Source organism: Trichosurus vulpecula, chromosome 5 (genome assembly GCF_011100635.1).
Source record: "Trichosurus vulpecula isolate mTriVul1 chromosome 5, mTriVul1.pri, whole genome shotgun sequence".
NCBI lineage: Eukaryota > Metazoa > Chordata > Mammalia > Diprotodontia > Phalangeridae > Trichosurus > Trichosurus vulpecula.
This window is the reverse complement of record NC_050577.1, coordinates 285,095,992-285,156,939: the sequence shown is the minus strand read 5'-3', so window position 1 is coordinate 285,156,939 and position 60,948 is coordinate 285,095,992. Positions and strand designations below refer to the sequence as shown.

General features: G+C 39.3%; 1 protein-coding gene across 1 annotated transcript; it reads left to right on the top strand.

Moving 5' to 3' along the window:
• Window positions 1–252: 252 nt before the first annotated feature.
• Window positions 253–42,252, top strand: LOC118851354 (sodium-coupled monocarboxylate transporter 1-like). Its single transcript, XM_036760799.1, is given in 16 exon segments — window positions 253–603; window positions 11,928–11,993; window positions 13,808–13,855; window positions 13,857–13,883; window positions 14,693–14,847; window positions 15,867–16,007; window positions 18,763–18,892; window positions 19,658–19,746; window positions 21,508–21,638; window positions 26,510–26,577; window positions 30,992–31,078; window positions 35,416–35,568; window positions 35,570–35,628; window positions 36,060–36,163; window positions 40,407–40,486; window positions 42,139–42,252. Coding segments are annotated over 16 exon segments (1,803 nt in total).
• Window positions 42,253–60,948: the final 18,696 nt, after the last annotated feature.

The following is a 60,948-nucleotide window of genomic DNA, read 5'->3' as shown; positions in this document are numbered from 1 at the left end:
AGAAGGAACTTAAGCAGAACTTATCGCGCCCCCACCCCACCCGCTCCACCCTCCCACCCTCTCCGCACTGCACTCCAGCGGCCTGGGCCACTCGATGACACTTGAAGTAGCTGAACTAACAGAGGCAGACAGACTGGTGCGCAGGACTCCAGCCCTGCCTGGCACAGACAGCCGCAATCCCCGGAGCAAAGCTACCACCGCGACGTGCGGCTCTCACCTGTTTGCGGAAAAGAAAGTTTGCTCAGCGAGGCCATGAGCACCCATCAGGAAACTGGGACCTTCGGGGTGTGGGACTATTTGGTGTTTGCTGGGATCCTGCTCATCTCCGCAGCCATAGGTGTTTACTATGCCTTCTCCAGAGGCGGCCAGCAAACCCCGAAGGATTTCATGATGGGAGGTCGGAAGATGACGGCAACGCCAGTGGCGCTGTCCCTCACCGCCAGCTTCGTTTCATCCATCGCAGTCCTGGGGACGCTCGCTGAGGTCTATCGCTTCGGGGCCATAATCAGCACGTGGGCCATCACCCAAGTCTTAGTGGTCCTCATCACTGCCGAGGTTTTCCTCCCGGTCTTTTACAGGTTGGAAATTACCAGCACCTACGAGGTAAGGCGACAACATTGCCCTTCCTTTTTGGACTTAATGAAAGTGTAGAAGAAAGCTCATCACACTGAGTTTTTAGATTTAGAGCTGGTGGGGTACTAGAGGTCATCTAGTTAAACCCTTCTCAATGCACCCAATGAGAAAGCTCTAGCCTAAAAGAATGACCTGCCCGACCTCACACAAGTAGCAAGTACCATCGGTCTTACTCCAAATCTAGAGCTGCTTCCTCATGTATCTAAAGCCATCTCCTTTGCTTCTCAACCATTTCTCTAGTAGGGAGGCACTAAAGAGACAGAGGGACCTTGGTCAATTAATTGTCCTCAGTCTTGTTAAACCCCCTACCCCAAGAAATGTGAACCTTTGCTCCAGAGACATCATACTCCAAATCAGAGTTAGAGTGGACTGTGCAGATAAAATACTATCCCAATTTAGTGAGAAGAAACAGAGGGAGCTGGGCTGGGAGTGAAGGGAGGTGGGCTTTGACCCACATTTCCTCATTTTAGCTTCCACAAGACAAGTGCCTATCACAGCGGTCACAATCTGTGCCCTCCCTGTGAAGCTGTCCCTACATAAAACACCTTCCTGGCTTCTCATTTCCCCGTCTGTGAAAAGAAGAGTAAGAGAAATCACCTTCCCTTCCCTTATAGCTACATAAAGGTGGTATGCCTCACTGGATAGCCACAGAGTCAAGAAGATGGGGGTTCAAGTCTTGTCTCTGACTGTGAGCTCTTCCATTAGACTGTGAATTACTTGAGAGCGGAGGCTGTTTTTTGCCTTTCTTTGTATCAGCAGAACTCAGCACAGAGCCTGGCCTATTGTAGGCCTTAAAAAATGCTTAGTGACTGATTAAAATATTAGCTGTGTGACCCTGAGCAAGTCACCTAATATCTCAATGCTCCCAAGCAGCTAAGACATTAAGTTACCGAGTTTTGGGCTTCATCGGTGAAAAGAATTTTCACCTCTAGTTGGAATGCACACATATATGCCCCCAATCTAGAAATTTCTTTAGAAAAAGATACCAAGTTTTTGTGAATTTCCTATTACCATAATTTTTGTCAGTGCTATATTCTTTGGCTGCAAGGTCCGTGACTGTGTTTTCTCTATTTTTCTTTTAATCTTCCCCGTGCCTAGTGCAGTGCTCTGCATACAGCATCACAGAATTTTTGAGCAGCAGCTTAAGAATTAAGCACTTAAGAGTTTACTGGCTTCCATCACACAAATGATGCTTAATTACTTGTTTGTGAAGTTGAGATAAAACACAGGAATTAGGGAGATAAAAAGGAAAGGGCATATGAAAGTGATTTCAGGCAAGCTCATACTTTCTTAATTATGGGGATAAAACATACTTCGATGCTTTAGGGAGCACCACTTATCAATTAATCAAGTATTATTAAGGGTTTCCTTTGGGCTAGGTGTATGCACTAAGGATATACAGAAAAAAAATGAAAACAGTTCCTCTAAGGTCTTCCCTAGACCTTTCGCATCTCTTTAAAAACATTTTTTTAAAAATCTCTGATGTGATGATAACATTACCCTCTATGTCTAAATCATGCACCCATTTGGAGCTTGTTTTGGTATACAGTATGAGATGTTGCTGTTTACTTAGTTTCTGCCAGATTGTTTTCCAGTTTTTCCAACAGTTTTTGTTAAGTAATGAGCTCTTGCCCCAGTGTCTGGGATATTTGGTTATAAAACACTAGACTATTGTGCCCATTTGTACCTTCCTTGTCTCTTAATAAATACATTGATACTCAACAGAGTGTGTTCTGTTTCATACCATATTGCAGTACAGTGGTCGTCAACTATGATTTACTCTAAATGTTTGCTTTAGATGAGATAACTGATGGGCAATATAATACTGAGGCTGGTTCAGGTGCCTCAGGAGGCAGTGTGGTTCACTGGTAAGATTCCTGGATTTGAAGCCAGTGGAACTGGGTTCAAGTTTTGGCTCTGCCATTTAGTACCTATGTGACCTTGGGCAAGTTACCTAACTCTACCGACTTCAAACCCTACAGACTTCTCCCCTTAAGGTGAAAGAGTTGGACTAGATCACCTTTATGGGTCCTCCTACCTCCAAACCTATGTTCCCTTAATCCCAGCTGGTGCCTAGGGGTAGGGCACAAAGAGCTAAGACAGTCAAGGCATAAAACTCCCTCTACTATTCCTATCAGACAGGGCATGGCAAGAAAGCATCACGGTGTCATGAAAAATGCATTGGATTTAAGGTCAGAAAACTTGAGTTCAAACTAAACCCCTCAGCAGCTTAGTTATTATGTGATCATGGCTAAGCCACTTCCTTTCTTTAGGCTTTAGTATTCTTATCTATAAAATGGAATGGCTGAAGCAATGTAATAGATATATGTGGAATCAAGCTGGAAAGGATCTCAGAAGCCATCCCTTGCATCCTAAGTCCTGTTAGCCTAAGACGCACATATAAGGCAATGTATTTCCAGTTACCATGTCAGAATGGCCAGAACTACACTTAGGAACTGCATGTTTCTTCACACAGATAGAAGGTAGGCTGGAATTTCTCTGAAATTAGTTCTTCCTTTGGAATGTTTACCCCTTCCAAGTGAGAAAACTTTTGTGAGCAAGTGGGAGGATATGTAGTGCAACAGTTGGCACTAGAGAGAGGGTGTGACCCACAAAGTTGAGTAGCTGCCCACAGCAGTTATCTCAAACCTTTTCATCCCTCTTCAAACCTCGAATGGCTCCTCCTCCTTCCACTCTCTCATCTGAGAACTTGCCTCACATTTTACTGAAAAAATTGAGGTCATTTGCCAAAACTCTCTTCTCCCTCCCTCCTCATCTCACATCACCTAGATATCTTCTGCCACCATCTCCTCCCCTTCACATGAAGAGGTGACCCTTCTCCTTACCAAGGTAAATCCCTCTACATGAACAAGTGACCCCATTCCATCCCATCTTCTCCAGAAGATTGTGCCCTCTGTTGTCTCTACTTTCTCACTTATCTTTGGTCTCTTGCTATCTATTGGCTGATTCTCCACTACCTATAAACATGCTCATATCTCCTCCATCCTCAAAAAATCTTCAATTGATCCATTCTTGCCTGCTAACTATCATCCTATATATCTCCTGTCTTTCATAGCCAGCTTTCTTGAGAAGGCCATCTACTATAGATGCTTCCACTTCCTTTCATTGTCTTATCTATAATCTAGCTTTCAATCTCATTATTCAACCAAAACTTCTTTCTCCAAAGTTACTAAGTCTCATAGTTGCCAAGTCCAGTGTTATTTTCTCAATACTCATCCTTTTTGACCTCTCTACAGACTTTGACATTGTCAATCACTCTCTCCTCCTTTTCATGACACTATTCTTTCTTGGTTCTCCTCTTATTTATCTGACCACTCCTCACTCTCCTTCCCTGGATCTTTCTCCTCTCCTCTCCCTCTCCACTATTTCACCTGGTGATCTTATCAACTCTCAGGAATTCAATTATCATCTCTATGTTGAAGATTCTCAAATGTACTTATCTAGCCCTAACCTCTGTGCTGATTTCACATCTTCAACTACCTATTGGACATTTGAGACCATTTAAGCCATGGGGGTGTTTGTGGGGAGGGGTGGAAACAGCATTTGCAAATGCAGAGGCATGAGAGGACAAGAGATCAGGAAATGGAGAATAACCCAGGGAGTAGTGGGAAATAATTCTGGAAAGATAGCTTGGAGCCACATGGTAGAAATCCCCAAATGTTCAAACATTCAGTCTGTCTTTTATTTTGGCTGGCAATAAGAACTGGAGTTTGTAGAGTAGGGGAGTGGTATTATTCGACCTGCACTTTGGGAAGATTGTGAAAGATTAACTGGAAAGAGGTGCGAAAGGGGATTCAAGAAAGGAAGACAAGTTAGAAAACCACTACAGGTTAGGGTAATAAAGGTAGTGGTGGTAGGAGGGGGGCTAGAAATGGGGTATGGACATTTGAGGTAGTGTGGAAATAGAAATGAAAGGATTGGATTGGGATTGTGGTGAGAAAAGGGAGGTGGAAATTGGAGAAGGTTTTGAGCATAGGTAATTGAACTCACCAGAAATCGGGAAGTAAGGAGAATATTTTAGTTTTGCTTATTGCTTCTAATTCTATTGGCCTGTGGGTCTGAGTTAACACCAGCCTATTATGCAAACCTTGCCTTTGTATGGAGCAGGCGTTCATAATTTGGGGTCTATGAACTTGTATTTTTTAAAAAGACATTTGGATACCTGTATTTCAATATAATTAGTTTTCTTTTTAAGCTTATGTATTTTATTTTCTGCATATAAGAATATTATTCTGAGAAAGGGGTCCATGGACTTCACCAGACTGCCACAGAGGTAGCCATGGCACAAACAAAAGTTAAGTGAGACACACCACAGAGTATAAGTTTTAAATGGAGAATTTATTAGCCGGCGACCATTCGGGGTCTTTTACCCAAATCAAATGTCCCCTAGTTGGGGTGGAGGAGTAGCTTAAATAGAAAATACAGGGTACAGTGGTGAATCATCTCTTGGAATTTTTGCAGACCATGTCACAAGGTGGTCCGGGGCACAGGGACAGATCAAGGATTTTGACAGGTTATCGTTCAGTGGGATGATGGAGTCACGGGGCCCCAGGGACATTTGCTAAATGCTGAAAAGATCTGAGTCCATTCTTTCTGGGGGTGTTGTCAGAGGCTAGGAGTTTTCTCAAGGGTCTCCTTAGTAGTAACTGATTTTCCAGTACCACATTCCCCACCTCTCTTTATGGAGCTGTTCAAATCTTTGAAAGAAGAATGACTTGATGGGGGGTAGCAATAAAATGAGGGGGCCAACCAAAACTCTAAGCAGGGGTGAGCCTGGGGAAGGCATGCATTTTGATAGTAACAATAAAAGGCAAGGCTCAGGCAGGGATCCTGGCCCAATGATAATGCAAGGCCCACGGCACCAGGGTAAGGCCAGATTTAGTTGGAAGACTCAAGGAGAGCCCAAGGAGCCTCCTGGGGACTGCACCCCAGATTCAAGGGGGTTCCCAGAGACTATGCCCTCATCATATTCCCTCAAACAAATAGGACCCAAATTCTTTTGGGGTCAGGGACGAAGGTCTCAGCTTCTGAAACTGCTTCCTGCTGGCAAGGGGGTAGAGCTGTCCCTGCCTTGATGGGTTCAGTTCAGGGTCTACACAGTCTGAGCAAAGAAGCCCAGGTCCTGGATCTTCTTCCAGTTACTCATTAATTCAGGCTCTGGGTCTGGTTGAAATTAAAAATGATACAAAATCGTATAAAATGTTCCACATTTCCACCTTTTGGTCAAAGGCAAACTGAAGGTTTCACCTGAAGACCAATTAAGGTATGGAAAAACCTCTATCTTCCTCAGGGGTGAAGTTCTAAAATCCTTATCTAGGTGGAGTCAGGTTTTTCCCTTTTCTGCTTTTGGACATGCCCAGGGATGGGCAGAAATTGTAAACTAATTGTAAGCAAGCAGAGGGAGCATAATTGCTAAAAATACTAAAAATTCAGGAAAACAGTCTTGGGAACACAAGGACTCAGAAAGGGAAAAAGCGGGTTCTTGCTCAGGTTCTGGTTCTGGATCCTGTGAGAAAGCCGTCTGCATCTGATGCTGTCCCTCTCAGGCTCTTTGGAATCACAGGGCAAGGTCTCCTACAGGCTCAGATGTCCACCCGGGAGCAGGGGCAGTCCTCAAATGTGATACACACATGATTTGATGATTGAGAGAAAAAAAGTGCAACATAGGTCCCAGCCACACAGGGCTGAGTTCAAACAATTACAATAAAGTTTTTCCCATAATTCACAAAACTACACAATTACATTGAGTCATGTATAGACCATATAGATGGTTCACAATAGAGGGGGAAATTTGCATGTCTCATGTTTTACATTTACACATTAGATAACCAAGGAAATTTAAACATGAACCATACAAAGTAATGCAATCATTATTAACAATGTTAACTAGCATTAAATTCCTCATACGCCAGTAGCACAGTACATATAACATCATATATAACATCATAAACTTTTAGCCATGCCATGTCTCTTTGATGGAATTTACAAAATAATCCACAAACCATTCTTAACAAAACTAAAAATGTTTCTGATTTAATGCCAGGACTTAATTGCACATTTTGTATACAGAGTAACTTTAAATTAGAGTTACATATTCACAATGTCCATTCAAAGCAGCACTTTTAAATCCCAGATGCCTGATTGTAGTTATCTGGTCCCTTGATAGTAAAATAGAGTTCTGCTTCTCTGGTTCAGATCTAGAAATTCTCAGGCAATTCTAACTTAATACAACTTGCAGATACTTTACAAAGGAGATATATTTTGACTTGTACCACTATCTTATACAATTTTCTTGTGCTAGAATCCAAATTTAAGATCTTATTACCAAAACACACTTATCAGCCCGAATTTCCAGAATTGATAAATTTTGGAGCCAATCATACACGCCTGTATAATTCTTAGGGGAATCAATCTGATCCTGTTGCCTTTTTTCAAAATTCGCTGTTTCCTTTCCTTTTATTAGGCATTTATCACATTACATCTTTGCCTTATTGCTTTGTCTAATCATTTCCCCCTTTTGGTGGATGTTATCTCTATATTATTTCAATGTTTTATTTGGCCATGAATATAGGTTAAAATTGTAAGCTATTCATACCTGTATCCTATTATAATAACTCAGAGATATTTCAATATTCATCTATTACCTAACAGATTTAGCATAGTGCTTACAAAACTTCTTGATAATATAAATTTGCTGTGAAAGAAAAGAGGGACAATGTCATATATCTTAACAGAAGGAAAGAACTTCCTTAGCTCTGTCACAGCCAATCATATAGTCACCAGGTGCTGAAAGCAGGGCTTAGGAGTAACCAGGTGGCGACTTTCCTTTTCAGAAAGGAAATAGCAGAATTGGGAAATAGAGTTGGGAAGATCCTACCTAGGCCATGCCCAAGGTCATCTTCAAAACTGTTTCCCAGGCACAGACATCCACCTTTAAAGTTCTTAGCTTGTAATGCCTGCCATACTACTACTGGCTTCATGTGACCTATTCCTGTAATCAGAGCTTAAAACAATATTAAATTGTAGTCCCATAAAATCTTAAATAGCAAATAAATATCCTTCAGATAAAACTGTCCAAATTTCATTGAGCTAATAATTATTAAATCAAGCTACATAACTTTTCCATCTTCTAAATACTTCCTCACACTCATTCCCAACTTACTTAAACCTTCTGAAACTATCATTCTCGGGACAGGAGAGGCTTAGCTAACTCCCATTTGTCCCCAAACTTTCTTATCTGCCTTTCCTATTTTCCCTCAAACCTTAATTTACCTTTCCAAATCTTTCAAAACCCATTACTCAGTCTTCCTTTACATTGCAACCATAAGACAAAAGAACTCATACATTAGTACTTTTTACTGTCATAACTGTGTATACTGGAATCCCATTCCAGCTTCTTAAACAAACAAAAGTGGTTAATGACTGACCTCAACAGGTTGATGGATTTGTGTTCTGTGTTAACTCATTCTGGAGGAAAGGGACACTTATTAAAGAGATCTGCCATCTCATCTCCCCCTGAGGGTGGGTTCTTCTCCATAAGATGGCAGACTTCACTAATAAAACTACCAAACCAAACCCATCTCAAGTCTTAGTCTAATCTTATCAGTTCTGTTGACTTTAAGAAGCCAGGTTTGGAGGCTTCTGACCCCTACTGTTTCTTTATTTTTAGTAAAACTCAAATCCAGTAATTGCTGCTCCTCCCCCTTCCTTCCCTTCTGACAGGCAGGCTAGGGTAAAATTCTTTCTTCTTATCTAAACTAAGGGCAGGGAGAAGTAAGGAATGCAGGGTGCTGTTTCGAACCTCCTTACAAGATTTTACAGAACATTTTTTCAAATGTATTTTCCCTTCTTTAAAACAGTTTAAAGTTTTATCCTGATGTTAAAAGGAATACTCACTAAACTTTTCTGATGAGAATTATTTAGAAGGTTTTAGAATGATAGACATAGAATGATAGACATCTCCTTCTCCTTCTTTAAAGCAAATTAACTCTTAAAAAGTGGAATTCATTAACTAAGTTGGTGGAAAATGTCCCCATTCTCAAATGTTGCACAAAATTCCTAGATATCACAAAGTTCCCTAGTCAAAAGGTGTTGTAATGTAGGGAACACTTAATTTCTATAATTACATACCCAATTAAATTTACCTTATCACAATAACAAGGTTTATGAGGACTTTAAAAACTTTTCATAGGAATTAATATATTTCTTTTTTTAAATTTTTTTTGAATTAATATATTTCTAAACCAAATATGACAGTTTAAAATTACCAAATTTTCATCGCATCCTTTAAAAGCACCCAATTCACATATATCAAACTCAGATTAAAATCACATAATGGTCTTCTCAAATCACACAATCTAAGAGAATTTTAGAAATACAATACAGAAACATCAATTGCATTTCCAGATTATCACATATAGGAATTGTTGATCCTATTACTTCTGGTATTTCTATATTAATACATTAATGCATAAATACATGCGTAACACATATCAATACATTAATATCTTTAATACACTTTATTTATTTAGCTGTATATTCCTTCAACACCCACTACCTCTGGCCCAAGTATTAGGAATATTTGCCTGGCCCTGAATGAACTTATAAAAGAAAGAGAAACTTTATTTGCAACTCCCCTACTCATTCTTTCTACTAACCTAAAATATTTCTCAGTCAATGTGGAGGGTGGGGGAAGGGTGTGGCCAGGAGCACATGGCAGCTAAGAGCAGCACATGGACTCCTGGCTAACCAGGTGGTCTCAAGCTGCTATTCTACAACCCTCCTAAATTCCTTTATACAAGTTTCTATCTTTCTCTTTCCCAAATTTTACTTTTTTTTTTTAAGCTTTGCCAAAAGGACGGGCTACAAAGGTACCCAGGGGCACAGGACTGACTGTCAGTCTGTGAATTTCTGTCCTTCTCCTTCTTTTGCCTGGTGGGGAGGGTGATTTAAGTTTTCCCTACAGTTCTCCTGCATTGTCTTCTAATTTGATCTGGGAGGAGAGGAGTTTGTTTTAACTGCTTTAACTTTTACTGCAGCCCTGGCTCTGTCAGAGACAGGACAACAATCGTGAAAAAATCTCAATAATTGTAATTCAAGCAAACTTCACCTTTTGCTCACTCCTTAAAAAACCTTTTTACACTTAAATCTAAGGGATAAGATTCCCTCCTAACTTTGGGGACAAAGACAAACGCGAGAGTCTGACCAAAAACCTTTTACCAGACTCCATATTTACGGATAAATAGAGGTTTTTAGCCAGAAGGCATTCATTGGGAGGAGGTGTTTCAGCAAGAGTGAGCTCCTGGAATGACTTTACAATTTCAATTCTTTCTCCCAAAATCCAACTAACCAATTTCCAAACTTTTTAACAATTAAAACCCAGAATTTGCCAAAATTTTAACCCTATTTCCGTTCTAATTCCAAGTTTGGCCAGACAAGGAATCACAAGGAAAAGAGTCTTTGTTTCTCTAGTTGCAAGCTGAAATCTCTGGCTGCCTGCATTTCAGATTTTTTTTTTAAACAAAACATAGACATTTCACAATTTTGACATAGACACACGAACAGAGACAAACTCAAAAATGTAACAAAACCACAGTGTGGATCAAATTGAAAGCTAAACCAATTCCCCTCAGAGGAAAGAAAAATAAACCAGATTTCCTCCTTAGGGATAACAACCTCCAATCTTCCTTCACACCCCAAACACAAAACAGAAAACCAACAGCACATGTTAATTGAAGGCTAAACAAATTCCCCTCAGAGGAAAGAAAAAATAAACCAGATTTCCTCCTTAGTGATAACGACCTCCAATCTTCCCGCACCCCAACAGGGAGAAGATCGCATGAGGTACTTTCCCCCCACTCTGCACACATCCCGCGTCCAGGTTATCGTGTTAACAGAGACCAGATGGCTAGCCCAGAACAGAAACCTTACCTCTAGAGGTCTGAAAACCAGAATTCTCCATAGGCCAAAAAGGGACAAGTCAGCAAAAAGCCCATTCTCCGAGACCATCACCCCACATCAGAGTCCTAGGAAAAGAAATCCCTAGGAGCCAGGCCTCTGAAGTGAGAGAAGGTGGATCGGGGGCAGAGACTCTCTGCTGAGGTCCGAAATCCTGTGTGTGTCTCTGGGGTGGTAACATGAAATACCGCCTTATCTCGCTGGGGCCTCCAAAATGTTATACCAAAAGCTAGTGAGACGTACCACAGAGTATAAGTTTTAAATGGAGAATTTATTAGCCGGCGACCATTTGGGGTCTTTTACCCAAATCAAAATGGCCCCGAGTTGGGGTGGAGGAGTAGCTTAAATAGAAAATACAGGGTACAGTGGTGAATCATCTCGTGGAATTTTTACAGACCAGGTCACAAGGTGGTCCGGGGGCACAGGGACAGATCAAGGATTTTGACAGGTTATCATTCAGTGGGATGTGGGATGATCTTATCTATTGACATTCCTTGGAGGAGTCACGGGGCCCCAGGGACATTTGCTAAATGCTGAAGAGGTCTGAGTCCATTCTTTCTGGGGGTGTTGTCAGAGGCTAGGGGTTTTCTCAGGGGTCTCCTTAGCAGTAACTGATTTTCCAGTACCACATAAGAACCCCTGGTCTAGAGTTCTACGGCTTTCAAAACTCTTTCCTATAAAGAATCTCATTTGATCCTCACAGAAAATGTATAAGGGAGGTAAGGCTGATACTGTTCCTGGAAGCTTGACTAGGGTTCCACAGCTGGTTAAAAATGACAGAGCCAGATTTTGAACCCAGATCCTCTCATCCCAAATCCACTGTCTCATACCATTAATTGTCCATTCACTTTTTCTCTCTTGACTCAAATCACACATGCAATGTGAGGGCATTTAGAGTTAGGGTTAAGAGCTGATTTGAGTTGCAAACCCAGGTCCCCAATTCCAAATCCCGTACTTTTTTCTATAGATATATTCTGATAGAGAACTTTGCTATGGCGGGGGGGGGGGGGAAGAGAGAAAGAGAGAGAGACGGACAAAGAGAGACAGAGAGAGAGAGAAAGAGAGAGAGAGATTAGTTATGACTGATCAGCTAGGGAGGCAGCTGTGCCAATGGAAAGGACAGTGGACTTGGCATCTGGGGACCTGAGTTCATATTCTTCCTTTGCCACTTACTATCAGTATAGCTTTGAGTTCAGACATGATCGTTGAGGTCCTTTCTAACTTGAAATCCGGGATACTATGATAGTGTGGGACACTGCTATGGGAAACTGTTGATCATGCATATTAACCACTTTATCTTTTAAATTATTTTGAAGTATTTAGAGCTTTGTTTCAATAAACACATTCACCTCTGTGGAACAATACTCTTCATCTTTCAAATGGTTAGTAATTCTCCAGCATTCCTTTTATTTTTTAAAAAATAATATAATGTGCTTTGGGAAACAAAGCACTTTGGGATTTTTTGTTTGTTTGTTTAGTGTTCTGTTTATGTCATCTGGGCATCTGTTTGAAGGAGCTGCTAAGTGGATTTGTGGAATATTAGGAGAAGCAGAACTGGAAACAGAAGCCTCTTATTGCAGAGCAATGACCATGGAGATCCTTAAACAATCTTCAGAAAATATTCTTGTTTTCTGAACTAAGAGAATAATTGGAACCAAGAGGTTTATCAAAGGATGAAAGTATTTTCATTGAAAAGTCTCTGGAGTTACTAGTAACTCCCAGATCAATGGGGACTTGGAGTTTTCAAGCCCTTTCCTTACAATGACTTCCAAGTCTACAGGGGTAGCTGGACCTGCATACCATTTGGGAGTGGGCATGGAGAGGCAGGACTCCATGCTGTGGGAACCATCACCATCACATATCCAGTTTCAAAATTTTCCACAAGGAACAATCCAGAACCACAGAAACATGTGCAAGGGAAGTTGACTCAGAAGTGTGGAGAGGTAGGTCTCTGTGAAGCCAAGGATGCTAATTTTTACCTGAAGTGCTTGGGGTTACTGCTGTGGCCAAGTGCTATCCCAAAGTGCCTCCCCTGACTCATCTGGTTCAGCATTTCCTCCATTGCGCATGAGGGTTTTGGTGAGGTGTGCTAGAGTCTCTGAGATCTGATACAATGGAGAATGGCGGAGAGCTTTTCTTCTTTAAACAGTTACCTCTTCCCTTTTGCAATCAAAAGCCATGTAGAGCTTTGCTATTTTTACTCAAATGATGCCTGGCCCAAATTTGTATCCCAGTTCTCCAGGAGAACAAGAACACAGAAGAAGAGGTGGAAAAGAAGTGGTTTTGGCAGTAAATATAATATGCTGCCATAAAGACAAAAATGAAGAATGTTTAAAAATATAAAGTCCTGCTAAATGAAAAAAGTAGAGATAGGAGACCAGGAGCCCAGAATGCCAAAGTTGAAAGGGACCTGTTGAGTCTATCCCTTAACTGAGTAGATCTCCCCTCTGCAACATTCCTTAATAAAAGGTCATCCAGCTTCTCCATAGAGACCTCCAGCAACAGGGATCTCACTATGCTTTTATGTGGTCTATTCCACTGCTGGCGCAGCTAGGTGGTGCACTGGATAGAGTTCCAGTCCTGGAATCAGGAAAACTCATCTTCTTGGGTTCAAATCCAGCCTCAGACACTTACTAGCTATGCACCCCTGTGTGAGTCACTTAATGCTATTTGCCTCAATTTCCTCATCTGGAAAATGAGCAGGAGAAGGAAATGGCAAACCACTTCAGTATCTCTGCCAAGAAAACTCCAAATGGGGTCACAATAGTTGAACAACAAGATTCCTCTGCTGGGCAGCTCCAACTATGGAAGTTTCTCCTTTGGTAAAGTCTGCTTCTCTGCAGTTTCCACAAGTTTCTTGGACTCTGCCTTCTGGAATGAAACAAAACAAATCAAATTCTGATTCCATATCACAGTCCTTCAGATAGGTGAATTCAGCTCTCAGGCCCCTCCATTGCCTCTCCTGGTGCCACACAAGTCTTTTCTTCTTCTAGTTCTTTTGATCCCTGAATGGCATGAACTGTGGTGCCCTGAACTTTGATTAAACAAGTTGCAATACTCCAGGTATAGCTCTTGAAGAAATAATATGCATTATAAAAATGTGTATTCACTACTTACAGTGTGTAAGGCACTATAGTAAATACAAAGAATGAGACACAGAGACACATTTCATGAGGATTAATTTTTCCCTCTTTTTTCTTCAGTCACAGGGTTCAACCTATGGGGTGCTATCATTGTCACAGGAAGTGGTCTGCACTTTCTACTGCACCATGGTATGCCTACCATTTATTTCCATTGAGACATGCCTCATGAAGTCTACATAATTGAAAATTCTAGGACTCAGGCACTGTCCCTCTTGCTGTTGAGAAATGGGCTGCCCATACTTCTTTAATGACACATGGATGATGGGTAGTATTCAGAGGGAAAAAAAGTTTGCATTTCGTCATTATATTTGATGATTTTTTTTTTGTTGTAGTGGTGGTGGTGGTAGTGGGGTGGAAATACTCAGGTTAATGTGGGGGAGTTAGCTGTCTCGATATAGTGCTACTGTATTGATCTAATCAGGTGGTGTGGCACAGTGCGGGGGGACCCCTGAGGGGCAGAGCCAAGATAGCAGAGAAAAGGGTAGGGACTCTCCTGAGCACTCCCAAATTCTCCTTCAAATACCTTTAAAGTAATGTCTCAAAACAAATTCTGGAGCAGTAGAACTCACAAAAGGATGGGGTGAAACAATTTTCCAGCCCAAGATAACTTAGAAGGTTGGCAGGAAAGGTCTGTTGAACCTGGGTGAGAGAGAAAAACAGTCTAGTGCAGGTTGTACCAGCACAGACCCAGACCCAAGCAAACTAGTTGTGGAAATCTCCATCCCCATTCCCACATTAGATATGGAGCCAGAAGACTAGACTTCATACCTTGGCTATGCCTGTGACTTATGCCCATTGGACAAGTTATTTAACCTCTCTGGCCTGTTTCCTCATTGCAAAATTCAGATATTAGATTAGGTAACCTTTAAGGTCCCTTCCAGCTCCTATGAGCCAATGATCAGACCGGTAACATTTTAAATGTCCTTTCCCCAACAAAGGGTGGTTTCAAAGCTGTCATCTGGACAGATGTTTTCCAAGTTGGAATCATGGTGGCAGGACTTTTGTCTGTGATCATACAGGCTGCTGAGGTCCAAGGTGGGATCAACAAGATTCTAAATGATTCTTATCATGGAGGAAGATTAAACTTCTGGGAGTAAGTTTACATTTGTTGTGTGTATGTGTGTGTGTCTCTGTGTGTCTGTGTGTGTCTGTGTGTCTGTGGGTGTTTATGTGTGTCTGCTAGGGTAAAATTTCAGTGGAAACGTTCGTATTTGAAAAATTAATTAATTTTCTGTTATACTTATTTAGTTAGTTTTGTGAATTTTGAATAATACATTTTAAATTTCAATTTTAACAAGAAGGGGTGCCTGCCAGTATGCACTGTGAATGCCCCAGCTTCTGGATGACACTTTTTCAGATCAGTAGATCAGTAGAGAAACTCCACTTGCTTGGTCACATCAGTTACTTTTTGTATCTCCATTAGACTTTAGTTAATTTATCTCCATTAGACTTTTCCTATGAGATCACATCAAAGATGTATATGCACCAAAGCCTTGAGTTTGGGGTAATCTTAAGGCTAGGGTTACACTTACAATCTTTTCGGTCCCTAAGAGCAGCCAAGAAGGTTTCCCAAAGTCCAAAAATCAACTAGTGTCTCAGTCATTGAAAAATCAACATGAGATGGTGGTTATATTGAATTTTAATAAGAAATATCAATGTTTTAAAATTTTAAATAATTAACCTTGTGAGTTTTTTTTTTAAAGTTTGTAACGTTTATATTCCTGAAGTTATTAAATCTTAAGACTACCTTGGAACTTTTGGGACATCCTGTCTTATCTTATTTGATCCCACTACAACCCTCCCCATTTTACAGTTGAGGAAACTGAGGCTGACAGAAGTTAAGTGACTTACCCAGGGTCACAAAGATAGAAAGTGTCTGAGGCTAGATTTCAACTTAGGTCTTCCTGATTCCAGATCTGGTACTCTATTTACTGTGCCATCTAGCTGCCTAGGAACAGGGTCTTATGTTTCTTTACTTTTTTCAGGGCCTTATGTTTCAAACTTCCAGGGGATGGCTTTTCATTTCACTGGGCTTAAATGTGAAAGGTTTCCACAGTGTTATACTTTGTGCAATACTCTGATATTTTGTCTTCTTTTATTCTTTTCATTTAGCTTCAATCCAAACCCTTTGCAAAGGTATAGCTTCTGGACAATTATCATTGGGGGGACCTTCACATCAACCAGTATCTACGGCATCAATCAATCCCAGGTTCAGAGGTACATCGCATGTAAAAGCAGGTTCCAAGCAAAAATGTAAGCACAGCTTTGGTCTCAACAGTCTTTAAATATCCTTCAGTTTCATAAAGGTCTGTTTAACTTTTCATACAATGGTAGATAGGACAGGCTAGGTGGCAAAGTGGGTAGAGTGCCAGGCTTGGAGTCAGGAAGATTCCTCTTTCTGAGTTCAAATCTGGCCTCAGACACTTAGTATCTATGTGACCTTGGGCAAGTCAAAACCCAGTTTGCCTCATTTTCCTCATCTGTAAAATGAGCTGGAGAAGGCAGTGGCAAACTGCTCCAATATCTTTGTCAAGAAAACCCCAAATGGGGTCACAAAGAGTGGGACACAAATGGAAAACAACTGAAATGGTAAATAACATAACATAAAAATAAAATAACATAATGACAACATAGTGGTAAATGATGGTGATGATGGTGATGGTGATGGTGATGGTGGTGGTAGTGGCATGATGATGATGATGAAGAGGATGATGATGATGATGATAGGAATGATGATGGTGATGGTGGTGATGATGATGACTGTATGCTGTAAAAATGGGAGACAGCATGGTAAGGTGGATAAAGTGTTGGTAATGAAGTCAAAACTGAATTTAGAGCTTTATTCTGATATATACCAACTATGAGATTGTGGGCAAGTCTCACTTCACTGCTCAGTGCTCTGTTCATTTATATTCATTCAATCAACATTTATAGATAAATTGTTCATCTGCATCACTGGCATTTTATTCAATAATAAAATCACAGGTCTGCACAGAAAATGATGATGATGATGGTAAGCTGATTTTTATAAAGCACTTTAATTTTAGCAAAGTGCTCGCATATGTTATCTCACTTGAGGTTCAAAACATTAGTAGGTACTACAGATATTGTCTCTGTTTTACTAATGAAAGAAATGAGATTGAGAAAATTTAAATGATGCACATGGGATTTCACAGCTGATAGGGTTAGAGGTGAAATCTGAACCCAAGCCTTTGTAACATCAAGTCTTTACAGAGGCAGTGTGGTGCACTGGTCAGAGCCATGGATTTGGATTCAGATCTTAAGTCTGTCACTATCTGTGTTGGACAACTTAGCTCTCTGAACTTGTTTCCTCATCTTTAACGTTAAGGATTTAAACAGATGATCTCTCAGATTCCTTTTAATTCTAAAAGAGGAGGAAGGGAAAGACCTCTCTATCTTCAGCTAGGTGTTACAGTAGATGGAGTACCAGATTTGGAATTAGGAAAATCTGAGTTCAAATCCTCCCTCAGACACTTAGTGGTTTTTTATGGGAGCAAACAACTTTCTTAGACTGACATGTGTCCTTGTTTTCTAACATTGATGGCTTGGGGAGGGTGAATCATTTTGATCAAAAGGATCCGTCTAGGGATTATAATTGATTGCTGTGGCAACCCAACAATCTGTTATGTGCAGATGGTTCTACTTGAATGGCACTGCGGTCAATTACAGTAATTGCACGTGAATGTGATGGTGGTAGGTTCAGGTGCGTAGATCTGAATAGGAGAGCATTGTAAATACCTGCACTTATTTCCTTATAAAATGGAAGTGAATGCTGTACCCATCTTACACTGTACTTTCAGGATTCCAAAGTATCCAGGTACCTACTTTACTAGGTGAAAAAGTTAGAGGAGATGATTGTTTGGAACTATGCATAAAAGTACAATCTTTGGGATAACCAAATATTTTATTAGCTTGATTGGTTCATCATGATGTTGCATGACCACACTCTTTGTAATATTGTAGGATTACTTTTTTAATTATATTTTTAATTACATATAATAACAATTTTTAACATTTATTTAAAAAATTATAGTTTTCAAATTCTCTCTCCTCTCTCCCCGCTTTGATAAGGCAAGCAAAGTTGATATAGATTATATATGTGCCATCATGTAAAACGTATATCCATATTAGCCATGTTGTGAAAGAAAACACGGACCAAAAACCAAAACCAAAAAACAAACCCACAAAGAAGAAAAATAAAGTAAAAAAGTATGTTTCAATCTGCATTCAGATTCTACAAGTTCTTTCTCTGGAGGTGGATAGCATTTTTCATCATGAGTCCTTTGGAATTATCTTGGATCATTGCATTGCTAAGAATAGCTAAGTCATGCATAGTTGATCATTGTACAATGTTCTCCTGGTTCTACTCACTTCACTTTGCATTAGCTCATATAAGTCTTCCCATGTTTTTCTGAAACCATCCTGCTTGTCATTTCTTATAGCATGATAGTTTTCTATCACACTCCTATGCTACAACTTGTACTTGCCATTCCTCAATTTGTGGGAATCCCCTCCATTTCCAGTTCTTTGCCACCACAAAAAGAACTGCTATAAATATTTTTGTACCAATAGGTCATTTTCCTTTTTGTAGATTTCTTTGGGATACAGACCTAATTGTGGTATTGCTAGAGCAAAGGGTATGCACAGTTTTATAGTCCTTTGGGCATAGTTCCCAAATTGTTCTCCAGAATGGTTGGATCAGTTCTATTGTTGGATTTCCAAAGAAAGTAGCTAGTAGAGAGTGAAAGAAGAAAGAACTTGAACTCAGGCAGTCAGGTCCCAAGTTAAATGGCTTTATCCTTATGCCATAATGCAACCTATGTTTTTGATTTCAGAAAGACTATTAAATCAGAGCAAAAACCCATTTTTAGTCCAACTAAATGAAATGTGTTTACTTAATGTAGTATGGAAGCAAAAATGCTTTGCTCCCCCTCCCCCATATGATGCTTCTTTTTAGATTAAAATGGAATTTTATTTTTTGTTTTAGGTCTCTTTACATAAATCTTGTAGGACAATGGACAATCCTTGCCTGTACCATTTTTTGCGGGCTTGCCATTTATTCAAGGTACCATGAGTGTGATCCTTGGACTTCAAAGAAAATATCAGCACCAGACCAGGTTCAGTACTGTTGCCCTTTTGTGAATACATTAGCCAAATTTATGAAGCAGATTATGAAATGATCTTGCTTATTCAGAAAAAAATCTGACATATTAAGCAAAAAACACATGGGAAGGCTAGAAACTCATTGTCAGCTGGTTTAAAAGATTTATTTATTTATGTGGGTTTTTTTTGAGACGGGGGCAGGGCAATTGGGGTTAAGTGACTTGCCCAGGGTCACACAGGTAGTACATGTGTCAAGTGTCTGAGGCTGGATTTGAATTCAGGTCCTCCTGACTCCAGGGCTGGTGCTCTACTCACTGTGCCACCTAGCAACCCCCTGGTTTAAAAGATTTAGCAAATTTGTATTTTCAAAGTTATAGCTGTGAGGAATCCTGGGTCCCAAATTAAAATGCAAAGATAAATTTTAAGAGTATGTGTTAATAATAGGTCTGATTGACAATAGTTAGATTAGCTGGCTCTCAGTCATGTTTTAGAAATTAGTTTAATTACAGATATAAATCCTGGTGGGAAGCAATAAGGAAATCATACAAGCACAGAACAGTATTGAAGTTTTTCAATCAACCAACAAACAAAAATAAAGTTTTGCCATAGAGCTTAACAATTATTTGAAACATTTATTTATATGAAAAAACTCATTCTCTGACAAAGCTTAGATAACTGAGAAATTGATATATCTATCTCTTTCATCAGTTAAAAAAAAGCCAAACAAATGTATTTTATGACAATAAGGAACAACCTTAATAAATTTGGGACTTTTTCAGCTGATGCCCCATTTGGTGTCGGACATTATGAGAGATTATTCAGGACTCCCAGGACTCTTTGTAGCATGTGTATATGGTGGGACATTGAGGTATGAACTTTATGTAATTCATGGATTGTGATTTTTAGAGTGCTTTGTAATGACCTTCATATTTTTATGAGTTAAGTTGGATTTTAAATATAAGAATGGTAAACATGCAACTCATGTATGTATTCCATTGAATACTTTAAAGAATTGTCATTTCATCAGTATCTACAGGATAAATGAGATAATAGTTTTACAGTGCATAGCACAGTGCTTGGCACATAGTAGGCAGTATATAAATGCTAGTTATTATTGTTATTTTTATTATTAAATCATCATAATTTTATATAGTACGTTACCATATTCCCTCTGAGATTTCAACAATAATAACTAAATGTCAACAGTTTTCACTTCAAAAGGTTTCACTATTTACAAAAAATAGGTAGCCTAGTAAATTTTCTCATACATATACACGCACACACACGTGTGTGTGTGTAGAGACAGCATGGCATGGTGGATTGTATTGGTCTTTGAGTCAAGAACATCTGGATTCAAATTTTGCCTCTTATACTTTCTACTTGTGCTACCATGGACAAGTCACAACATCTTTCTACCTCAGGCAATGCTCTAGAACTTTAAGATACAGAATTGTTTTTATTGGTGAAAGGAATTCCTATCAATTTCAATGAAATCCCATGTTGCCAATGCATTGATGTACAGGTGTGGCTACAAAATGGGAAAGGAAGGGGAGACAGCAAGCAAACAATTATGTACAAACAAGCTAAATACAGGATAAATTGGAAATAATTAAGAGAAGGTAGGTACTAGAATTAAGAGGGGTTGGGAAAGGCTTCCTGTAGAAGACTGATTTTAGTTGGGTCTTGAAGGAATCCAGAGAAGCCAAGATGCAGAGTTGAGAGCTTCCAGGCATGAGGGACAGCTGGAGAGAATGCCTAGGGCAGGAGATGAAATGTTTTGTTCATGGAACAGGCAGGAGGCCAGTACCACTGGATCAAAAGGTATATGGTGGGGAAGAAGGTATGAGAAGACTGGGGTAATAAAAGGCTTTGAAGTGTCAAACAAGGGATTTTATATTTGATCCTGGAAGTGATAGGAGATCAGTGGAGTTTATTGAGTAGGGGGCAACATGGCTTGGACATTAAAGGCTCAATTCCTGCAACTGAAATATGCTAGCTATCCTAGTCTGTGCATATTATTTAACCTCTCTTTGGCCTAATCACAAGTTGCTGAATAATAACTTATCTGCATTCATAGTGTGCATGCTAGAAGCTCTCTACACCAATAAAATCACAGATTGCCCCTTCCTCCATCTTCTCTCCTCAAATAAAATTATAACATATTTTAAGGAAGATGGATTGTAATAGTTCTTTCATTACAAAGGTGAAAAAAATCAACCTTTTTGCCTTCATAACGGCCAGTTGTGTCTTTCTGAGACAAGAGAGATAGTTTGGTGTAGTGGAAAGAGAATTGACTTGAAATCAGAGGACTTGGGTTTCTTCTTTATTTATTTATTTCATCTTCCTAATGGGCAACTAGGTGGCACAGTGGATAGAGTGCCAGGCCTGGAGGCAGGAAGACCTGCAGCCTCAGCCACTTACTGTGTGACCCTGAGCAAGTCACTTAACCCTGCTTGCCTCAGTTTCCACATCGATAAAATGAGTTGAAAAAGAAAATGGCAAACCAGTCCAGTGTCTTTGCCAAAAGGGGTCATGAAGAGTTTGATATGATCAAAGATGACTAAATAGCAATCACAACAGTCTTCTTAAAATGCTTTAAAGTAACAAAGTTTTCACTTTTCTCCTTCAGCACCGTGTCCTCCAGTATCAATGCTCTAGCTTTAGTAACGATCATCAAACGATCATCATTTAGTAACCTCATCAAACCTCACTTTCGATTGCTCTCAGATGAGACAGTATCTTGGCTTTTGAAAGGAACAAGTAAGTGACCACTGCATTTTCACAGTTTTATATATAAAGTCTTTTTTATATCCATCCTCAAAAATATGGATGGATGTTTGCCATATCAAAAATCGTTATTCCTGCATGTCTGACTCAATTTAGAATGGTCAACTCTTTTTGCAATGACATGCGATTGCAGATTTAGAAGTGAAAGCTGATGTAGATGTCACAGAATTGTAACCTCTCAGATTTGGAAGAGAAAATATTGGACAGTGTCCTACCTGTACCTAAATAAGAATAATCTCTATAGCTCACCTACTAAGTGGTGATGCAGCATTTTCTTGAAGACCTTAAATGAGGGGGAACGTACTACCCCCCCCCACCCAATAGCAAGTCAAGCCTCTATTTGAATTTTTTAGAATTCCTATTTATTCTTCCTGGTTTTGTCCTCTGTAGTCAGGGTAATTCGAATCCCTCTTCCTGGTTAGGAACTCTCAAATAATTGAGTAGAGCCATCATGAACCCGGCCCCCCCCCCCCCCCCCCCCCCGCCGAAATCTTCTTTTCTCTGTGCTGAGCGTCTCCAGTCTTTGGTCCAACTGTCTCCCCTGCATTTTTTCCTGATGAGTGAAGAAATTGAGGATCAGAGAGACTAAGGGAATTATGCAGTCACACAGATATTAAATAGCAAGGCAAAAATTTGAGCTCATGTCCTCCAAGTCAACCTAGAACTTTTCCCTCTCTCCTATGCAAAATCACAGGGAATAGGTGACATCTGAGATGGCTTTAAAATTGATAAGCATTCTGAAAGTCAGAAATGAGGAGCACATGCTTTCTAAGTATGGAGAACAGTCCCTACAAGTGTATAGAGGCTAGAGGCAGAATTTTCAGCTTAGGAAATAGGAAATAATTTCCTGGACAATGTCCTGGCTGTTCCGTGAACAAGACACTCCGTCTCTCAGCTCTGGACTTTTTCTCTGACTGTCCTTCATGACTAGAATATTCTCCCTCTTCAACTCACCTACTGACTTCCCAATCCCATCTTCAGCAGGAAGCCTTTTCCAACCCTTATTAATTCTAGTGCTTTCCTTCTCTTAATTATTCACTATTTATCCCACATATGACTTGTTTGTATTAGCTTGTATGTTGTCTCCCCCCTTATATTGTAAGCTCCTTGAGGGTGGGGACTGTCTTTTGCCTCTTTGTATCTCTAATGTTAGCATAGTGCTTGGTACATAGTGGGCACTTAATAAATGTTTGCTAAGGGTAGATTAGATATTAGACAGAGAGCATGTGAAAGCGAGGAATGTGAAATGAACCTAGAAAGATAGTTTGAAGTCAGATCATAGAATGTCTTTAATGCCAGGCTAAGGGGTTTTTATTTTATACTGAAGGCAATAAGGACCCAGTGAAATTTTTTGAGCAGGGTAGTAAACACAGTGAAGTCAATATCTTTGTATATTTGGGGGCTTTGGGGGCAGCTATGCAAGGATGTATTGGATAGGTGAGAGACTGAAAGCAGAATTCCCAGAGTCTCTGGTTGAGCATATACTGACCCCAAATGCAAGTTCCCAGTGCAGAGAGATTGAATCAATGAGGCAGATAATTTAATTAAATTTTTGGGGGTTAAATACAAACACTAAGTAAGATTATAGAAATGAACATTCAGCAAGAATGTAGAGGTATAGCTCTCCAGATTCCTGCCTATGGGAATGTACCCAGATCAGTGACAATGATCTTGATGGAGATAAACCATTCATCAATCAAATCTGAAGAGTTAGTCTCCATCTTGATACTGGTTTATATGTTCCCTATCCCCATTCTGGGTCTTCATAGTTAAGCGCTATGTATGTACTTAAAAATTGCCATACAATTCAGGTTAGGATCTGAGACCTGTGCAAAACAAAGCTCACAGCATTCCACCCCTTGCTCTCAGTCCTATCAGTGCCACACCAGGACTAAAATCACATATTATGCTTAATAGCAAATTACTTAAATATCAGTTCTAAATACTAACAAATAAAATATTCACCACTCTTAACAAAGGAGAAAAAAGTAATAGTTCAAGCCAAAATAATTGGCATTGCCAAATCACAAATTGCTCAGAAGGTCACAATGGAGCCAATGGCCAGTTGATGATAGAAACCAGGCAGATACAATTGGTCACCAGAACCAGAAGTACTTGAAAGTAATTTCTGTGCCAAAACATCTGCATTAAATTACATCTGGAAATAGAATCTAAAAGTTTATAATCCTTTTGCTTGAGACTTATCCTTTGGCCCAAGATGATAGCTCCCTTTCCCTCACTCTGTTAAAATTACATATACACCAGTTCCCTCGTTACCTTCTTTCCATCACAGGAATATCTACTCCTAGGGAACTGAAACTATACTATCTGGTCCAACGTATAATACTCCTCCTAATTTCTCTACTGGTTCTATTTTCAATTTTCTCAACTTTTAACCATAAGCTAAGCATAAGAATTAACTGGACAATAGGACTTCACGAGCCCTCAGGGACTCATCAGAGACAGCACTGAGCTCAGCAGGGAATTATCAGGGACTATTAAGCACACAGTAGGTAAAATCATCTGAAAACCAAATACCAGAACATTAGAAGAGTCCAAATTCTCATAAGATAGTATCCAGATGGCAAAACCTAGGAGTGGCAAGGGAAAAGGCTCATTGGGAATATCACCCTCAGGTAAGTCAATGACCTTTTCATGAAAGGTCTTGGTAACTGTGGGCCTACACTTAGCATATTCTAAGGTCTTGCACATCCTATTAAAGTTTATGTCTGAGAAATGCGATAAGTTAAATAAATTCTCAGAAAAAATAACTTTGCAATAATTACAAATAGAACCCCAGGAAAAAGAATGGATTGGCCACAAGGACTCTAAGTAGATAGAAGAATGAAAGAAGAGCTGAAGTGAGATCGAATGAAATTAGAACACTTGGAAGGAGAATAAACAAAATAGAAAAGAAGATGGAAAACTTTACACAATAATGAATTCTCTGAAAATTAGAATGGAGCGAAGAATTAATAATTTTAAAAAGCATTTATTAAGTGTCTACTATGGGCAAAGCATTGTGCTAAGCACAGGGGCCACAAACAAAACAGTAAGTCAGGACCTGCTCTCAAGGAGCTTACATTCTAGTTGGGGAGACAATACATATCGAAGGCTTCAGCCCTGAGTCAGATGGTTCCATGGTCCTCAGAGTCCAGGGTCCTTTATTTGTTGGTATTTAGAATGGGTATTTCATTTATTTGCTATTAAGCATAATATGTGATTTTAGTCCTGGTACGGCTGTGATAGGACTGAGACCAAGGGATAGAATGTTGTGAGCTTCATTGCCTGCAGCAAAGCTGGTAGTGCCTCTTCTTTAATTCCATTCCCTTGATAAATTTCTATCAGCTTCTGATCCTGAACCTTTTAACAGCATCAAGGACTTTGGTGACAAGAATTTTCTTTTCTGGGTCTTCAGTAGCTATGGCTGTAGTTCCTAGATGAGCAGGTTGCATCTCCATGATGATTGCTCCTATGGATGATGGCTGCAGGCACTGAGCTAGAAGCATTGCTATTGCCCAAGGCTCTTGGGTTCAGGATTCTGGGCTGTCTCTATAGAGTATTAAGAGAGTTAGTGGTCAAGGGGGTAGTGGTGTTTCGACTTCTCTGGAACACATTACCTGCCTGCCTCTCCTTCAGGGCATCTTGTTGCTTCACCTAGGCTGACTTAATTGCTCTGTGTGTGGTAGTTAGGTTGGAAGTTTTCAGGGATGGCTGACTCCTTCTCCACAAGAGTTGCTTCTTTGGATGATGGCTGTGATGGTTAATCTGGAAGCAGGACCAGTGAGGTATTGCCACTCCCAGCGATCTATAGTTCAATGAGATGAAAAGAAATATTGGAGCAAAGCAAAAGACCATATAGCTACTACTAAAAACAATTGATTTAGAAAATAGGATATGTAGAGATTGTTGCTTTCATTTATTTCCATGCCAAATTCCTTTGAGTGTATTTTGGGAGGGAGATATATACAACACTTTTTTCTAGTTCAAATAAGAGTGAGATTTGCAGGATTCCTGCTCCTACTACCCACATTTCTATGTTTATATAGTCTTTTAAAGAAATACACCAATTTGAGAAAGAGTAAGATCCATCAATTTTGACTCATTCCTTCCATAATATATTCTTCTGAGAGGGGTGGGAGTAGGGATACATGAGATACTAAGATGGTGTAAGAGATAGATTGTCAATAAAAAACAAAAAAAAATTAAAAAAGTAAATGGACCTGTGATCTCATTGATAAGGTTGACTCCTTGAAAGATACAGATTATAATTGATTCATATTTGCTCCACTAAATCCTTAGTCAAAAATTTTAGATATTTAATATTTTGAATATTTAATCCAATTACACCAATGTAAAAGTTGAGGGAGTTTCCACATGGTGAGTCTCTATAAAAATAAAATCACAAATCCAATCCATTCTCTCCTTTCTCCCTGCCATCCAGTTACACAAAATAGTTCTGAATAGAAGTACTCTGTTACTGGTAAACTTAAAAAAGTGAAGTTTCCCTTAAGCACAAATGTTTGTGAAGGATTAGACCAATAATAGTCCATAGGCTTATAATCTCCACAGTTAATTCCAGGGATTCTTTTCTGGATATAATCTAATGTTTCAACTAATCCTTAAGCACAACACAAAGGTTTTATTTATCAACTTTGCACATTGCTTTTCCTATAGGAAACACACACCCCCTTTTTAACCCCTTCTCCTGCTTTGATCTCTCTGGCCATCTTTGCACCCATTCTGATTATCAACTTGTTTGAAAGCTGTGATGAATTTATTACATTGGGAATATTAATTAGGCACATTGAGATCTGAGCCTGACTTTCAATCTGTTCCCCCAGGTGTGTTGTATGGAGTTCTGTGCATTGGAATGGCAGCCCTGGCGTCGCTCGTTGGGTTTTTGTTACAGGTAAGAATAGAACTCCTGCAGTCCTTTAGTAGAATCAATGGTGAGCAGTCACCATTGTGTTACTTTTTTTAAATCTTAATTATCAAACAATTAAAAAGCATTTATTAAGGGTCCTCTATGAGGCATTATGCTAGATGCTGAGAATATTAACAGAAAGAAACAATTCCCTTTTCAAAGGACCTTACATTTCATGGGGAAGCAAGTGCACATATGAGTGTATACAGGACAAATGATAAAGTAAATAATTATAAAGTAGTTTAACACAAAGTAGTTTGGGAGAGAGGGAATGAGGAGCTGAGGGGATCAAGAAAAACTTTACCCAGAAAGCAATGGTTAAAGGAAGTGTGGCATTTTGTAAGGTGGAGGGGAGGAGGAAGTACATTTCAGGGCAGTGCAAAATGCACAGATGGAAACTGAAGAGAAGAGCTTGGCTGGATCATGTAAGAAATGTCCAGTGAGGCTGGAAAGGTAGGTTGGAGTCAAGTTGTGAAGGACTATAAAAGTTAAACAGAAGAGTTTCTAATTCATCCTAGAGGCAATAAGGAACCATTAGAGTTACCTGAGTTGGGAAGTGATAGGGTTGTATCTGTATTCATGGAAAATCACTTTTGTTGAGACATAGGATGGATTAGGCAGAGATTTGGGACAGGAGACTATTACAAGGCTTTTGTGATCATCTAGGCAAGAAGTGATGAGAGCCTGAACTAAGGTGGTAGATGTGTAAGTGGAGAGAAAGGGTTGAATGTAAGAAATGTTGTGGAGGTAAAGATGGCAAGATTTTTCAGCTGATTGGACACATAGCATAAGGAAGAATGAGGAGTTGAGGATAACACTTAGGTTACAAAAACTGGGAAACTGGAAGAATTTTGGTGCCTTTAGCAGAAATAGGGAATTTTGGAAGAGGGGAGCAGATTTGGAAGGAAACATAGAGTTTTGGCCATGTTAAGTAGAATACTGCCATGTTGAATTTGAAGTGCCTCTGGGATGAATTATACTTCATATACTCCACTTTGGGCTGAGTCAGGCTGTTGGAATGCATTTTTATAATTGGAAAGCCAGTCCTGATCCTTCATTAAAACTGGGGCCTTGATACTGCAGTGAATCTTGGGATGGCCTCAGAAGTTACAGATTTTGTTGGCCATTGCATCATCTGGTTGCTGTTTAGTTGTTTCAACTGTGACTTCATTTGGGGTTTTCTTGGCAAAGATACTGGAGTGGGCCTCTAGCAGTGTGCCTTTTATGAGTAGCACTGGTCACTATTTGTCAAATATGGCCATTGTTAATTTATTTTACTCCCTCGACCCTTAATATCCTTTCCTTTTTTTTCCCATCATCATGACATCTATGCATGGTGACACTGTAACTCTTGGTTAGTTGATCATCACTCTCATGTCCTAACCATAAATATTGGATACACTACCTTCCTTTCTATTGGATATCTACTGCTCTATGTCACAGAATCTGAATTGCAAGGTCCTTCCAGTCTAATCCGTACTGCTATAACACATCTGATACATTCAGCACTGAATTCAATCTCTTCTTGAAGACCTGAAGTGAAGGCAAACTTATTACTATTCCATTTTTGGACAGCTCTAATGAATTGGAAAGGCAACAATGGATAGAGTTCTGGGCTTGGAATAAGGAAGACCTGAGTTCAAATCCATCTTTAGAAACTTCTTAGCTGTGTGATGTTAGGCAAGTCACTAAACTTGTTTGCCACTGGAGATTCCAGGATCTTTGCCAAGAAAACCCCATGGGCAGAGATCCATAGGATCACAAAGAGTTGGACACAACTGAAATGACTGAACACCAGTGATTAGGAAGCTTTTCCTTACAATGAATCTAAATCTGCTTTACATTTCAAAGGTTCTTTTTCCTTCTGTTCTTGGGACTCTAAAAATGATACTCAATCTATATAGCACCAAAGGATCAGAGATTTAGAGCTGAGAAGGACCTTGGAGGACATCTAGTACAATCTCTTTATTTTTCAGATGAAGTATACATTATTCTCACATTAAACTGAGGGCCAGACAAAATAGGTGCCTACTTGAGAATCACGTAGCAAAATCAGTCAGTAATTCAGTCAACAAGCATTTATTAAATGCTTACTAAGTTCTGGGAACTATGTTAAGTGCTGAGGTACAAAGAAAAGGGCTTGGCCTCAAGGAGCTCACATTCTAATGTAGGACATGGCATGTAAATTATCCTGTACATACAAGATGTATAGAATAGATGGATGGCGATCGTAGAGAGAAAGGACTAGCTGGGAGAGGGATGGGGTACCTGAGAAAAGCTTTCTAAAAAAGTGGGATTTCACCTGAGTCTCGAAGGAAACAGGGAGGGTATTCCTGACATGGGGAACAGTTAGTCCAAAGGCCCACAGTCCTGAGATTGACAAGATAGAGTGAAGACGAGCTACAAAATGGAGTTGGTTTGGTGTGGGAAACGAGAGAACCAATTAGACTCTATCATGTGAACACTAACTCCACCTTGTGCTACCACATGCATTATCCTCCATCTTGTTGTTTTTCTGCAAATCATCCATGGGAAACTAGATGGCATAAGGCATCATAAATACAGGTGGATGCAATTAGTCATCATCTCTTAATTCTAGGAAAAGAAAGACCCAGAAACCTACTCACCCTCCTCCCAACTTGACTGAAACTCACTCTTCTCCTTTCCCAACTCGGAAAGCCCCTAATGTTCCCTCGAATTAGAAATCTGATCACCTAATTTTGCATGTTGGCTTGTATTCTGTTGATTGTTTTCTTTTAATTAATCAGTCTTATTTATTTTTACTTCATAAAAATCTGTCTCATTCTGTATTTAGGGTCTGTGGACCAACTGGGGATTCCATTGACGTGTTTTGCTGATAAGTAGTATATCTTGGATTATTTTCTCAGTTATTATTAATTATCCACCAGAAAGTGGTATGTTGTATACAAGGGAATAGCAAGTAAACCAGTATGGACTTTAGACTCATGCCCCTACTACTATACCATGTTGCCCAGACCACACCATTTGTCAAATTTTCTGAGGCTCCATCATGTCCAGATTAATCTTCATTGATTGTATTTGCACCTGTCAGTCAGTCAGTTAAGAAGCATTTATTAAGCACCACTTTGTGCCAGTCACTATGAACCTATTTCTCAGGAGCTACATTTCAGGCTATTCTATCCTCATAAATGCGTTCTCTTCTCACTTGTAGTACAAACCTCCCTTGCCATGTTTCAGCTTGGTCTCTTTTCTCTAATTACACTAACCTGTTCTCAGACTTGGTATTTACTCTGGATCATTCATTGGCAGAGCTGTACTAAGCCAATTCAAATAGAGAGATCTGATTGTTAAGGTTTTAGTGTGAGTACTTACACCTCAGAAATTAGCAAAAGCTAAAAATCAGGACTTGATTTATTGTTTTGTTGATTTCTAGGCATAAAGAAGTGATGGAGAAAATGTTAATAATGCAGAATAACCTAAAAATGTGTTATGTATATATTATTATTTATATATAATTTATAATATCAATTTACATAGAATATATTATGTTATAATGATTATAAAGAATAATATAATAAAATTATGCATAAAAATAAATTCCTATGTAATATAAATATATACTGTGGTGATTGAAAAGGTTTGAGAGACACAGTTTCTGGGTAACTTAATTACTTTATTAATAAGGCCAGTAAGGTTATTAATAAAAGGATGGTCATTTGGCTGTCTCCCTTTGATCCAAAGACCCTCCTGCCATTGGGCTCACAGTTCATATGCCCTTCAAAATACCCTTGCTGAGGGGTACCAATCAATTCTGATTGGTCATCACAGTGGGAGGTGGGCTATATTAAAATGAAGGTCTTGGCATACCCAAATCTTGGTCAAAGAGGCATCAATCTCCATGTCACCTGTCTTGACAAAAGGGAAAATCAACAGATCTCGCTGAAAAAAACACAATGAGCAGGAATATACCCATTAGCTCAAACTTAGAATTTCTTTTGCTATCTGATTAGATCTTGGCCTGGGTACATCTTTAAGAGAGATTTCCCATACTGTCTGGTTTCTGAATGAGGAAGTAGAAAAGAGGGAAAACCTTGGTTCTGATTCAATAATTAGTTATTAAATACAAGAGAGAAACATTCATTTCTCATAATATATTTACGTGTGCATATGTGTGTGTGTGTGTGTGTGTGTGTGTGTGTGTGTGTGTATGTATATCTTGGAGAGCCAGGTGTTTAGAAACATTTACCAACACACTTGTGTTCACTGTACTCCATAAAATCATTTTTTTTTCCATTTTAGGAAAGCCAGACTATTAGTATATCTCTCCCCTTGTTTCCTCTCCATATTGGAGCCCTAGCTATTTTTTTCAAAATGGGACTCTTACAACTAATTTGTGACTTTTTAATTCTCTCTGTAGGCATCTGTCAGTATCTTTGTTATCATAGGTAGGCCCCTTTTGGGTTTGTTTTCTCTGGGCATATTGGCTCCCTTTGTCAACTCAATGGTAAGTATAAAGGGTAAAAGTGAATATAATGTCTTTTCCTAACATACAATGCTAAATAGCAGTTTTTCTCCTTGGTAAAATGTAATCCATGATAGCTCACATTAGTGGCTTTTCTTGAATGTTTAGAAATGCTTTTGTTGATCCAACTGGGATCATAGAATAGCAGATTTAAAGCTGGAAGGGACCTCAGATATCACATAAACCAGAGGTATCAAATACTCAGCCCCACTCTCACATGCAGCATATTTAACAAAATAAATAAAAATACAATAAAATATAGATAATGTGACATTTTAAAATTCAGTTGATCTGTATCCCCTCAGGGACCCTTTGCATTTGGGTTTGACACCACTGATCTAGACCAACCCTCTCATATCACAGATGAAGGGACTGAAGCTTAGGGAGCTTAATCAGTCCCCTCTCCCCGCAAGCTTCCTTGCATAGGAAGCTTAGATTCCTTGCATAGGAGTGTGGATTCTAATTCATGTCCTCTGGTTTTCAGGTCAGCAGACCTTCCACTCCATTTCTCCATTACCCTTTTGGCCTGCAGGCACAAAGCTAGCAGAAATTATATTTGTCACCTTAAACAGCAACAGCATCTGTGCACCATCTTTTTCTATCTTTTAAGTACTGGTAGCCACTCATTCAGTTGAGTCATTTTTCTATTGTGTTTGACTCTTTGTGACTCCATTTGGGGTTTTCTTGACAAAGATACTGGAGTGGTTTGCTGTTTCCTTCTCCAGCTCATTTTACAAATGAGGAAAATGAGGCAAACTGGGTTAAGCGACTTGCCCAGGGTCACACAGTTAAGTGTCAGCTATATTTGAACTCAGGTCTTCCTGACTCGAGGCCTGGTACTCTATCCACTGTGCCACCTAGCTGCCCAGCTAGGATGATGATGATGATGATGATGATAGTAATAGCTAGCATTTATATGATGATTTGAGATTTGTAGAACACTTTACAACTATTATTTTGTCCTCACTCCACCCTGGTAGGTAGATGCTATGAATTATCTCCATTTTACAGATGATGAAACAGTGGTTAGGTGACTTGTCCAGGCTTACCCAGCTAATAAATATCTGAGGTTGTGAAGAGGTCTAAGCAAAATGATGATGGTAGGGAACCATAGGTTTCTAGGGGTGCTCAAGACCCCAAAATACCTACACTCTGGGTCCTGCTGAAAGAATTCCACTCAAGCCTTCTCAGCCCAGGGAAAAGACAAAGTTAGGGATTCACCATAATGGGTTGTTTTAAGAAATTCCACCCTTTGTGATGCCTGTTTTCACAAGTGGGCCAGATTCAATCTACTGAGCTAGATTGAACCTGAGCACCTTCATGGAGGCAAGATGGAGATTATATACAGAAAGACTGTGGGAGGGATTGAGGGGTGGTCTGGGGTGACTATGGGGGGGTTTAGGGAGGGTCTTGAGGAGGAGTCTAAGGAGGAGCTTGATGGGACCCCAGGGGCTAGAATGAGGTCAGACTCCAGGAACCAAGAGAAAGGGATAAAGGGTGGGAAGAAGCTGAAGGCATGGATATTGATAATATCAGGGGTGGGAAGTAGCTGGACAACAAAGGGCAAGGCTAGGTCTCTACCTTTTTTTGGGCCTAATGATAATGTAAGGCTTATGGCCTTAGGGGAAGGCCAGCCCTAGTTGGAAGATTCAAGGAGAGTTCAAGGGGGCTTCCAGAGACTGTGCCCTCATCAGTTGGATTTGAAAGGCAGTTCTCCTGAGTCTAGTCCCGCTATTTAATTATGAATTATCTCCATTTTGCAGATGATGAAACAGAGGTTAAGTGAGTTGTCCAGGGTCACCCAGCTAATAAATATCTGAGGTTGGATTTGGAAGGAAGTTTTCCTGAGTCTAGTCCCACTATTTAACAATAGAGATGGTATCTCCCAAACAGTTGCTGTTTGTTTCTAAATTCTGAGATGTGATGTCATGATTTGTAGGGAAGAACTGTGAAATATGACCTTGAATTAAGTTGGTATTTCAACCAATCCATGACAAATGCTCTAGTTTTATCCTGGGATAAGATAAATTCCAGGGAGATATCAAATTATAGAAAAGATCTTCGCTCAGTTCACTGGGTCAAGGATTTAGAGCTAGTAGGAGACCTTAGGGATCATCCAATCCAGCCCCTTCTTTTTACAGTTAGGGAAACTGAGGTACTGAGAGGTGAAGTGCTCCATGGCCCAGTTTACACAGGAACTCAGTAGGAAAGCCAGGTTGTGAGTACCGGTCTTCTGCTTCCAAACCCAAGGCTCTTCCTCTTATCCTACATATATGGCTGTATCAGGGTGGATTCTATGGTAAAGCCATAGAATTTGACTTCATGGCCAGAATTTTAATTTCCTCCTAATACATTCAAGGATAGGTAAATAAATAGTAAGACTGAAGAGCACCCTGACTTAAAGGCCATTTGAGAAGGTAGTGAGATAAAAACAAAGGATAATTAAAAGATCCTTACATTTGGCCAATGGAAAAGATGTTAGCTTCATAGAAGTGGAAGGAATCATGGACCTCCCTACCAGCCACAAAGCACAGATCTCCCTACAGTATTCAGAGCCTTACTCCAACTTCCAACCATGTCCTACAACCCTGATCTTTGATCAGATGCCACAAATTCCTCAATGTCCAGTATTTCCATGGGGATGGGGGACAGAGAAAGCCAATGACAGTGACATCTGACCTCTGCAAGTCATCATGGAAATATTTCACTGCAAACAATGGCATTGTGGAATGGTGGAACAATCACTTGACTGGAAGTCAAAGTCCCTCTCTCTCCACAATGCCATGAAACTAGTTAGGCTTACATTTGTAAAGTGCTTCTTGCTTTTTCAAGGGCAATCAGGTGGTACAGTGGATGCAGCACTGTACCTGGAGTCAGGAAGACCTGAAATCAAATCCGGCCTCAGACACTTACTGACTGTGTGACCCTAGGCAAGTCACTTAACCCTGTTTGCCTCAGTTTTCTCATCTGTAAAATGAGCTGGAGAAGGAAGTGGCAAACCACTTCCAGTATCTCTTACCAAGAAAATCCCACATGAGGTCATGAAGCAACAACTCAAATGACTTGAATGGCAATCTTACTTTTCAAAGTGTTTTCATATATGTTATCTCATTTGTTTCTTGCAACTAACCTACAGAGTAGGTAAGAAAAACAGTAGTATTAATGTGAATAATAACAATATTGAGCATTTACATAATATTTTAAGGTTTGCAAAGTGCCTTATAAATGTTACCTCATTTTAGCTTTATAACAACTCTGGGAGGTAGGTGTTATTATTATCCCCATTTTACAGATGAGAGAATTGCAGCACAAGCTGAAGCAATTGATTAGCTCCATTTTTACTGATATGATGGTTAAAGGATTTTTTTCTCAAATTCACAGAGATAGGAAGTTTGGTCCTTACTTTACAGATACGGACCTGAGACCATGAGGGTAAATACCTTTCCCAACATTACCTACAGTAACGATTAGAGCCCATATAATGACTAATTCAAGGCTTTTCCCATAATCTCTGTGTACCATTATAACTCAAGAAACATTTGATTCCTGCATTTCTAGCACAATGCCTGGCACATAGTTGGTGCTTAATAAATGCCAGGAACTCTATTAAGCTCTGGCAATACAAAGACAAAAATGAAATTCTTCCCTATTGTTAGGGAGTTGACATCCAACTATATCTAACAATGACCAAGGTTTTGAGCCTGGATGATTGATCAGATATTGCCATTGACAGAGACAAGGAACTTGAGAGAAGTGGCTGGTTAGGGAGGGAAGATGAGTTTGTTTTTGGATAGTGAGTTTAACCATTCGCTGAATTTCACATTGTCTCTGTCACAGAATTTCCTAGTGGGAAGGGAGAGACATCAGAGGCTATTTTGTTCAATCCATGCCAATTCAACAAAATCTCCCATCCACTCTTCCCAAGGAATGATGATCAAGTCTTTGCTTGCAGACCTCTAGGAGGGGGAACCCACTACCCTCTACTCCCTAAGCCAGACTATTCCATTTTGGAACAGCTATTCTGTGAGAAAGTTTGCCTTTTTATGATCAATATCCCACCCATTTCTTTTCCCTTTCAAAGATAACTATTTCTTGATGTGAGATGCACAAATTTAGAGACAGCTCTACCCCAAATATTCTCATGGACTATTAATGTCTGACCTGTGGTAGAGCCTTCCGAGCTTGTATTGGTCTGATCAGGCACAGTCAGACACACTGTACCTTGACTCTAACATAATGATGTCAATTTGGTCCTCCTTGAAAATGAAGGACAACAACCAAACAGTTTCTTGACTCTCAAAAGCATTTCTGTTTTGCAGGGAGCATTTGCAGGGCTTGCTGCTGGATCTGTCATTTCCCTTTGGATTGGAATTGGAGCTCAGCTCTATCCCCCCCTTCCAGAGAGGACTTTACCCTTAAGCCTCATTACCAACAGCTGTAATATAACTGACTTCCACCACCAGGGGAACTGGAAACACAACCACAGAAACGCCATTTTCTACAAGTACTTTTCAAGTTCATGATGCTGAAAGGTATTGAAATAAGTTTTATCATGTTACTTAAAAAAACTACATGAGGCACAGGAAGAAGAGAGAAGACTTCTGTGAAACTTATTGGATTTTGACTTAGAGATCCTAGTTTAAATCTCCACTCTGCCATTCACTAGCTGTATGATATTGGATAAGTCATTTAAGGTCTCTAGGCTTCACCTGTAAAATGAGATGATTGGACTCAATAAAATCTAAGGGCCTTGTCTAGATCCTATGATATGTAATACTTTAGGTTGACAATGCTTAAACACTTTAATCGATCTGGCATCCCATCTATGTTGGAATGCTCTAGAACAATGCAGATCCCAAGTGTCCCTGCCTCTTCATCCTGTTAATTTTTGTCTGTTGACCAATTAGTTCCATACCTGGACATACAGACAAAAAAGTAACAAAACTCCTTTCTTCCCTTCTAGAACTCCCCTAATGGATAATTGTTACTCCATATCATATATGCACTTCAGCACCATTGGGACATTGATCACTCTACTTGCGGGAATCATTGTTAGTCTCCTAACAGGTACCTGTTTCTAGTTACTGTTCATTTGAGGTAACATTCTCATGGTAATTTATAGTCACCTGTGTTACTTATTTTTACTATAATTTTGTTAACCATATTTGTTCACCATATTGTGAACATATGAATTATTTCCTCCAGAGAGATAAAGTATTTATTTAGTGCTTCCTATGTGCCAGATACTGTGCCAAGCAGTAGATATAAAAATACAAGCAAGCAGACAGTCCCTGGCCTAAAGTATAAGAAACTTACATTTTAGTCACATGAACTGAATTAACTAATGAAACTAAGAACTTCTTTAAAAAGCAAAATAAAATAGATAAAGCCCTGACTAATTTGATTTTTTAAGAACAGGAAAACCAAATTGCCAGTATCAAAAATGAAAAAAAAAGAAGAAATGAGAAATTATTTTGCCACCTATACACCCAACCCCTCCCCCCCAAACCTGACAAGTTAAATGACATGAATGACTACTTAAAAATGTAAAATACTCAGTTTAATAAGAAACAGAGAATTTAAGCAATCCACTATCAGAAAAACAAATTGAATAAGCCATAAATGAACTCCCAAAGGGGGCAAAAACCACAGGACCAGATGGATTTACAAGTAAATGCTATCCAACATTAAAAGAACAATTAATTTCAATATTGCACAGTTTGTGAAAATTAGAAAAGAGATCTACTAAATTCCTTCTAAAATGCGACTATGGTCTTGATACATAAACTGGGGAAAGTCAAAAAAGAGAAAGACAATCAAAAGCCAATATTCCTATTGAATATTGATGCAAAATTTTAAAATGAAATATTAGCAAAAGAACTACGATGACACAGAAATCACACATTATGACCAGGTTGGGTTTATACCTGGAATGCTGGAATAGGAAAACTATAAACGTAATTGATAATGTTCTAATGGGATGAGACAACACAGAAAGAAGAGATGGAAAGGGATGGAAAGGGGGGTAGGGAAGAGTGGGGTACCCAAGAGAGGGCAAGACTGCTGTGGAAGAGTAGGAAAAGAAGTCCAGAGAGTGGAATTAAGAGTATAGTGGGGCATTGCTGGGTCTCCTCTTGAAGTAGGGGTCTGGGCAGTCAGTCACCTGTCTGGAGAGTGGACCACAGGGTGGATGCTTCTTCAGGGTAAGAAGGGGGCTGCTGAGGAACAGGAAAAGAAATCCAAAACATGGAGTTGGAAGATTTATAAATGGAGAGAACCTGAGAAAAGGCAGATCAATAACAAGCATTTATTTAGCACCCACCATGGATGAAGCATTGTGATTGTTACTGGGAAGACTTAGATAAAAATGAAAACAGTCCTGCCCTCCAGAAGTTTAGTCTACTTGGGCAAAAAACATGTGCACGTAGACATATATACAAAGGAAACACAAGGTAACTTTGGCAGTGCTAGTAATTGGGAGGCTCATTATAAAAGGCTTCTTTTCAATTCATTAACCATTCTTAAAAAGAGCCTACTATGTGATGGGGGCTGGGAATACAAAGATATGAAGGAGACAGTCCTGACTCAAATGAGCTTATATTCTTCTGGTACAGGAGGCTGAGTCATTTGAGCCAATCCTGGAAAGAGGTGACACAGGAGAACTTCCTGGCATGGAGGACAATACATACCTCACCAAGTCAACATTCTCTGATCACTTCAATTTTTTTTTGGTTAAATGGCATGATTTGCCATGCCATGATCTAACTGGATGATAAAGAAAACCTTAAATAAATGACCAAAAGTTTTTATGTTGGATTTTTTTCTTCACATAAACAACTTTGATTTTTGAGGGGCAGGCATGGGTTATGGGCCTGTGATTTCTTCAGTATAGGGGTCTTTCTATTTGGAAATTCCCTCTACCAATGATCAGTAAATCAAATAGCTTATAGTCTCAGATAATTGCCTGAGGGTACTAAGAAGTACTGAATAATTTGTCCATGGCCACACAGCAAAAGCAGGAACCAGGCCTCCTGGGTTTGTTATCTGCCTTGCAGCCCTTAGTACCTTTCCATCTGCCCCGTAGCGGGACCCCCTATTAGAGTGTGGTCTCCTTGAAAGAAGAGACTGTCTTATTCTATTTGTATTGTTAGCATTTGGGATGGTACTTCTCCCATAGTGATTAATACTTTTTTTTTTTTGAGGCAATCAGGGTTAAGTGACTTGCCCAGGGTCACACACAGTAAGCGTCTGGGGCCAGGTCCTCCTGACTCCAGGGCTGGTGCTCCATCCACTGGGACACCTAGCTGCCCCCTAAATGCTTTTTCATTCAGTCATTTCTTACTCTATTTGCTCCTCTTTATTGCCACTCATTGTGCCTTATCTGTTTCCTGCTAGACTACATATTTACGAGATGAAAACAGGGCATTCCTATGAGATTTGATGTTTGCTACTAGCTGTGGCAGAGTACAATGCTCCCTTTGATTCATTTTCAGAATGTCACCAAATGTAAAGAATACAAATTAGCTTTCATAGTACTTGAATTTGTGTTTCTGTTGGCTGGTTGCCTGTAATGCCTTTTTATAATAGTCTAAGTAATTTTCATTCTTTTCCTATTTTTACAACAGCAAAAAGAACCATCCTATAACATTTTATCTAAGTATAATCTCCATAGAAATATCTATGGAGTCTCCTTTTCATACCATGATATAAGAAATATACTGTAAAGGAGTAACCTTCAGATTTATGGAGGTGAAAACTTTCTTCTTCCTGGATTTAAAAATTCCAGTTGAGGGATAGAATCCTGAAGCCTTGCTTATCCATAATGCCAGTGGAATTAATCAGAATACAAACAAGCCATCAGAACCTAAAGTTTCACCTTTAATTATTTGGGCTTCCACATTTTCAATGTGTAATTTTAGAGAATTTTAGAGAAACCTTAGCTCACATATTCATTGGACCTATCCTGAGAAGACAGCTGGGACTATTTTGGATTGTCCAGTGGAAAAGGGATCAGCTTTGTCCCCTTGATCATGGGCGGGGGTGGGGGGGGGGCGGGAGAAAACAGGGAACAAAATCTTGGCCTTCATGTAAGTAAAAGCTTTCTGAAAAGTAAAATCACTCAAAAAATGGGATGCCTTATGAGGTTCCCTAAAATGGAAGGTATTCCAGCCTCTAGGCTTGATCAGCACTTCAGTGCAATTTAGGGAATCCTAGAACATCAGAATGTACAGAAAGATGGACACAGAAGGTAAATCTGATGGCCTGAACATCAAGAAACTGATGACCTCTAGCAGGGGTGGGGAACCGTGGCCTCAAGGCCACAAATGGCTCCTCTAGGTCCTCAAGTGCAGTTCTTTGACTGAATCCAAAATTCACAGAACAAATCCTCTTAATAAAAGGATTTGTTCTATAAAACTTAGACTCAGTCCAACGGCTGCATTTGAGGACCCAGAAGGCCACATGTGGCCTTGAGGCCACAGGTTCCTGAGCCCTGACCTATAATTATAGGCAAAATAAGATATGTATACAAATAGACGTAATACAATTTAGAATATGGTAACCATAAAAGAGAGGTCCAAAGAATCAGAAGAGATCTGAGTAGGGAGAAGTGATTTGCTGGGAATATTATAGAGAGGACTGATGCTTCTTGTCAAGGTTGGATTAGGTGATTTCTGAGGTCTTTCCAACTCTATGATTCTGTGATGCTAGCTGGTCTTGTCTATCTTACCAACTTAAATTTTTTTCTTATTCTGTCCCAATCTTTCTGATTTTATATCTATCTAAGATCCCTGTAAAAAAACCTGAAGTAAAACATCATGTCAGATTTTGTTGATGTCTCAAAAGGACTTTAAAACAGTTGAAAGTAACCAGTAAAAATAAGAGTTATTAAAATGTCAACAATAAAAAGAAGAGGGACCAATTAGAAAGTATTCCTGCTGGGCAAATTATGCTCAGTAATGTGGTATTTCTAACTTCTGCAAAGGAAAATAATCTGGAAGTATGCACCCAAAGACAAAATATTCACAAGGACTTTAGGAGGTTCCAACCATCCCATGAATTTAGGAAAATAAAGTCATCAAGTAACCCTAGAACTTTAGACAACAGCCTCTGCTGAGAAGTGCCTATGCTCACTCTGGTATTTAGAAAAGCATCCCATGTCTCCCAGAATCCACATTAAAATCTACAAAACCACTAGATTTAATTGAGAGTTACAAATTTACTTTTGGATTAGAAATTCAAAACTGACTTTGTTTCACAGATTAATAACTTCAATTATGTTTTCTAAAAATGCAATGTCTATGTTTTTCAGGAGGAAGAAAACAGAGTTTAGATGATAGACTCTTACTAACCAAAGACGATTTTTTATCTAATTTTGACTTTTTCAAAAGGGTATGTTGCCTTTCATTTTTGTTACATAGACACCTGCATTTTATGGTAATCATGTCATGGCTTTTTCTCTCCTGGAAATATGGGGAAAAGAGACAATTAGAGATCGTCTGATATCTCCACCAAAGTTTCATTCCAGTGAAGTAAAGGTGACGCCTTGAAGGTTAAAGACAATGCCAATGGGAGCTTGGGTGGATTCTACTGATAATGGAAGGCCTAGTGCCTAGGGCTCTAGGACCAGTTTAGCCAAATCTATTTTATCATTAGAAAGCTGGTCATCACATGATGATTTCTTTTTCAGTCATAGCAACTTATGAAATCATATATTAAGCATATGGAAACACATGGCATATCATAGTGAAGAGAATCACCCTTGAAGACAGGAAGACATGGGCTCATGATGTGTGCTGGGAGTGTGACCTTAGCAAAGCCTTTTAGCCTCTCAGTGGTCCATGCAGATCTCTAAAACTATTAAGTTGAAGAGTAGCTGAAGATCTGAACTGGCAGAGGGAATTTTTTCAGTAAGAATCCATACCACTTAAAATCACAAGTATGGACCTCTCTCTCCAATAAATTAAGAGTGTAGCCAAATTACACATAGAGGGAATATCTCTTCCTAAAATAACTTGCAATGTTTAGTGATACATGTCTCTTCTGCATTATTCCCTTATCAGAATAGGAAATGAATTTAAGGAAGTTTTAAAAGAAGTAGAACATCTAATGTTGAAATATGTTTAATATGATTGTACGCATATAGCCTATATCAAATTGCTTGCTCTCTTGAGGATGGAAGGGAGGAAAGGAGAAAAAAGTTTGGAACTCAAAATCTTATAAAAGTAAATGTTGAAAACTTTCTTTTCATGTAATTGAAAAAAAATTTTAAATTAAAAAAAGTAGAGCATCATAATTTCGAAATTGTGTACGGACACAGCTTTCTCTCCTCTCCCTCCTGCCATTCTTCCCTTAGACTGCACCCTCACTACCTTATCATGGTGGGGAGGAGATCCAGAATTCTCAAAGACTATAACAATGGTGCGTAAACTCTCTCCATTTAAGACTTTTAATTAACTAATGAAAATGAGTTCATTTAAATTCTTAGTTTGAGAATTTAATTATTTTGCGAGAATATCAACTTTTTTGAATTGTGTCAAAGTTGAATAGTTACTTAGTCGGTCTTTTTCTCTCCACAAAGTAACTATCTGATTTCATAACTTAAATTGTTCCTCTGGAATGGCTTTGATTATAGGTTTGCTGTCAGATTTTTTTTTTTCTGTCATCCGAGGCCAACATTTCTAAATTCACTAGAAAGGTAGAGGTGAGTTTTTGTGGTCATAGAAGTCCACAAAGACCACATATTAAGGCACAGAAAGGCTTAAATTATCAATATAAGAATTTGTACCTTAGACATTTGTACCTTTATTTATTGTTGATTGTCTTAAGAAAGTGTTGCAGAAAATGTTAATAATGCAGATTAAACTTAAAAGCCTGCATTGGTACTTTTTTTTTTTTTGAGTGAGCACATGGTTAAATATTTACTAGCACCCTACTCCATACAGAAGTTGCAATCTGTACTAGTGGAGGGAATACCTACGCAGATGAATACCAACAATCCTCGATGTTTTAATGTAAATGTAATCATTTAACTTTTCTTTTAGGAGAAACTAATTTTAAACTCTCAACCTTACACAAATGAAGATGGTGGAACTGTTAATCCTACCTTTAACTACTTTGAAATGTACTCCACAGAGGGGAATAGAAAAACCAGCTGACCATATTGATGCAGGATGAACTTGAATGCTATGTTGGGCTTCTTTTATACTTTTCTAAAATTATTGAATTGAATTTAGATTTTGCTTTAAAATACATCTAGTGTTCGCACATGCTTTTGGTTTTGATTCGCCGGCCTGTTCTTTCGGCCTTTGGCTCGCTATGATCTTTGGTTGAGTCACGTGTTTGCTTTTGATTCGCCTGCCTGTTCTTTAGGCCTTTGGCTCGCTATGATCTTTGATTGAGTCGTGTTTTTGAGATTTTGGTCAAGCCTCACCTTATATTGCCTCCCTTGGTCCTGATACTGACCAACTTCCCCCAACCCCAATTCTCCCATGATAAACAAGAGGCTATGTCCCCAAAAGTTTGGGATTTCCTAAACCTAGAACATACCTGTCATCCAAAATGGATCACCTTCCGGAGATCAGATCATTTCTAAACTGCCTGAAATTCCTGAAAGTCTAACTTAATGTCATTTAAATTTGGAAAGTCTTCTAATGCTCTCAACCAGTGTCCTCAAAATCAAATTCAAATAGAAAAAGGGACCACTAATCTGTTCATAAGGATCCCTGTTGGCTGCATATTTACTTAGTTTTAAAATGTAACATTATCTATATTTTATTGTATTTTTAATTATTTTGTTAAATATTTCCTGGTAACATTTTAATCTGGTTCCTTGAGAGTGTTGTGTGCTCTGCGTAGCCCATTGGCTGAATGTTGGTTACCTCTTCTCTAAACAATTAGAAAGGATTTCTTTTTCTCTTCAATTTTCTCTTATTGAAAAATTGCTCATTTAGTTTAAGAATTTAGTTACTTTGCAAGGACATCAACATTTTTCTGAATAGTGCCAGAGCTGAGTAGTTGCACATTTAGCCTCCCCCCTTCCCCTGCCTCCCCCAGAATAAGGATCTCTTTGCAAGATTTTATTGCAAAATATTTTTTTCTATAAGAGTTGCAAAAGGAATGACTTGAGAAGGGAGTAAAGTTATCAAATTATTTAAAGTTAGATAACTATATATTTGAGAGTCAGTTGTTTTAGTGGAGAGAGAGATGGCCTCAGAGTCAGAGTGGTGTCCAGCTTCTGATGCAAACTTGCTGGGTTCAATTTCCTGATCTGTCAAATGAGGAAACTGGACTTCATTGTCTCTGAGGTCTCTTCCAGCTCTAGAACCATGATCCTATCAATGTATTGGCTATGTGACCCTGGGCAAATCATTTCATCTTCCAATGCCCTACTCGGCTCTAAGACTGTTCATTACAGAGCAAGCGTTGATCTTGTAGACCCCTCCCCAAAGCATTTTGAACCCCCAATACCTGAGGAAGGCCTAAAACATGGACTGGCTAATCAGGAGAGACATTTTTGGCCCACTCTGAGCTTAACCTACCATAATGCTTTGTGTACTCTGGCATAACAGACATGCTTTGCTCTCTGAGTAAACTCAAAATGCCCCTTCCTGTGTCAGCAAGTACAGGGCTAGATGAAGCTGACCAGGAGTATTCTTCTGTTTGACTACCAAGGACAAGGAGCCTTGAACCAGATACTATCTTGAATAATGGGACTTTTTAATGTTTTCTTATGTTATATTATGTCATGTTAATGGCAAAAGAAACACAGACATCCTGGATCTATAATTTCAATTGACACCTTGACATTCTCCTATCTTATTGTATTTACAACCTATCCAATTAAGAAATTCCTTTCTCATATCATGGTTAACCATATGGAGACTATAATTTTGGTTGACAGCAGGCATCCTGAGCCAGGAAAGGGGGGAAGGGTGAGAGGGAATTGCTCTGAAGATATAAGGTCTGCTTTGTCCATCCTTGAGTTCATTGTCTACAATATGCTCCCATGTGTATCTCTATACATGTTGTGCAAGTTTGAGAGAAATAAACACATATGCAGCCTAATTTTGTTTGTCTTTATAAGAACAAACTTAGTAATGGTTGACAGTACTCATTAATTAATAGAGTTTCTTTGCTAGGAATTCTCTGTATCAATGAACTCCCAAGTCTGGTTGCTCCCTTCCCAGATCCTCCTCCTTCCCCGCCAAATTCAACTAACTCATTTAGATACCTTTAAAAATGTTTAAATAAGACAATTTCTGATTTGTTTTCTGCCCCCTCAATTTTTAAGTAACAGTGTATTGCATTGTTACGTTAAGAAGTATCCAGCTCAAGACTTTTAAGAATAAAAACATAGCGAGGTAGATGATTGTGCATTAAGAATAATACACTTAGTCATTTAATAAGCATTTATTCAGGCCCTATGTGCTAGGCACTATGCTAGCAAAGCAAAGAAAAAAAACAAAATAAGTCATTGAGGACTTTATGTTCTTTTGGAATATGCAGCATATGCCTATATGCATGTGAGGATTAAACAATAATTTAATAATAAGCACATGCATCCTGTGACTCAGTAATTCCTTTTTTTTTTTGAGGGCAATCAGGGTTAAATGACTTGCTCATGGTCACCCAACTAGTAAGTGTCTGAGGCCAGATTTAAACTCAGGTCCTCTTAACTATAGGACTGGTGATCCATCCACAGTATACCACTTAGCTGCCCCTGACCTGGTAATTCTTAAAACCTATTATAGTGTGGTGTGATTTGAGAGTTAGAAGGCCTTCCTGGTTCTAATTATGACTCTGCTGGTTAACGTTGATGCGATCCTTGAAAATTCACTGAACTATATGCTCTTGGCTCCAGATTTCCTCATTTGTAAAATGGAGATTATAGCATTATACTAATTATTTTACAAGGCTATTTTGAGGAGTGTATTTTCTTTGAGATCCATAAAGCATATAGAAATGTAAGCCATTATAATTATTATTATTAGGAACAAAATTCCAGTTTGAATCTCTTAACAATTTCTGAAGTAAATTGGGTGGTGAAATTTTATAATTTTTAAACAAATAATTTGATTGAAATCATCTTGAGCTATTTATCTGGCCAATAAATATGGCCACAGTGCCATTTATTTTACAACTTTGCACGTTTAAATGCATACTTGTACCATATATGCTAATTCTGACACAGAAATTACCCATATTTATCATCCCTCTTTCTATTTGAACTGAGTGTAAAGTGATTATGATATTATATACACATCATAGGAGTGTTAAGGCTATATACTTCTTGTCTATAGAATTCTAATCAAGGAAGATTCCATGATGATGATGACAAGCAACTATGTAGTTCTTAGTGGCTTGCAAAACACTTAATGTATACTTGTGTATATTATACCTTTCAATCCTTTGAGGCAGGTATTGATAACCTTTTTTGACAGATGGCAAAGCTGGGGTTGAGAGGTTAAGTGAGTTGTCCAGGGTTACATAACTCACTCTTTCCACTAGCTCAGAGAAGAGTCTGCTCCTGAAAATGGAAGTGACATTAAACATAAACCTTAACAAAAGTAGAACTTGTGAATGCAGCTCCTTTCTTTTTTAATTTTGGTGTCTTTGGTGGACAAAAACAAATTGGTAACTGTATTGGTAACTGTAGCCATGTTAGTGACAACCTAACTGTTACAGGGCTTTTAGGTGATGTTGAAAGTACCAAAGATTTTCTGTAACTGTGTGTGAACTAAGCATGGTTTCAAGCATTTAAATACCTATTCTACTATTTAAGGCAGAGAAGCCATCTAGAAGAAGAATGAATGGGCTATCAGAAAACCAGGGTCCAATTCTAGGTTCTTCCATTAATATGCTATACACAAATGCACTATAGCAAAATGGATAGAGTTCTGGACCTAGGGCTCACAAGAGTTGGGTTGGAATCCTGACTTTCCAGCTTACTAGCTGTGTAAGCATGACCAGGTCCCTGAGCCTTAATTTCCTCATATGAGAAACGGGAAGAATACTGGTAGCATCTCCCTTGCATTCATACATAATAAGAAGTAAAGCACTATAGACAAAGGTCTGCTATTCCTGTAATGTCTGATTTTGGTGTAGTTATTTAACTGCTGATGAAAATATACTTAACACTTGACTACCTCCCAAGATCAATGTGAGTTCAAATCAAAGAACACATCATATGTTTTAACTTTTTTGGTAATAGGATGTTACATAAAACTATATGCAGTTATCCCAAGAAAACAGGGTGTCCCAAAAGTTATAGTGCAGTTTAAGCTCTCATAACATTGGGAAACCCTTGTACTTTAAATTCCCAATATAATTGAGAAAATAAATCCAACAGGGGCAGGTTGTATGAAGATTTTTGTTGATCAACTCCAATTTATCCTGCATATAGCTTGTTTGTACATAACTGTTTCATGTTGTCTCTCCCATTAGATTCTAAACTCTTTGAGAATGGGGACTGCAAACTGAAAATCTCCAGTCCATTCTCTGATTGGTTGGTTGGTTTTTGTCCTTCATTCTCGAAGAGGACCAAAACTATATTGCTATGTTAGAGTCAAGTTACAATGTGTCTGACTATGGCTGATCAGACCAATATGAGCTTGGAGTGCTCTACCACAGGTCAGGCACAAATAGTCCTTATTCTCTTAATTTGTGCATCTCCTGTTTCTTTTGAGCTGCTTCAATTCTGCTTTGCTCACAGAGCACAGCACCTTTTCTGATGAGGGCATGCCATGCTGGGTGGTTCTGTGCCAGTGTCTCCCATGTCACACAATCAATTCCTAAGATCTTTAGAGAGACCTCGAGCGTGTCCTTATGTCACTTCTCCTGACCACCATGTGAATGCTTGCCTTGTGTGAGCTCTCCATAAAATAGTCTTTTAGGCAAGTATACCTTGGGCATTCAAACAACATGGCCAGCCCATTGGAGTTGTGCTCTCTGCAGTAGAATCTGAATGCTTGGCAGTTTAATTCAAGAAAGGACCTCAGTGTCCAGTATCTTATCCGGGCAGGTGATCTTCAGAATCTTCCTAAGACAATTAAAATGCAGTGTTTCAGTTTCCTGGCATGGGACTGGTACACGGTCTATTCTCTAGTAAGCTGCCAAAGTGATCTTCTGAAGAGAAGGTCTCCTGACCATGCCACCACCTTATTCAATAAATTCCAGTGGCTCCCTATTGCCTTTAAGACCAAATATTAAATCTGTTTGGTATTTGAAACCCTTCATAATTTGGACCCTTTCTACCTTTCCAGTCTTCTTCTATCTTACTTCTCCCTACACGTGCTCCGCAATCCATTGACAATGGGAATGTGTTCTTGCTATTCTTGAACAAGACATTCCACTTCTGACTCTGAGCATTTACACTGGCTTTTTCCCTATCCCTACAATTACCTCCCTTCTCATTGCCCCTTTCTGGCTTCCCTGACTTCCTTCAAGTACCAGCTAAATCCCATCCTCTACAAAAGAGTCTTTGCAAATTCTCCTCAATGCCAGTGTTTCCTCTCTGTTGATTATTTCTAATTTATCCTCTATAGTCTTGATTATACATAATTGTTTGTGCATTGTCTCCTCCATTAGACTATGAGTGCCCTGAGACCATTAATGGGCTCTGCCTTTCTTTTATCCCTAGTGCTTTGTACAGTGTCTGGCATGGCTTATATGCAGTGCCTGCTTAATAAATGCTTGTTGACTGACTGATTTTTGCTTTTAGTGTGCCAAAGAAAAGATATGAATATTGTATTATGTTAATTCCCAAATGTGGTTACATGTTGGACATGACTGAAATGACTCAACAACAAAAAATTTATCATTAATCTAGTATCTAAGCATTTCTACCTGACAGAAAGAGATATCCAAGTTGGTATAGTTCCTTCCACTTATGGTCCAATATATCTTTCTTCTCCAAGATGATTTAAAGTTACATTTACAGTAATCTTGAAGAAAAAAGTCACATATGTCAAAGATACAGTTTTGAGTTAATATTCCAAAATAGCCAATTTGGAGTTCCTTCCAGGACTTTGCCCTCCCCACTCCCTCAAGCATTGAAAAGCCACCCCATACTAAGATCCTAACCTTCAATGCAAAAGAGGACATCACCCTTAGGTAAGTCCTGATACCAATCACTTCAGGCGTGGGGAGATTATGATCTTATCCTAGACACTAATCTGAGTTTGGTTATGAGTGTTAACCCATTTCCCTAAGGAAGGCCTTCTGTTCTTGGCCTTCTATACAGGTCAGGGATAAGACTGGAAAGGGTTTTTTTGTTAGGAGAAATAGATATTTTTGCAGAGCAGCTCCCAGCTAGTCATGATTACAGTGGAGATTCGTGGAAGTAAACCTTCCATGTTATCCTGTGGGGAAAAAAGGACTCTGTTAGATATGGTCTTTGCTATTTACTTCATTAGTTCACTCGGAACTGACTGCATTATTATGTGGAGAGTATGAGGAGCTTTCTGTATGTTGTGTGGAAGTTAAGAGTTGTATCGGTCAGGGAATTTGAAAAGTTGTTTTGTTTCTTGCCCCGTTGATTTGAATGGGAGAAAAGGTATATGTGAAAAGAAATCCAAGAGAAAACTCAGGAAACACACGCTAATGCTTTAGCTGCAAAGATAGTAGGAAGATAAAGATGTACGCAGAGCAGCTCCTAGCGAGTCATTGTTACAGTGGAGTTTCAAGGAATTACACCTTCCATGTTATTCTTTGGGAAAAGGCACTCTACTAGATATGGTGTTTGCTATTTACTTCATTGGTTTACCTGGAATGACTGCATTGCTATGTGGAGAGTATGAGGAGCTTTCTGTATTTGGTGGGGGAATTCAAGTGTTTTCTTATTCAGAGCATTGGCAAAGTTTATTTGTTTCTTTACCTTTTGACTTGAATGGGAGAAAATGTGTGTCTGAAAATAAATTCAAGAGAAAACTCAGGAAACACAGGGTAATGCCTTAGTTGCTGATATAGTTGGTAGATAAAACTCTATGGAGAGCACATTATAGCTAGTCATGATTACTTTTGAGTTTCATTGGATTAAACTGTAGAGGCCCAGCTCTGAGAAAGTCCATTCTGGGATAAGATACAGGCCAGAGGCCTGTTCTTACCCTTGGGCTGATAACTCCACACGTGGGCTCTCCATCCCTCCCTCCGCATACACATACTGCTCAGGATGAAGGCTCTTCAAGCCTCCTTGGTACACGTGTGCTCTGTCTAAAACCCCCATGGCACACACATGCTAAATACCACCTGTGGGCTATTAACACAATGTTGTTTATAGCAAAAGGGGAGCTAAGCATGAGGAACTCATGCATTATGCAAATGCTTCACACGTGGATTTGTTGGTTCTGCTTGCCTAAAAAGGTATATAAGCCCTGTTCCTCAGCATAATAAATGGAGCTGTTCTTTACTCTTCCGCCTGGCCCGTGTTATGTGTTTTTCTATCTCCGGCCATTTCAACGCCACGGCTGCTGGCAGCATTTGATCATTTAATAAGAATTCCAAATAAGTGCTAGTAATTTACACAATGGGAAATGACCTGTTTTTAGTCACCTTTACTTAGGAAGATGAGACTTTCTGACTTCAGGCCCAGCACTTCTATCCACTGCACCACTTAGTTGTCCCTCCCAAAACAGGAAAGGATAAATAGCTACTATGTTGAGGACATCGTCAGTGACAGTGTGAATCTAAGAAGTCCTAATGTAATCAGGATAAACATAAAAAGTTTTACACCTTGAGTTTAAGGGAAAAAAAACCATGCTATATAATGATCAATGGCATGTAGAAAAAAAAGACCAGTAGGGAGAAGCATATTATCAGCTGCCCAAAGATATTTGCACAGGTTAAATTTGTTCTATTTTGCCCTAGAATATGAAACTAGTAGCCACGGGTAGAAGCTAGAGGGAAGCAGATTTTGGCTCAATATAAAGGAACAACTTTTTAACAACTAGGGCTTTATAAAAGTGGAATGGGCTACTTTGGGAGGCAGTGAGTTCCCTATTACAATGGGATCCTCAAATGGCAGCTGGATGATCACTTGTTGAGGATGTTATAGATGGGATTTTGTTCAAGTACAGGTTGGACTAGATGTTTAATGTTAATCAATGAACAAACATTTGTTAAATTGGAGTCAGGAAGACCTGAGTTCAAATGCAGCCTACCTGTGTAACGCTGTGCAAGTCACTAAAACTCTCGGTACCTCAGTTTCCTCATCTGTGAAAACGGGGATAATAATAGCACCTACATCTCACAGTCACTATGAGGATTGAATGAGGTATTTGAAAAGCATTTGCAAGCCTTACAATCTTATGTAACAGCTAGCTATTAGCACTATTACCAGTAACAACAATAATAAACATAAGATAGTTTTCAGATGGAGGTAACTGGGAGACTAGGAAAGATGTCATGTGGAAGGGGATCTCCTTAAACTAAGACTCAGTAGAGACTAGGAATTCTAAGAGGAGAAAGTGAGGAGGGAATGGTTTCCAAGTATGTGGAAGAGTCAGTGCCAAGGCGTAGACATAGATTCCTTCCCTCTCTTAAGTTTTGTTGACTCTTTGACTGGACTACAGTAGTGTAATATCAATTAAGTTGGGTGTCTTTGATTGAGTCTTATTAGGTGCTAAACCCCAAGCTCCAACACCTACCTACTAGGTGCTAAGCCTGTGCGGGCATGAAGCCCTCAGAGTCCTAAGGGGAGTTGCTAAGACCAGAGCAAATAGTAGGAGCTTGAGTTCTGGTCACTCAGATGACGTTTGATGATGGCTGAAGAGTGTATAAAAAGAGAGAACAGTTATTTGCTTAGGGCTCTCACTCTTGAAGGTGTGTTGATATGGAGACCCTGGTAACTATGCATTGAGATTTGAAACAGACAAGGTCTGTCTGTCGATGTTTGTAATTTGTTTGTATTTGCTCTGAAGTTCAGGGTGCTGGCTTTTTTCCCCTGAACTAAGTGAATGATATTTGTATGCCAGATTAAAGTAAGATTGTTAACCCCTTCACATTGCTTTTCTTAGTAAAGCAGATTAAAAGAACCTGTGTTGGCAGCTTTCTGTGTGCTGGTTGTTGGTGGGCCTTACACCCCTACAGCAGCTGCTAGCAGATTATTGAAACAAGTGGATGAGGTAGAAAAAGGATTATGGTCAGAAAAGGAAGAAGAGAAATGAAAGAGGGAGGGAAGGAAGGAAGGAAGTATTTATTAAATGCCTACTATGTACCAGTAACTGTGCTAAGTGCTTTACAAATATTATTTTTTATCCTTACAACAACCCTGGGAGGTAGGTGCCATTTTATCCACGTCTGACAGCTGAGAAAACTGAGATAGACCGAGGTTAAATGCCTTGCCTAGGGTCACTCAGCTGCTAAGTGAGGCTAGATTTGAACTCAAGTGTTCCTAACTCCATTGTCCCACTGCACTACCTAAGCTCCCTTTAGGCAGAGAGAAAAGTGGGAGGAAAGAACCAATATGGCAGAGTAAAGGAAGGGACTCCTGGCTTGAGCTCTACCCCTAAACCCTTCCAAATACCTTTTAAAAATGATGCTAAACAAATTTTAGCAGCAGCAAAACCCACAAAAATACAGAGTGAAACACATTTCCAGCCCAAGACCACTTAGAAGGTCATCAGGAAAGATCTGTTGCACCAGGGTGAGAAAGGAGCAGCAGTCCAGTGCAGGCTGCACCAGTACTGGGCCACAGCAAACCCAGAGTAGGCCTTGGCAGTGACTGAATCAGCAGTGGCAGTGGCAGCAGCCACTTCTGGAACTCTCAGCCCACAGATGGTAATGGGATTGAGCAACTGGTCAGAAGGAGATTATAAGAATCTTTTTGCTAGCACTGAGACAGGACTCTGTTGCTTTCCCCCTACTCGGATCCAGGTCACATTCCTGGGTGGAAATCCCAGGGAGAGGAGGAGCACTAGCATAGTAGAGCTTGCAGGCACAGTAGAGAGGGAACCCTGCTCACAGTTCCAGGGTAGAAAGGGGTGCTTGCAGTTATTCACAGACTAGACCGGAGGCCGCTAGAGGAGTAAACATCTATGCTTAGATCACACTATCTTGGAAGAATGGAAAACTTACAGGTCTCTGGAAGTATCTCTAAAAACAGCTGCACAAAACCCCTGAAGCTTGGCATAGTGCACCATTCCCCCTGGAAGCAGAGCCTACTTTAACAAAGAGTGAAAAGTGAAGTTATAGGCTGGGAAAATGATCAAACAATGGGAAAAACTCTATTAAAAGTTACTGTGGTGACAAGGAAAATCAAAACACATACTTAAAAGATGGAGAGAGGTGGGTGGAGCCAAGGTGGCAGCTAGAAGGCAGGGACTTGCTTAAGCTTTCCCCCAAATCTCTCCAAACACCTGTAAAAAATGGCTCTGAACAAATTCTGGAGCTGCAGAACCCACGAATTAGCAGAGGGAAGCAGGTCTCCAGCCCAGGACAACTTGAATGGTTGCTGGAAAGGGTCTATTGCACAGTGTTGGGAGAAAAGTGTAGCCCAACATGGGCGGCACCAGGTCCAACCAGACTGGGAGTTGGGGGAGCAGGCCTGAGGGCCATGAATCACTGAGCTGTGGCAGTTGCTAGACTTCTCAACCCACAAACGCCAAAGACCACTGATCAGGTTAGTGGGAAACTGCTGGATTGAGTTGAGGGCAGTCTGGGGCTCAGCCCTGTGGGTGGCCGAGGTGGCACAGCAGGGTAGAGGTGGTGCAGACATCACAGTGGAAACAGCAGGAAGCTCCTGTGGCTGCTTCTAGAGGTCCAGTGTCAGCTGCTTCTGGAGTCCCTGGCACACACAGTGGGACTAATCAAGTGGCGGATCAGAATGGGAGTGCAAGAAGCACTTTGCTGGCAGGTTCTCTTGTTGTGCCCTGCTTGGATTTGGGTCATGATCCTGGTTGGAGGTTCTTGGGGGAGGAGGAGCGCGGCTGTGGCAAAGCTTGCAGTGATGGTGGAGTAGAAGTAGCTCTGTAAACAGCAGCACAGTCACTAAACCTTGGGACAAAGCACTCTCTACTCCACAAGTAGTCACACCCTGACAAAAAACTCAAAGCTCAAGTAGTTGGCTGGGAACATGAACAGGCAGGGAAAATGCTCTCAGATTCAAACTCAAACTTTAGAATCTTTTTTGGTGACAAAGAAAATCAAAACATACAACCAGAAGTCAACAAAGTCAAACAGCCTACATCAAAAGCCTCCAAAGAAAATAGGAATTGGTCTCAGGCATGGAAGAGCTCAAAAAGGATTTGGAAAAGCAAGTAAGAAAAGTGGAGGAAAAAATGGGAAGAGAAATGAGAGTGATACAAGAAAACCATGAAAAACAAGTCAGTGACTTGCTAAAGGAGAACCAAAAAAATACTGAAGAAAATAATACCTTAAAAAATAGACTAACCCAAATGGCAAAAGAGCTCCAAAAAGCCAAGGAGGAGAAGAATACCTTAAAAGGCAGAATTAGCCAAATGTAAAAGGAGGTCCAAAAAACAAATGAAAAAATACCACCTCAAAATTAGATTGGAGCAAATGGAAGCTAGTGACTTTAAGAGAAATCAAGATATTATAAAACAGAACCAAAGGAATAAAAAAAATGGAAGACATTGTGAAATATCTCATTGGAAAAACCACTGACCTGGAGAACAGATCCAGGAGACATAATTTAAAAATTATTGGATGACCTGAAAGCCATCATCAAAAAAAGAGCCTAGACATCATCTTTAAAAAATCATCAAGGAAAACTGCCCTGATATTCTAGAGCCAAAGGGTAAAATAGAGATTGAAAGAATCCACCAATCACCTCTTGAAAAAGATCCCAAAAAGAAAAGTCCTAGGAATATTGTTGCCAAATTCCATAGTTCCCAGGTCAAGTAGAAAATACTGCAAGCAGCCAGAAAGAAACAATTTGAGTATTGTGGAAACACAATCAGGATAACAAAAGATCTAGCAGCTGCTACACTAAGGAATTGAAGGACTTGGAATATGATATTCTGGAAATCAAAGGAACTAGGATTAAAACCAAGAATCACCTACCCCAGCAAAACTGAGTATAATGCTCCAAGGCCAAATATGGATTTTCAATAAAATAAGAGGATTTTCAAGCTTTCTTGATGAAAAGACCAGAGCTGAATAGAAAATTTGACTTTCAAATACAAGAATCAAAAGAAGCATGAAAAGGTAAACAAAGAAGAGAAACCACAAGGGACTTACTAAAGCTGAACTGTTTTGTTTACATTCCTACATGGAAAGATGATGTGTGTAATTCATGAGAACTTTCTCTGTATTAGGGTAGTTAAAGGGAATATATATAGACAGAGGGTACAGGGTGAGTTGAATATGAAGGTATGATATCTAAAAAAATAAAATTAAATTAAGGGATGAGGGAGGAATATATTGAGAGAAGGAGAAAGGGAGAGATAGAATGGGATAAATTATCTCACATAAAAGTGGCAAGAAAAAGCAGTTCTGTTGGAAGGGAAGAAGGGGCAAGTGAGGGGGAATGACTGAATCTTGCTCTCATCGGATTTGACTTGAGGAGGGAATAGCATACACACTCAGTTGGGTATCTTACCCCACAGGAAAGTAGGGGAAAGTGATAAAAAGGGGGGGGTGATAGAAGGGAGGGCAGATAGGGGGAGGAAGTAATCAAAAGCAAACACTTTTGAAAAGGGATAGGGTCAAGGAAGAAAACTGGTTAAAGGGGCACAGAATAGGATGGAGGCAAATATAATCTTTCACAACATGATTATTATGGAAGTGTTTTGCATCATGATATATGTGTGGCCTATGTTGAATTGCTTGCCTTCTCAGGGAGGGTGGGTGGGAAGGGAAGAGGGGAGAGAATTTAGAACTCAAAGTTTTAAAAGTAGACACTCAAAAAAAGTTTTTTTCCATGCAACTGGGAAATAAGGCATATGGGGAATGGGGTATAGATATCTATCCTGCCTATAAGAAAGTAAGGAGAAAGAGGATGGGGTGGGCAGTGGGGTGACAGAAGGGAGGGCTGACTGGGCAATGGGGCAATCAGAATGTATGCCGTCTTAAAGTGGCGGGAAGGATAGAAATGAGAGGAAAATTTGTAACTCAAAATCTTGTAGAAATCAATGTTGAAAACTAAAATATTAAATAATAAAATATGAAAAATTTAAAAAAAGACAATAACAAAGTCAAAGCTCCTACATCCAAAGCCTCCCCAACCAAAAAATTAGGAATTGGTCTCAGGCCATGGGAGAGCTCAAAAAGAACTTTGAAAATCAAATAAGAGAGGTAGAGAAAAAAAATTGGAAAGATAAGTGAGAGTGATGCAAGAAAATCATGAAAAATGAGACAATAGGAGACACAAAAAATACTGAAGAAAATAACACCTTAAAAAAACAGACTAGGTCAAGTGATAAAAGAGGTCCAAAAAGCCAGTGAGGAGAAGAATACCTTAAAAAGCATGATTAGCCAAATGGAAAAGGAGTTATCCATCCTAAATTAAGAAAATAATTGCTTAAAAATTAGAATGGAGCAAATTAAAGCTAATGATTTTATGAGAAATCAAGAAGCAATAAAAACAAAACCAAAAGAATGAAAATAAAGACAATGTGAAATATCTCATTGGAAAAACAGCTGACCTGGAAAGGAGATCCAGGAGGGAGAATTTAAAAGTTATTGGACTACCTGAAAGCAATGATCAAAAAAAGAGCCTAGACATCATCTTTAAAGAAATTATCAAGGAAAACTGCCTCATATTCAAGAATCAGAGGGTAAAATAGGAATTGAAAGAATCTACTGATCACCTCCTGAAAGAGATCCCAAAATAAAAACTTCCAGGAATATTATAGCCAAATTCCAGAGTTCCCAGGTCAAGGAGAAAATATTGTAAGCAGTCAGAAAGAAACAATTCAAGTACGGTGGAGCCACAGTCAGGATAACAAAAGATTTAGCAACTTCTACACTAAAGTATAGGAGGGCTTGGAGTATAATATTTTAGAGGGCAAAGGAACTGGGATTACAACCAAGAATCACCTACCTAGCAAAACTGAGTATAATCCTTCAGGGGAAAAAATGGCTATTCAGTTAGTAGAGGATTTTCAAGCATTCTTGATGAAAAGACCAGAGCTGAATAGAAAATTTGACCAAATTTTTTGACCAAATTCAACCAAAATTTTGAATAGAAAATACAAGACTCAAGAAAAGCATAAAAAGGTAAACTGGAAAGGGAAACCATAAGGGACTTAATAATTTTAAACTGTTTACATTTCTACATGGGAAGATGATATTTGTAACTCAAAAGACCTTTCATATTATTAGGGTAGTTAGAAGGAGTATATATCAACAAAGGGAACAAGTATGAGTTGAATATGATGGGATGATATCTAAAAAATAAAACTAAGAGGTGAGAAAGGAATGTACTGGAAGGAAGAGACAGGGAGAGGGAGAATGGGGTAAATTATCTCACATAAAAGAGGCAAGAAAAGTGTTTACAGTGGACAGGAAGATGGGGAAGGTAAGGGAGAGTGAGAGAACCTTATTCTCATCAGAATTGGCTCAAAGAGGGAATAACATACACACCATTTAGGTATAGAACTCTATTTTAGCCTGCAGCAAAGTAGGAGGGGAAGGGGATAAAAGCAGTGGGGGGTGATGGACAGGAGGGGATATTGGGGGATGGGGTAGCAGAAGCAAAATTTTTAGGGGGGACAAGGTGAAAGTAGAGAGAGAATAGAAAAAAATGGGAGAGAATAGGATGAAGCAAGTGTCTCTGACAAAGGCTTCATTTCTCAAACATATAGAGAACTAAGTGAATAATTTATAAAGAGCCATTCCTGAATTGATAAATGATCTAAAGATATGATCAGTTTTTCAGATGAAATAATCAAAGCTACCTATAACCATATGAAAAAATACTCTCCCTACTGATTGGAGAAATGCAAATTAAAACAATTCTGAGGTACTACCTCATGCCTATTAGATTGGCTAATAGGAAAGAAAAGGTAAATGTCAAGGAGATGTGGGGGAAAATGAGACTTTAATGCACTGTTAGTGGAGTTGTGAACTGATTCAACCATACTTTAGAGCAATTTGGAACTATGGCTAACGGGCTATAAAACCCTTTGACCTAGCAATACCACTACGAGTGATGGGGTACTCAAACCCCAGTCCTAAGACCATATCTCTCTCCAGCCCAAAGACCCTGTCACTGGCAATAACTCGTGAGTGGGCCCCAGTGGGGTAGCTATTTCTCCCTGTTACAAGAACAAGCTGACCTCTGTAGAATTTCCCTTGTATGAACAGGACTATCTTGTACCAGCAGAACTATCATGTACTGATTGCCAGTTACCATATACAATTCATAGGTCAAGCTATAGACATCAGGTCCCAAGGATATCTTGTTATAGAAATAGCAGACCAAAAACACTCCCCTTAGAAGCACCACCTCCAGGCCATGCCAGTAGTGAATGATGCCAGTGGCCAAGGTACACAAGCTGTATGTTCCTTTGGCAGCTGACCACTGCTTTATTCCCATTACCCTCCTAATTAAGCATACTAGGCACAGTCACTGAACTTTTTTTATGTAAGGTTTAGCATCACCCCGATTAGGTTGTGGGTTCCCTAAGGAGCTCCACACGTTTTATTGGCCTTACAATAAACTTTTGCCACTTGACTGGAAGACTGATTGAGTCCAATAAAACTTTTCCAGGTGACTCCACCCTGCACCTCAATAGTTTGGGGCTCCCTGTACCCCTAAACCATGTCACTAGGTCTGTATCCCCAAAGAGATAAAAAAGAAAAGTACTTATATGTATAAAAATATTTATAGAAGCTGTTTTCTGAGGGTAAAGAATTAGTAGTTGAGGGGAAGCCCATCAACAGGGGAATGGATGAATAAGCTGTGGTATGCAATTATGTTGAAACGTATTGTACTATAAGAAATGATAAGCAAGATGCTCTCAGAAAAATCTGGAAAGACCTACATAGGCTAATGCAAAGTGAAAAGTACTGTGTACAAAGTAACAATATTGTAAAAAGATGATGTGAATGACTTGGCTATTCTCAGCAATACAACAATCCAAGACAACTCTGAAGGTCTTATGATAAAAAATGCTATCCATCCCCAGAGAAAGAACTGAGGTCTGACAGATCGAAGCAGATTTTTTCTACTTTTTTTTAGTTTTTTGGTCTATGTTTTCTTTTACCACATTACTATTATGGATGTTTTCCATGACTACACATGTGTAACCTATATCTAATTGCTTGCCTTCTCAATGAGGGGGGCTGGGGAGGGAGGAAGGGAGAGAATTTGGAACTCAAAGTTTTAAAACAGAATGCTGAGAGTTATTTTTACATGTAAATGGGGAAAAACAAAATACCAAATATATTTTTTACAAAAAGAATAGTGGGAAGAAATGATATAAATCCAGGGTCAGGACTTTGAAGGAGAAATGTCCTTCCTTTTGATATGCAGGGAAGCTACAGCAGAGAGTCAACCAAGGTAAAGGAAAACCAGCTGGAGAAACCTCCTTGGGTACTATCCCAAATTCTATTGCAGACAATTTATTTGGTAAAAATATCCTCAGGGGAAGTCACATGAATTCAAAAGGGAATTGGAGGTAATGCTGTTAGTTTGCCCTGTAGCACGGATTTTTCTTTAGCATTCTCCTCCTCCTCCTCCCCTTCCTCCTCCCCTTCGTCCTCCCCCTCCTCCTCCTCCCCCCTTCCTCCTCCTCCTCTTTTTCCTTTAATCCTTCTTGGCTCTTCAGGGGCTGGATCTCTAGAGGCGCACCATCTTTGATCTTAGCTGGAGAACACATAAATAGCAGATGAGCCATGTTAAACCTGAAAATTTGGTTGAAGGAAACAACAGAGCTAGGTGATAGAAAAATCCATGTTGTTTATTTTCCCTTAAAGCATAGCTAAGCTAGCTTACTTGTACATACAAGGAGTCAGAGCATAAGCTCTGGATTTCTGAACAAAGGAATGAGAAAACTTACATACGTTATTTTAGCAGACCCAGCAAGCCTGTATTACCTCATGTTTATGACCCCCATGTATGTTTAACCATGATATAAGAAGAGGATTTTCCTTAATGGAATAGGGTTGTAAAGAATGTTGACAAAGTTCAGTTAATATTCTCTCTTGGGGTTTGGTTTTCATCCTTTAATGGCTAACAGGGGTAAGAATGTCCTTAGGTCAGTCTGATCTGGCCTTGTTGACAGAGGTAAGGGTATTTCCTGATTACACTTTTAGAGAACAAAGAAGCCCAGGTCCTGGATCTTCTTCCAATTACTCATTAATTCAGGCTCTGGGTCTGGTTGAAATTAAAAATGATATAAAATGGTATAAAATGTTCCACATTTCCTCCTTTTGGTCAAAGGCAAACTGGAAGTTTCACCTTAAGACCAATTAAAGTATGGAAAAATGTCTATCTTCCTCAGGGGTGAAGTTCTAAACATCCTTATCTAGGTGGATTCAGGTTTTTTTTCTTTCTGTGGTTGGACATCCCCAGAGATGGGCAGTAATTGTAAACTAATTGTAAACAAGCAGAGGAAGCAAGTTGCAAGGGGGATCAGGGTAGGGAGTATAATGGCTAAAGATACCAAAGACATAGGCAAACAGTCTTGGGAATGCAAGGGACTCAGAAAGGGAAAGAGCAGTTCTTTGTTCAGCTTCTGGTCCAGACTCTTGGGAAAAAGTTGTCTGCGTCTGATGCTGTCCCCTTCAGGCTCTTTGAAACTAGAGGGCAAGGTCTCCTATGGGCTCAGATGTTCACTTGGGAGCCGGGGCAGTCCTCAGATGTGACAGAAGGATCAAGGAGTCCACATCCACAAGTTGGCAGCTGTAGAAGTAGTCAGATCTGACAGGAGCTCCCAGAACACATATGATTTGATAATTGAGAGAAAAACAGCACAATAAAGGTCCCAGCCATGCAGGGCTAAGTTCAAACAGTGAAATGAATGGTTCAATATCCCAGCCACACAGAGCTGAGTTTAAACAAATACAATAAAGTTCTTCTTATAATTCACAAAACTGCATAATTACATTGAGTCAGGTACAGACCAAACCACTTAGATGGTTCACAACAGATTGGTATTGAGACGGGGAAATTTACATGTCACATGTTTTACATTTACACATTAGATAACCAAGAAAACTTAAACATGAACCATACAAAGTAATGCAATCATTATTAACAATATTGACTAATATTAAATTCCTTGTATCCCAGTAACACAGTACATATAACATCATAAACCTCAGTCATGCCATGTCTCTTTGATGGCATTTACAAAATGAACCACAAACCATTCTTAACAAAGCTTAAAATGTTTCTGATTTAATTCCAGCAATTAATTGCATAATTTGTATCACAGTTACATATTCCCAATGTCTATTTAAAGCATCACTTTTTTTTTCCAGATGCCTGATTGTAGTTATTTGGTCCCTAGATAGTAAAAGAGAGTTCTGCTTCTCTGGTTCAGATCTAGAAATTCTCAGATAATTCTTACTTAATATAACTTAGTACAATCATTTAAATTTAGTTCTCCCTTTTTTTTTTGAAACTTCAGAGTATTTCAGTTCATATGTCATCTGTTGTTTCTATCCTTACCTAAATTTTGTACCTGGTATAAGAATCCTTTAAAATATGAAGGTCCAACCACAAATTGAATTCATCTTCCTTTTAAAATTATCAGACAGATACCTTAAAAAGGAGATATAATTTCACTTGTAACAATATATTATACAATTTTCTTGTGCAAAAATCCTAATTTAAGATCTTATTACCAACTTATTTACCATCTTATTACCATCTTATTTCCATGACTGATAAATTTTGGAGCCAATTATATACATCTGTATATAATTCTTAGGGGAATCAATCT